General features: G+C 47.7%; 3 protein-coding genes and 1 long non-coding RNA gene across 7 annotated transcripts in view; 1 reads left to right on the top strand and 3 right to left on the bottom strand.

The window, feature by feature from the left end:
- Positions 1 to 19698, bottom strand: part of DVL1 (dishevelled segment polarity protein 1) — a 35256-nt gene extending 15558 nt beyond the window's left edge. The window contains exons 1-2 of the mRNA XM_064397507.1: positions 19378 to 19698; positions 4283 to 4352 (exon numbers count right to left, since the gene is read on the bottom strand). Of these exons, the coding sequence (XP_064253577.1) occupies positions 4283 to 4352; positions 19378 to 19547 (240 nt within the window). The 5' untranslated portion in view covers positions 19548 to 19698. The remainder of the gene's footprint in view (positions 1 to 4282; positions 4353 to 19377) is intronic.
- A 1553-nt stretch (positions 19699 to 21251) lies between these two features.
- MXRA8 (matrix remodeling associated 8) lies at positions 21252 to 52700 on the bottom strand. 3 transcript variants are annotated; one of them, XM_064396831.1, is made up of 11 exons: positions 52567 to 52700; positions 43559 to 44083; positions 39503 to 39523; positions 38635 to 38943; positions 37203 to 37304; positions 34014 to 34475; positions 30258 to 30416; positions 28794 to 28824; positions 28211 to 28287; positions 27013 to 27090; positions 21252 to 26211 (listed from the first exon to the last, which is right to left on the bottom strand). In XM_064396831.1, exons 2-11 carry the CDS (start codon positions 43605 to 43607, stop codon positions 26186 to 26188), a joined length of 1314 nt encoding a protein of 437 aa, XP_064252901.1. In that variant the 5' UTR covers positions 43608 to 44083; positions 52567 to 52700; the 3' UTR covers positions 21252 to 26185. The 3 variants fall into 3 exon arrangements, with proteins under 3 accessions (XP_064252901.1, XP_064252900.1, XP_064252902.1); XM_064396830.1 differs by lacking the exon at positions 52567 to 52700 and adding an exon at positions 51359 to 51498; XM_064396832.1 differs by lacking the exon at positions 52567 to 52700 and adding an exon at positions 51359 to 51498 and having other exon boundaries at positions 34014 to 34472.
- On the top strand, positions 52644 to 54073 carry LOC135284968 (uncharacterized). Its single transcript, XR_010350022.1, has 2 exons — positions 52644 to 52749; positions 53407 to 54073. It is a non-coding gene; the product is annotated as an uncharacterized LOC135284968 (long non-coding RNA).
- Positions 54074 to 55632: 1559 nt separating this feature from the next.
- Positions 55633 to 60423, bottom strand: AURKAIP1 (aurora kinase A interacting protein 1). 2 transcript variants are annotated; one of them, XM_064396838.1, is made up of 4 exons: positions 60376 to 60423; positions 59856 to 59944; positions 57939 to 58381; positions 55633 to 56422 (listed from the first exon to the last, which is right to left on the bottom strand). In XM_064396838.1, exons 2-4 carry the CDS (start codon positions 59905 to 59907, stop codon positions 56318 to 56320), a joined length of 600 nt encoding a protein of 199 aa, XP_064252908.1. In that variant the 5' UTR covers positions 59908 to 59944; positions 60376 to 60423; the 3' UTR covers positions 55633 to 56317. The 2 variants fall into 2 exon arrangements, with proteins under 2 accessions (XP_064252908.1, XP_064252907.1); XM_064396837.1 differs by lacking the exon at positions 60376 to 60423 and adding an exon at positions 60065 to 60360.
- Between the last annotated feature and the right edge of the window lie 2199 nt (positions 60424 to 62622).

The raw sequence follows: 62622 nt of genomic DNA, 5'->3' as shown, positions 1-62622 counted from the left end.
TAATTGAGCAGTGAATTAAAACGATTTTAACCCAGCTGCACACGGGCAGCCAAAGGAAGGACCTGCAGGATTTTTGGAATATTTTCCCTGTGGAAATCAGGGCTGCAGGTGACACCCGGATCAAAGTTTCAAAGCTCCCAGCTGTGATGAACAGGATTCAAAATGTGCTAAAAAAGATGAAAATGTCCCAATTCCCCTGGGACAGTCAGAGTGGGAGGTGTGGGAGAGGGGCTGTGCCGGGGGTGTACGCGGAATTTCCCCTTTCACAGCCACGGGCTCTGGGCAGCAGTGCCAGGCTGCTCCCAGCAGCTGCCACAGCCTCACGGCACCGGGACAAAGATCGGGCCAGGGAAAAAATAAAATAAACAGCAGATAAAGAAATAATCCTGGCCAAACACACACAAAAATGTATTATATAATATATAATATAATATATAAATATTATATATATTTATATATTATATATATTTATTATATATAAATATATAATATAATTATATAAATGTATTTATATAATATATATATTATATATTTATATATATAATATATATATAATATATATATTATATATATATATATATATTTATATTTAGATATTATATCTAAATATAAATATATATATATAAAAATATAAATATAAATACATTTTATATATGAATCTTATATAATTTCATTATATTTATTTATATATAATTTTATTATATATAATAAATAGATATTTATTATCGTATTATTAAATATTATATATTTATTATATTGTAAATATAATGATATTAATTTAATTATATATAATCTATAAAATATATATTTATATAGATTATATATAATTAAATAAATTTTATAGATTTTATATATTATAGATTTTATAGATTTTATAGATTATATATAATTACTATATTAATTAATATGTTTTATATATTATATATACTGTGCATATTATTATATTTTATATAATACTATATTAAACATAATATATAAAATATATTGAAAGTTTATATATTTTATGTATTATTATATTCTATTTATTATTATATTATATTATATTATATTATATTATATTATATTATATTATATTATGTATTTTATATATTATATTATTTTGTATTATTATATATTGTATCTATAATATATAACATATATTGTATATAACAGAATCATTATATGTTATAATAAATAACATATATAATAATATATCTAAATTATATATACATACACATATATACACATACATATATATACACACATATAAATTTTTATATATATATACACACATATATATATAAAATAATATATATAAATTTTTATATATATATATATATAAATATATAAATAAATATATATAAATATATATAAAATTATATATATATATATTTCTAAAGGGTAAAGACCCAACTCTGCTATCCCTGGAAGATTTGAGTGCAATTATCTGTTAAGTCCCAGTGAATGGGACATTAAAAAATTCGAAGGGGAACAATTAACTTCCAGCGAGATTTACATAAAACTCCTCCGGTAATTAGCAGGCAGCAGAGGCAGATAAGCCCTGCAATTCTCTGGGTGTCAGCGTGCAAAAAGTCATTTGCAATTCATCACGCAGGTCACACACAGAGCAGAAACCCAGCTGCAAAAAGTGCATTTTGGCAGCTCCAGAGCAGGGGGAATTGGGGAGCGGGAAAAACCCAAATTTTGGGGGAATAAACCCAACCCAGCTTCCCCCAGTCCGTGCTGGCTCTGCAGGAGGGGGGTTCATAACTCATCCTGAGCAGCATGAAAAATTCAGTCCAGCACACAAAAAGGCTCCATTAACCAAAATAATAATGGTATTTCTATAATAATTATCAATAATTAATTCTCAATAATTAATGTTAAACCCCAAATAATCAATAAATCCCTGTTTTGTTCTTTAACCCTGTTCTGGGGCAGCCTCTCAAGAGATTCTGGTGGCTGCTCCCAGCCAGGGCAGCTCAAATCCCACCTCCAGTTCCCCCCTGCTCCATCTGCAGCTTTTGGGACTCATTTCAGCTCGTTAATCACACATGAGATCCCTTTTTGTGCCACCCCTGCCCCCCCTGGCACAGCCCCACGCTGCCCTGGCAGGAGACAGGAACAGCTCAGGGGCATCTGAGAGCAGCAAAGCAGCAAACCCCAAAGCCCCGGGGCACCCCAAAACCCCGGGGCACCCGAGAGCCCCAGGGCACCCCAAACCTCAGGGCACCCCAGAGCCCCAGGGCACCCCAAAACCCCAGGGCACCCCAAAGCCCCAGGGCACCCCAAACCCTCAGGGCATCCTAAATCCCCAGGGCACCCCAAAGCCCCGGGGCACCCCAAAGCCCCAGGGCACCCCAAAGCCTCAGGGCACCCCAAAGCTCCAGGGCACCCCAAAGCCTCGGGGCGCCCCAAAGCCCCAGGGCACCCCAAAACCCCAGGGCACCCCAAAGCCCCAGGGCACCCCAAAGCCCCAGGGTACCCCAAAGCTCCAGGGCACCCCAGAGCCCCAGGGCACCCAGGGGACACCAGGATGGTCCTCCTGGAGCAGTGATCCCCATCCCAAATCCTCCTGGAGGAATGATCCCCATCCCAAATCCCCCTGCAGCAGTGATCCCCATCCCAAATCCTCCTGCAGCAGTGATCCCCATCCCAAATCCTCCTGGAGGAATGATCCCCATCCCAAATCCTCCTGCAGCAGTGATCCCCATCCCAAATCCTGATCCCCATCCCAAATCCTCCTGGAGCAGTGATCCCCATCCCAAATCCTCCTGCAGCAGTGATCCCCATCCCAAATCCTCCTGCAGCAGTGATCCCCATCCCAAATCCTGATCCCCATCCCAAATCCTCCTGCAGCAGTGATCCCCATCCCAAATCCTGATCCCCATCCCAAATCCTGATCCCCACCCCAAATCCTCCTGGAGCAGTGATCCCCATCCCAAATCCTGATCCCCATCCCAAACCCTCCTGGAGCAGTGATCCCCATCCCAAATCCTCCTGCAGCAGTGATCCCCATCCCAAATCCTCCTGCAGCAGTGATCCCCATCCCAAATCCTGATCCCCATCCCAAATCCTCCTGCAGCAGTGATCCCCCCCATCCCAAATCCTTCTGGAGCAGTGATCCCCACCCCAAATCCTCCTGCAGCAGTGATCCCCATCCCAAATCCTCCTGGAGGAATGATCCCCACCCCAAACCCTCCTGCAGCAGTGATCCCCACCCCAAATCCCATCCCCACATAAAACCAGACACAACCTCATTAAGAAAGGAAGAAATTGGTGAAATTAAGAAATGGATGCTGTCTGCAGATGGATCCTCAGCTCTCAAACATTCTCTTTTTTAAATCAGTTTGATTCTCCAGTGCCAATGGTTTTATTCCTTTAAATGAAATTATTCCCATTTTCTCATGAAGGAATTTTCCCTTTTTCCTGGAGGAAAGTGGTTGCTCCTTTCTCTGAGCACTGCCCAGCTTTAGATTGGAATTAGATCAGAAATGCAGCTTTAAATCAAAATAAAAACTTTTAAACAACTCCTCCATGGCCCAGCCAAGCATCCTGATCCTGCTGTGAGGAAAGGCTGAGCTCCTGGAAAAGCCACGTTGGTTGTTGGGCTGCTGCTGCTGCTGGAGCACAAAGGTAAAAAACACATAGGAAGGTCCTTAAAAAAAGGAAAAAACCAAACTTTTCCTTCTGAACACAATTCCCAGGAGCAAACAGCTACTTTTGGACAGCACAGACCGAAAATCCCAATTTTTAAGACCTCAATTAATACAAAATCTACCGAGTGCTTAACACACATTTGGGTGTGTGTGGGAGGACTGATTTTAAACTCAGCTTTTAAACTAAAGCTTTAAACTTTTAAACTAAAGCTTTTAAACTCAGCTTTACAAAGGCAGGTGTTTTTCTTGCCTAACACTAAAAACCTGTTGGGACTCCGCAGCTGCCAGAATGTGAGTGCCCCAAAATGAGCAGCAAATGTCCTTATCCTGTCTGACTTCCATGTCTGGGCTGCTAAAATATTTTAAGGGATAAAATAGTTCAAATATTAAAATAGTTAAAATATTAAAAGTTGTAAGAAATGTGAGCAAGATCTTCAACTCCTAAAATCTGCAAAAATAAAGAAAAGCTGCTCATTCCTCCTGAGAATTCCAAGTTTGTACCAACTGTGCAGCTGGAAAAAAAACTCCTATAAACTTATTTTACTACTATTTCCTTGTGTGTCTTCATCCCAGCAAAACCAGGATCTAAAAATCAGCTTCCAGTATCAAACAAGACAGATTTCCACACACAAAATCCAACTCACCCAGGACACCACTCTTCCATTGAAGCAAGGGAGCTTTGCATTGTCATCTGAGATCTCTTCCTTCACCACCCTGGAAACAAAAATAAAACAAAAGAAGAAAATCAGGAATTTGAAATCACAGCAGGTCAGAATGGACGGTGGTTTTCTCAAATTGTCCAGGAAAAATGCAATTTATTCATTAAAATGTTGGTGTCAGCAGGTGCTCTGTGTTTAATGAATATGGGAACTGTGAAAATAGAGAAAATAAATCAAAATAAAAGGTAAAACTGCAACTTTCCAGACAAGCACCCCAAAGTGGGAGGCACTAAAATAATGTCAAGAATTTCCCATTTTGGAGTCTCCCCAGAGCCCTGAAATGTCTGATGGGGGCTAAAATCCCCCTGTGCTGGCATCCCCCTTGTCAGAGATTTTTGTACCAAAAGCAGATTTCTGCCCTCAAAATGCAGAACAGGGAGAAATTTGCTGCTGACAATCCGAAGTCTCATCCAAATCTGTGCATCACAAGCACTTTTTCCTTTATTTATGTTTTTGTCTTGTTGCTGGGTGAAGAAAAACCACAAGAACCACAAAGCAGCTCACTGGATAAAGCAGTGTCGTGTTGAGGGGGGGAAACACTAAATGGAGTTTCTTTTGAAAAATAAAAATAAATAACTCCACCACTAATGCCTGCATTCCCACACATGTTAAGGAATGAGCACCTTTTTTTTAATTTGAATTGTTAATGGCTGGCAGGGCAATATTAGGCAATCTTTACCCTTTTTTTTTTTCTATTATTGGAAAGAAAAACAATTTAAAATATTCACTTCATTCCTAAACCATCTGTCCTCCCTGCATCTTTTGGCAGCAGGGATCAGATCATATGATTCCATTCTTGCTTTTAATCATTTCTGCTCAGACTCCACTAAAAGCAGAAATCCTCCTCCAGATTCCACATTCAGAAATCTTTTTGCCAAGCACACAAAAATGTGAGAATTCTTGTCGTGCTTTCATCCTCGCCACCAACAACCCCCAAATTTCCACCTGTGCTTCTGCGCTGCCCATTTCATCTGCCCTGGTGATGGATGGACAATCCTGGGCTCAGCCGGGACAAAATCCCAGCCCAGGCTTTGCTGCAGCTCAAGGGAACGACTTCCAGACCTGCTGCAACTGGAAACCACCAAAGACAGCCCTGAGCTGCCAGGTTGGAATTCCCAGCTGGCTCTGGGGAGGGAGCAGCAGCGCCAAGAACGCCCAGGATGGCAGCAGCAGTCAGGTAAAAATGGCTAAAAATGGTACAAATCGTTCCTGGGGTCAAGAGGATCCTCTGCATCCCCAGCAGGAGGCAAAAAGGAGGGGTTGGAGTGGCTGGGATTGGGGAGGTGACGCCGTGAGGGCTGCTGGCCTCTTCTGGGGGTGGATATTCCAGCCTGAAACAGCATGGCAAGGAAAAAAGGTGATTTATCCCAAAAGTCTCTTCCTGAGGTGAAGAATATTCCAATCCAAAAGAGCATGGCAAGGAAAAAAAGTGATTTATCCCAAAAGTCTCTTCCTGAGGTGGAAAATATTCCAATCTGAAAGAGCATGGCAAGGAAAAAAAGTGATTTATCCCAAAAGTCTCTTCCTGAGGTGAAGAATATTCCAGTCCAAAAGAGCATGGCAAGGAAAAAAAGGTGATTTATCCCAAAAGTCTCTTCCTGAGGTGAAGAATATTCCAGTCCAAAACAGCCTAACAAGGAAGAAAAAGTGATTTTTCTCAGAGACCTCAGCCTGAGGTGAGGAATATTCCAATCCAAAAGAGCATGGCAAGGAAAAAAAGGTGATTTATCCCAAAAATCTCTTCCTTAGGTGAAGAACTTTCCAATCCGAAACAGCCTAACAAAGAAAAAAGGTGATTTATCCCAAAAACTTCCTGGGGTAGATAATATTCCAATCCAAAACAGCCCAACAAGGAAGAAAAAGTGATTTTTCTCAGAGAGCTCATCCTGAGGTGAAGAATATTCCAGCCCAACACAGCATGGCAAGGAAAAAAAAGGTGATTTATACAATTTATCCCAAAAATCTCTTGCTGGGGTGAAGAATATTCCAATCCAAAACAGCATGGCAAGGAAAAAAAGATGATTTCTTCCAGAAACTTCCTGAGGTGAAGAACTTTCCAATCCAAAGCAGCACAACAAGGAAAAAAAAGTAATTTCTCCCAAAAATGTCATCCTGAGGTGAAGAATATTTCAATCCAAAACAGCATAACAAGAAAAAAAAGGTGATTTTTCTCAGGGACCTCATCCAGAGGTGAAGAATATTCCAGTCCAAAACAGCATGGCAAGGAAAAAAAAGTGATTTTTCTCAGAGACCTCATCCTGAGGTGAAGAATATTCCAATCCAAAACAGCATGGCAAGGAAAAAAAGTAATTTATCCCAAAAATCTCTTCCTGAGGTGAAGAATATTCCAAATCAAGCCAGCATAAGAAGAAAAAAAAGTGATTTTTCTCAGAGGCCTCATCCTGAGGTGAAGAATATTCCAAATCAAGCCAGCATAAGAAGAAAAGAAAAGTGATTTTTCTCAGAGACCTCATCGTGAGGTGAAGAATATTGGCACTGGATGTGCTCCACCTGGAGATAAATCACCAGAGCCTGATTGCTGATGGAGTCCCTGCTTGAAAATAACACCAAAGAGCAGCTGATAGCAAGGCCCAGAAAAGGAGATGTTCATCCCCTCTCAGAAAAAGAGGTTTTTATTCCCCAGGTCACGTCCTGCCTGCTGGCAGCCCCGTGGAGGGCTCAGGGCTCCCGTTCCAGCACACACAGCCTCCTGTTCACTGGGGACAGCAAACAAACACCAAGTTTGGATAAAATGAATAAAATGATATTTCCAGGTCACTGCAGCTCTGCCTGCCCAGCTCCCATTTGTCCCTTGGAAAAGGAGAGCACAGCACACCAAGAATTGAGATTTTTATTCAATATTCTTCACAGACATGTGGCACCTCCCTCTTTGTGCACTCCAGAAAAATCTCCATGCACAAAAAGCTTTTAATTCATCCCTAAAATGCATCTACCGGGTGAAGGAAGGTAAAAGAACAGAGGGAGAAGCAAATAAACACCTGGCCACAAAGTTTGAATAAAATGATATTTCCAGGTCACTGCAGCTCTGCCTGCCCAGCTCCCACCTCCACACATTTGTCCTTTGGAAAATGAGAGCACAGCACACCAAGAATTCAGAGTTTTTTCTCCAATATTCACAGACAATATTCAATATTCAATATTCTTTATAGACTTGTAGCATCTCCTTCTTTACCACAGAAAAAATCTCCCTGCACAAAACAACCTTTAATTCATCCCTAAAATGCATCTGCCAGGTGGAAGAACACAGGGAGCAGCAAACAAACACCTGGCCACAAAGTTTGAGCAAAGGTCTGCCTGCCCAGCTCCCATCTCCCTTGGAAAAGGAGAGCACAGCACACCAAGAATTCAGAGATTTTTCTCCAATATTCACAGACAATATTCAATATTCTTCACAGACTTGTGGCATCTCCCTCTTTGCTGCACTCCAGAAAAATCTCCATGCACAAAACATCCTTTAATTCATCCCTCAAATGCATCTACCAGGTGAAGGAAGGTAAAAAACAGAGGGAGAAGCAAATAAACACCAGGCCACAAAGTTTGAGCAAAGCTCTGCCTGCCCAGCTCCCATCTCCACACATTTGTTCTTTGGAAAGGGAGAGCACAGCACACCAAGAATTCAGAGATTTTCCTTCAATATTCAATATTCAATATTCAATATTCTTTATAGACTTGTAGCATCTCCCTCTTTACCACAGGAAAAAATCTCCCTGCACAAAACATCCTTTAATTCATCCCCCAAATGCATCTGCCAGGTGCAGGAAGGTAAAAAACAGAGGGAGCAGCAAACAAACACCTGGCCACAAAGTTTGAATAAAATGATATTTCCAGGTCACTGCAGCTCTGCCTGCCCAGCTCCCACCTCCACACATTTGTCCTTTGGAAAATGAGAGCACAGCACACCAAGAATTCAGAGATTTTTCTCCAATATTCAATATTCTTCACAGACTTGTGGCATCTCCCTGCACAAAAAGCTTTGAATTCATCCCCCAAATGCATCTGCGAGGTGCAGGAAGGTAAAAGGACACAGCCAAGGCCACACCAGAGACAAATGATGAAGAACACCCCACTCTTTACCCCACTCTTTACCCCAAACCTGCTCTGCCCCACCAGCAAAGCCCCACGTCCATAAATACCTTTAAAAAAAATAAAAAGGGCGAGGAAATATGGGGAAGGGGAGGAGGGAACAGCCCCACCAGCACACATCCTCTGCTTTATTTGACTTTGAGGCGATTTAAGCAGTAATTAGCAAATGAAACAATCAGTGCTGGGAGCAGCCCCTCCTCCCGTGGCTTCCTGGAATTGTGCGTGGCTCCCCCGGCTCTCCCTGCACAGGGAGGGCTTGGTGCCTTTCCCAAAGCTCACACCTCACCTGTACCTGGGACACCTCACCCTCCCAACAGCCTCAATTCCTGCTTTCTTCCAGAGAGGAAATGGGAAGTTTTCGGGTGTGAGCGGTGTGTTTGCAAGGTGAAGTATGAATTTGAGAATTTAGGTACAGGGGGGTCATGGAGACAACATGGAGGATGCAGGGCGTGCTCCTGGGTTCTTCTTTCTTCTCCATTTTCTGGGGTGATGTTGGCACTTTGGATTGCTTCGTGGTGAAGGTACACTTGGCAATAAGGGTGACAAGCATTGGGAATTAAAGGTAAATATATTGTAATTTTCACTATAAAAGACACAACAGTCCCGTGGGTGGGGAGAGTGCACTGGGCTGTGCTGCTGAGCAGGCCTCGGCTGGGCACAGAGAAAATATTGTAGAATATAAGAAGAATAAGAATAAGAATAAGAATAAGAATTAATAAACAAGATTGAAGACAGAAAACCTGAGAGTCCAGACTCGTCCTTCACTGTGCAGCCACCCAGAACCACCTTGTCCTGTATCAGGGCAGAGACAAACAGGAAAAGTTCCTCTGATTCCACAAAAATTGGGGTGCACCTGATGGCAGGTGAGCCCCAAACCTCCAATGGCTCTGATTCATCAGGAGATAATTGGTAATTAAACAGCGGGGTTGATAATGCTGCGCTCTGATTTCGTCAGGCACGCCTGGCAGAGGATGCACGCTCCACAATTAGCTGGGTGATTTTGGATTCCACTGGGAAAAATGAGGTTAAAAAGGAAATTATCCTCTCCTCCAGCACCACTGACATGGGAAATGCAGAAATGCAGGGTTGGTTTTTCATTCCACTCAGAAAAATGAGGTTTTTGCACGAGACTTTTCCTTTCTTCCAGCACCACAAACATGGGAAATGCAGGGTTGATTTTTCATTCCACTCAGAAAAATGAAGTTTACAAGAGAATTTTCCTCTCCTTCAACACCAGAGATGGGAAATGCAGGGTTGATTTTTCATTCCACTCAGAAAAATGATGTTAACAAGGAAATTCTCCTCTCCTCCAGCACCACAGACACGGGAAATGCAGGGTTGCACTCACAAAAATGAGGTTTACAAGGGAATTCTCCTTTCCTTCAGCACCACAGAGATGGGAAGTGCAGGGTTGATTTTTCATTCCACTTGGAAAAACAAAATTAATAATGAAATTCTCCTTTCCTCCAGCACCACAGACATGGGAAGTGCAAGGTTGCACTCGGAAAAATGAGGTTTACAAAGAAATTCTCCTTTCCTTCAGCACCAAAGAGATGGGAAATGCAGAAATGCAGGGCTGATTTTTCATTCCACTCAGAAAAATGAGGTTTACAAGAGAATTTTCCTTTCCTGCAGCACCACAAACATGGGAAATGCAGGGTTGATTTTTCATTCCACTTGGAAAAATGAAGTTTACAAGAGAATTTTCCTCTCCTTCAACACCAGAGATGGGAAATGCAGGGTTGATTTTTCATTCCACTCAGAAAAATGAGGTTGATAATGAAATTCTCCTTTTCTCCAACACCACAGACATGGGAAATGCAAGGTTGCATTTGGAAAAATGAGGTTTACAAGGGAATTCTCCTGTCCTCCAGCACCACAGAGATGGGAAATGCAGGGTTGATTTTTCATTCCACTTGGAAAAACAAAATTAATAATGAAATTCTCCTTTCCTCCAGCACCACAGACATGGGAAGTGCAAGGTTGCACTTGGAAAAATGAGGTTTACAAAGAAATTCTCCTTTCCTTCAGCACCAAAGAGATGGGAAATGCAGAAATGCAGGGTTGATTTTTCATTCCACTTGGAAAAACAAAATTAATAATAAAATAAATAAAGTAAAATAAAATAAAGTAAAATAAAATAAAATAAAATAAAAAATAAAATAAAATAAAATAAAATAAAATAAAATAAAATAAAATATAAAATAAAATAAAGTAAAATTAAAAAATAAAATAAAATATAAAATAAAATAAATGAAATATAAAATAAAATAAAATAAAATAAAATAAAATAAAATAAAATAAAATTAATATAATATAATATAATAAAATAATAAATAAAGAGCTCTCAGGGATGAGCAGGGGGAATCCGAGCTCTGCAGGCCCTGACCTGGCCGGGGAGCTGCTCCTGGTGCTGCTCAGGGCCCCAAAATCCATCCCAGGCACTTTCCCTGCCAGGCCCCTCCTCACACCAACAGAAACGGGGTTCAGCCTCTCACCTCCCAGCAGGTGACAAATGCCACCCCCACGGGAATTCCAGGTGCAGCTGCGCCTACGAGTTTGTTTGGGACTCACGGAGATTCCCAAAAGCCAGGAATGAATCCCACAAACCAGGGAACCGCGAACCTTCGGGTGGGATTTTTGTCTCTTTTTACAGATTTGCACCACGCAGAGTGAAAAATCTGTGTTTTAACCACGGGAAGGGTTTCCCAGCAGGGAAATTTAACAAATTTTTGGTAATTAACGCAACCCCCCAGCCCCACATTCTGTTTAGGCCTGGATTTGCAGTTCCAAGCTAAACTACAACACATTTTTTTTCTATTTTTTTGCTTAGAAAAATGGAAGTTTTAGCACAGATTGCAGGGCTGGTGCATTCTGGTGTCCACAGAAACGAGAACAACCAACCTCCCTCATTTCAGGAGTGACAAAGGAAAGGCAGAGATGTTATTTAATTTATTATTGTGCTCCTGAGGAACTGTGAACACAAAAACCTGCAGTGCTCACTCAGGTACCTGACACAAATCCTGGAGTTCTTTATCATTCCTCCAATTCACAATATCCAGAATTTTCTATTCCAGGTGGAATTTTCCCTCCTTATCCCTCAAAACAATCCAACAAAACAAATTTGCCAACAGCTCTTCAAATGATTTAAGGGAAATTAAAATTACAGAGCTCTAAAAACCCCAAATTCAGCTGAAACTTTCAAAAACTGCCAAGAATTCAACCAGAATTGATGCTCCTCCAAATATTCCACGTGGAAATATTATCCCAATCCCAATCCCAAAGTGGACTCCTACTGCTTTAAATCCCATTTTCAACCAAAAACCCCAATTTTTGCTGCAGCTCCAAGTGCAGACTGAAAGGAAGCTCCTTGGATGATACCAAAGGAATGCTCCAGAAGCCACTCCTTGGACCTAAGGATGAAATCACAGCCCAGCAAGGGATCTGGCAGTCAGGATTCCTGGTTTTAACACCTCTTAGGAGTCAGAAAAAATCAGAAAATCTTCTTAGGAGTGAGAAACCAACTCCTGACTCACCTTAGGACAAGGGTGAAAATGGAAGAAAGTGCTTCCCATGTCCTTCTCCTATTAAAAATTACCACATTTGGCTCCCAATCCCAATCCCAAAGTGGATTCCTACTGCTTTAAATCCCATTTCCAACCAAAACCCAATTTTTGCTGCAGCTCCAAGTGCAGACTGAAGGGAAGCTCCTGGGCTGCTACCAAAGGAATGCTCCAGAAGCCACTCCTTGGACCTAACGATGAAATCACAGCACAGCAAGGGATCTGGCAGTCAGGATTCCTGGTCTTAACACCTCTCAGGAGTCAGAAAAAATCAGAAAATCCTCTCAGGAGTTGGAAAGCAACTTCTAACTCACCCTTAGGGCAGGGGTGCTGCACTGCCTCCTGGAAAAAACCCCACAAAATGCTTCCCATGTCTCTTTCCTATTAAAAATGAGCCCAATTCAGCTCCCAAATTGGATTTTTACTGCTTTAAATCCCATTTTCTCACCAGTTTCCACCCAAAACCCCAATTTTTGCTGCAGCTCCAAGTGCAGACTGAAGGGAAGCTCCTGGGCTGCTACCAAAGGAATGCTCCAGAAGCCACTCCTTGGACCTAAGGATGAAATCACAGCACAGCAAGGGATCTGGCAGTCAGGATTCCTGGTTTTAACACCTCTCAGGAGTCAGAAAAAATCAGAAAATCCTCTCGGGAGTGAGAAACCAACTCCTGACTCACCTTAGGACAAGGGTGAGAACAGAAGAAAAGGCAATAAATGCTTCCCATGTGCCTCTCCTATTAAAAATTACCCCATTGAGCTCCCAATCCCCATCCCAGACTGGATTCCTACTGCTTTAAATCCCATTTCCACCCAAAACCCCAATTTTTGCTGCAGCTCCAAGTGCAGACTGAAAGGAAGCTCCTGGGCTGCTACCAAAGGAATGCTCCAGAAGCCACTCCTTGGACCTAACGCTGAAATTACAGCACAGCAAGGGATCTGGCAGTCAGGATTCCTGGTTTTAACACCTCTCAGGAGTCAGAAAAAATCAGAAAATCCTCTCAGGAGTTGGAAAGCAACTTCTAACTCACCCTTAGGGCAGGGGTGCTGCACTGCCTCCTGGAAAAAACCCCCACAAAATGCTTCCCATGTCTCTTTCCTATTAAAAATGAGCCAAATTCAGCTCCCAAACTGGATTTTTACTGCTTTAAATCCCATTTTCTCACCGGTTTCCACCCAAAAACCCCAATTTTTGCTGCAGCTCCAAGTGCAGACTGAAGGGAAGCTCCTGGGCTGCTACCAAAGGAATGCTCCAGAAGCCACTCCTTGGACCTAAGGATGAAATCACAGCACAGCGAGGGATCTGGCAGTCAGGATTCCTGGTCTTAACTCCTCTCAGGAGTCAGAAAAAATCAGAAAATCCTCTCAGGAGTGAGAAACCAACTCCTGACTCACCTTAGGACAAGGGTGAGAACAGAAGAAAAGGCAATAAATGCTTCCCATGTGCCTCTCCTATTAAAAATTACCCCATTGAGCTCCCAGTTCCAATCCCAAAGTGGATTTTTACTGCTTTAAATCTCATTTTCAACCAAACCCCCAATTTTTGCTGCAGCTCCAAGTGCAGACTGAAGGGAAGCTCCTGGGCTGCTACCAAAGGAATGCTCCAGAAGCCACTCCTCGGAGCAGCCCCTGCAGGAGAATCAGCAGAGGAGAATTAGAGCACACAATGGAAAGAATGAGGATCTGAGCCTCGCCCCAAGGGTGCAGAACAGACCCAGCCCTGCTGCTCCTCCTGCCACAGGAAGGAGTTTTTATCCAATTCTGCACTGAAAATTGTTCAGTTCCTCACTGAAACGCTCCTGCCCACACTGGAGCAGCAAAGCCTCAAATTCAAAATTAAAAATTACAAAATCTTCATTATAACAAGCTAATATCAAAAATATCCAGCTTTTAAACAACTCAAAATTCCACCTGCATCAGGGGGCTGATCCACCTGCACCCACAGGAGAAATAAATTTTAAAAATTATGAAATATTCAATTATAACAGCTAACATCACCAAATATCTTTTAAACAACTCAAAACTCCACCTGCACCCACAGGAGAAATAAATTTTAAAAAATTACAAAATCCTCAATTATAACAGCTAATATCACCAAATATCCAGCTTTTGAACAACTCAAAAATCCACCTGCATCCACAGAAGAAATCAATTTAAAAAATTACAAAATCTTCAATTATAACAGATAATATCACCAAATATCCAGCTTTTAAACAACTCAAAAATCCACCTGCATCAGGGGGCTGATCCACCTGCATCCAAAGAAATAAATAAAAAAAACTAACATTATTTCATTTATAAAGTAATCTGTAATGGGCAGAGCCATCCCTTGGTGGGTCAGGGGAGGACCTGGCACAGGGGAAAGTGGAACAGCAGTAAATTAAAATTATTAAATAATTTAAAATTTAATAGATTATTTCATTTATAAATTAATCTGTAATGGGCAGAGCCATCCCTTGGTGGGTCAGGGGAGGAACTGGCACAGGCGAAAGTGGAACAGCAGTAAATTCAAATAATTAATTTAAAATGTAATAAATTATTTCATTGATAAATTAACCTGTAAGCGGCAGATTTTTGAGCACACGATTTATCCCATCGTTCCAGGATCCAGGAAAGGCTGGGCTGCAGTGACAGCAGCACGTGCAGAGCTGCAAGGAGTCAGTCCCCCCATCCTGCAGGAAAACATTGATTTTCCCAACACAAGCAGCGCTTTTCACGTTCCACAGTGGAGAATCCAGGGATTTAGGGACTGGCCAGGCCAAATCCCAGCTTGGCAAAGCACAAATGGAAATGAGGGAGCCACAGCTCTGCCATGGCTGGTGCTGCCTGGCTGCAGCAATTCAAAGGATGGAGCTGGGATGGATTTGGGATTTTGGTTCTTCCCCCAGAGCAGGAAAAGGATGGAGCTGGGGATGGATTTGGGGATTTTGGTTCTTCCCCCAGAGCAGGAAAGAGCTGGGGATGGATTTGGGGATTTTGGTTCTTCCCCCAGAGCAAGAAATGATGGAGCTGGGCCAGGGGACTTGGGATGGATTTGGGGATTTTGGTTCTTCCCCCAGAGCAGGAAAAGGATGGAGCTGGGATGGATTTGGGGATGGATTTGGGGATGGATTTGGGGATTTTGGGTCTTCCCCCAGAGCAAGAAATGATGGAGCTGGGGATGGATTTGGGGATTTTGGGTCTTCCCCCAGAGGAAGAAAAGGATGGAGCTGGGGATGGATTTGGGGATTTTGGGTCTTCCCCCAGAGGAAGAAAAGGATGGAGCTGGGGATGGATTTGGGGATGGATTTGGGGATTTTGGTTCTTCCCCCAGAGGAAGAAATGATGGAGCTGGGCTGGAGCTTGGGATGGATTTGGGGATTTTGGTTCTTCCCCCAGAGCAGGAAAAGGATGGATCTGGGGATGGATTTGGGGATTTTGGTTCTTCCCCCAGGGCAAGAAATGATGGAGCTGGGGATGGATTTGGGGATGAATTTGGGGATTTTGGTTCTTCCCCCAGAGCAAGAAATGATGGAGCTGGGGATGGATTTGGGGATTTTAGTTCTTCCCCCAGAGCAGGAAAAGGATGGAGATGGCCCAGGGGACTTGGGAGGGATTTGGGGATTCTTTCCTTCCCCCAGAGGGTTGTGGGGTGCCACCAGGGGATGGTCCCAGCCCCAGGAGCTCCAGGAGGGTTTGGACAACGCTCCCAGGGATGCACAGGGTGGGATTTTGGGCTGGGTAATCCCTCCCAGCTCAGGATACTCCACAACTCTACAAAAAGCTTGTATTTGAGATGATGAAAGCAAAGCCCATATTTACTATTAACACTCATTAAAACAGCCAAAATTCAGCTCAATTTTCTTCTGATTTTCCCAAATATTTCAGGTTCAGAGAGGCACAAACACAAATGGAAAAAGACAAAAAAAATAAATGCAAACAAAGCTCAGGAATCCCAAATCAGTCACTCTGAGCTGTCTCAAGGCAATGGATTGTCACCCAAATGACGCTTATATATAAATTATTACATTATATTTATATAAATATATATAAATATATAAATATATAAATTATTACAAGATATATATTATAATATATACTATATATTACATTATATTTATATAAATATATATTTTTATATATAAATATATAAATTATTACAAGATATATAGTATAATATATATACAATATATATTACATTATATTTATATAAATATATATTTATATATATAAATATATAAATTATTACAATATATATGTTATAATATATATACAATATATATTACATTATATTTATATAAATATATATATTTTTATATATAAGTATATAAATTATTACAAGATATATATTATAATATATATACTATATATTACATTATATTTATATAAATATATATTTTTATATAAATATATAAATTATTACAAGATATATATTATAATATATATACACTATATATTACATTATATTTATATAAATATATATATTTTATATATAAATATATAAATTATTACACTAATTTAAATGATTAAATAACAGAGCCAGAATTTCCAGGTCGTGATCCTTGCAGCCCTTCCTCTTCCATCATCTCCATCTCCAGGAATAACAGACAAGTTTCACCCCAATTTTCAGACTAAGAAGAAAATCCACTCTGGGGTTTGTTGGGTTTGTCTGTCCCCTGGTCAAAGACCCAAACGCCCCGGTGTGTTCAGGATGCCTCAGCACAGTTTACATTTCCTAACTGCAGATTTCTGTGGCGCTGGGAATGGTGCAGCTGCTGCCTGAACAACCCCAACCTCCTTCAGAGAAATCAAACCACAATCACAACTTGAATTTCCACGACAAGGTGTCCCTGTCACCCGGGGAGGTGAAGGAGGGAAATATTGGTATTATTTACCAATAATCCCGTTTATTTTGAAAAGAAACATTTTGTACTGCTGTTTTCCCCCCACCAAAGAAATGTTTGCCCAAGTGAGAAAAACAAGAAGTCAATCCACGAACACTCCTATGGTTACAAGCCAACACCAACAGCTCACCACATCAGAAATCCGTGTCAACAAACAATATCCACATTCCAGCAGGGAGAAAAACACAAGCAGCGTGAAAGGTTCGGGTCTCGGGGATAAAAAAGAGGCTGCACAACACAGCCAAGGATGCTTGGGGTGATCCTTCCCACCAAACACAAAACCTGCACCTCGACCACGGCCTTGGTTTGGAGGCAGGTCTGCAGCAGCTTCCCACAAACCTGCTCCGTTTTTAGTTTTATTTTTATTTTTTTTTATTCCTGGCAAGGCATTTAACTGTGCAAAACTGCCTTGCCAGCGACAGATGTGAGTACAAAGAGAAGTGATCTGCTACAAAAGGATTAATGCATTTTGAAAGTTACTGTCTGGCAAACTGTCAAAGGCACTTCCATCGGTTTATTTTACTCTGGCTGTCGCCAGGGCCGGTGGCACAGAGCCACGTCAGACACCCCGGCTCGGGCACTCAGCTGCCTCTGGCCACCACACAGGTCACTCCAAAGTCCAGCCCGGCTCGTCTCCAGCGCTCCCAGCTCAGCTTGTGCCCTTGGGAGCGGGCGTTTGGCCACTGACCATCGGTCATCTGCCTGGCCACTGACCACTGTCACCTGCCTGGCCACTGACCACCGACACCCCCTTTGGCCACTGACCACTGTCACCTGCCTGGCCACTGACCACCGACACCCCCTTTGGCCACTGACCACTGTCACCTGCCTGGCCACTGACCACTGACACCCCCTTTGGCCACTGACCACTGTCACCTGCCTGGCCACTGACCACCGACACCCCCTTTGGCCACTGACCACCGACACCCCCTTTGGCCACTGACCACTGTCACCTGCCTGGCCACTGACCACCGACACCCCCTTTGGTCACTGACCACTGTCACCTGCCTGGCCACTGACCGCCGACACCCCCTTGGGCCACTGACCACTGTCACCTGCCTGGCCACTGACCACTCCACACCCGTTTGACCAGGGACCATCCACCATCTGTGTGGCCCCAGTGGATTTGACAGTCGCTATCTGAGCACTGCCCTGGCACTGTCTGACCCCTGACCACTGTCACCTGCCTGACCCCTGACCACTGTCACCACTTGACCACTGACCATTTCACTCCCGTTTGACCAGGGACTGTCTGACACCTGTCTGACCTCGAGGATTTGACAGCTGCGGTCTGAGCACAGCCCCTGGCACCGTCTGACCCCTGACCACTTGTCACCCGTTTGACCCCTGACCATCCCATTTAACCACTGACCACTGCACACCTGTTTGACCACTGACCACTTGTCCCCCATTTGACTTTCATTTGACCACCAACCACTTGTCACCTGCTTAACCACTGACCCTTTTTCATTTGACCACCAACCACTTGTCACCCACTTGACCACTGACCCTTTGACATTCATTTGACCACTGACCCCTCCACACCCCTTTAACCACTGACCCCTTCTCCCCCATTTGACATTCATCTGACCACCAACCACTCTTCACCTGCTCGACCACCGACCCTTTGACACTCATCTCACCACCAACCACTTACCACCCGTCTGACCACTGCCCATTTCACACCCATCTGACCACTGACCGCTCATCCCCGTTTAACCACCGACCATTTCGCACCCGTTCAACCGGGACCGCCTGTCACCCGTGGGACCCCCGAGGATCTGACAGCGGTTGGACCCCCGGGCTTTGACAGCGCTGCCCGCGGAGCCCCCGCTCCTCTCCCCGGGCCCCGCTCCGAGCCCGGCCCCCGCTCCGAGCCCGGGCCCCGCTCCGAGCCCAGCTCCGAGCCCCGGCCCCCGCTCCGAGCCCCGGGCCCCGCTCCGAGCCCCGGGCCCCGCTCCGAGCCCCGGGCCCCGCTCCGAGCCCAGCTCCGAGCCCCGGGCCCCGCTCCGAGCCCGGGCCCCGCTCCGAGCCCCGGGCCCCGCTCCGAGCCCAGCTCCGAGCCCCGGCCCCCGCTCCGAGCCCCGGGCCCCGCTCCGAGCCCCGGGCCCCGCTCCGAGCCCCGGGCACGCCCGCCCTGCCCGGGCGCTCCGCGGCCTCCCCGGGCGCGGTGACAGCTGCGGCCGCCCGTCCCCGCCGCCCGGGCCCGGCCCCGGGGGCACGGCCGCAGCCGCGGGCGGGCCCGGGGCGCTCCCGCCGGGCCCGGGGGGTCCCGGGGCAGCGCGGGGCCGATGGCGGCAGCCCCGAGCCCGCGGCCCGGCGCGCCCGCCATGTTCGCGGCGCTGCCGGTGCCGAGCGGGGCCGGCCCGGCCGAGCCCGGCAGGTGCCCCGGGGATGCTGCGGGCCCTGCCCGGCCCGCGGCCCGCAGAACCGCGCCGGGGCCCGCGGGGCGCGCCCGGAGCGCGGCCGCTCACCCGAAATCCTGGTCCATGGACTTGAAGAAGAACTTGTAGCTGTGCACGGGCCGGTTGCTGAGGACATTTTTGAAATCGGCCAGCGTGACTTTCTCCGGCGGCACGGGCAGCTTCACCAGGTACGGCGTCTCCTCCTCGTCGATGTGGTAGATGATCTTGGTCTCCGCCATGGGCGAGCGGAGCGGGGGCGGCCGGGCCGGGCCTCCTCGGCCGGCGCTCGGCTCCGCTGTCGGCCTTGCCCACAGGAAGGGAGCTGCGGGCTCGGGCTGGCGCTCCCTGCACTGCTCTCTAGCTGCCCGACCCGGGAACGGCAGCGCGCCCGCCCCGCCCGCATCCTCCGGCCGCCCCGCCGGCCTCGCTGCGGCGCTGCCCGGGCCGGGCGCGGCGGGCCCGGCCTGAGGGGAGCGCGGGGCCCCGGGCAGCGCCCTCCGCCCGCCGCCGGCCCCGCTCCGCGCCCGCTGCGCCCGCACACCGCCCCTGCCGGCCCGGCGGCGGCACGGCCCGAGGGGAGGCTGCGGAGAGAGCGGGGAAGGGGGTGGGGGGGAGGAGGGGGTGGGATGGGAAAGGGGATGGGGATGGGGATGGGGATGAGGAGAGGATGGGATGGGGAAAAGGATGGGATGGGGAAAGGGGATGGGAGTGAGGAGGGAGGTGGGATGGGAAAGGGGATTAGGATGGGGATGGGGATGGGGATGAGGAGGGGGGTGGGATGGGATGGGATGGGAAAGGGGATGGGGATGGGGATGGGGAAAGGAGATGGAAAAGAGGATGGGATGGGGATGGGGAAAGGGGATGGCAGTGAGGAGGGGGGTGGGATGGGGATGGGGAGAGGGAAAAGGATGGGAAAGGGGAAAGGGGATGGGAATGAGAAGAGGAGGGGAATAGGGAAGAGGATGAGGAGAGGAAGGGATGGGAAAGGGGATGGGATGGGATGGGATGGGATGGGATGGGATGGGATGGGATGGGATGGGATGGGATGGGATGGGATGGGATGGGGAAAAGGATGGGATGGGGATGAGGAGGGGGAGAAGGATGGGATGGGAAAGGGGATGGGGATAGGGGAGAGAATGGGATAGGAAAATGAAAGGGGATGAGGAGAGGGGAGAGGATGGGATGGGGAAAGGGGATGGGGATAGGGGAAGGGGATGGGATGGGAAAGAGGATAGGGAAAAGGATGGAATGGGGATGAGGAGAGGGGAGAGGATGGGAAAGGAAGGGAGATGGGGGAAAGGATGGGATTCGAAAGAGGATGGAGATAGGGAAAGGAAAGGGGATGGGAATAAGAGTGGGGATGGGATGGGGATGAGGAGAGGGAAAAGGATGGGATGGGAAAGGGAAAGAGGATGGGGAAAGAGGATAGGACGGAAAGGGGGATGGGGATAGGGAGGGAAAGGGGATGAGATAAGAGAAAGGGATGGGAATAAGAATGGGGATGAGGAAAGGAGAATCAGAAAAAAGAACTTTCATGCCACACAGGTGATTTATTTGGACAGAATTCACCTTTATTTCTGTAAAATCCCCAAAAACGACAAACAGAAAATGAAGATTTCTGAGCAGCGTCCTTAGGTCTCTAAGAGTCTCCTGCTTATTAAAAAAAAACTCCTTTTTCAGTTAAACCCCAAAAATATGTGTTTAGCTTTCTGTCCTAGCAGGCTCTGCAAGCACCCCGGAGTGCTCCTGGCATGGGAAGTGCTCCCTGAATCCATCAGAACACCAGGAATGGGAAAATTCCCTTTGGTGGGATCACAGCTCTGGCACGAGCAATATTGTCTGAGTTTTTACAGCATGAAACTCAGGCAGAACATCAACATTTGGTCCCTCAATGGGTATTTAATGACCTCCTGGGTTCTCAGGTGCCCACCCAGGGCCTGAACCTGCTGAGAGCTCTGTTCCTGCTCCCTGCGCTTCGCTTTCACTCCTGACAGCTGGAAATAATAATTGTCAGATGATTACCCCGAGCAGAGCGAGCGGGCTGGCTCTGTGACTCACAAAAAGCACACAAGAGGGGAGATCACTTTCATGCTGCAGTCAAACCAGCAGCTAATCCAATTAAAGAGAGGACAGAGGAATGCAGGGTGCACCCCTGGCCCACCAGGGCTAACACCTCGAGTCTGGCAGAGCTCAGGCCTTAACACTTCAGCAAAAAATAAATAAATCTCTTGCTGGTAGTGCTGTGCTCCCTGTGATAGGGGGAATAGTCGTGCAGGGAGCAGAGAATGTCCTGAGGGATAAAAGCTGCTCACCCTTTTCTTCACTGACACAGCAGTTACCACACAGGGAATGAGCAAACCCTTTTAAAAAGCCATTCTTTAAAACCTTTTTTGGAATTACAGCAAGGCTTGTTGTGTGTCTTGGGGAATTCTGAGAGCTCATCACACTCTGCTCAGGCAGAGCTGCTGACCTGAACCACTGCCCCAAGGTGGTTTTCGTTTAGGGATTCTGAATTTTTACTGCAGAATCTCTAAAACAATTCTTGAACACATGACCTTAATATTCCCTGGGAAAAGAAGTGAACCTCTCTGTTCTTGGGCAAAAAAATCTGGCAGTATTTCCCAAAATAAGTGTGTGAAAAGATGGGACAAAAGAAACCAGAGCTCTGAGCAGCCAGCCAGAGGTGTGCAGGGTGGTTTTCACATCCAGGATTTATCTGTAAAATAATAAAATTTCACCTTGAGGATTGTTGGCAAGATTGGCATTGACACAGAAGATGAGCTAAAGATGGAAATGGTCCCAGAGCAGAATGAGAAGCAGAGAGAATTTCAACTTCTCCTGGATCTGGTCTGGAAGATCTGCAAGGGTTTTTTCCCATTTATTCCCCCTGTGTGCAGTGGGCCTTGGGCAGTCACTGACGAGGAAATGGAGACGTTCAACACTAGAGGGAAGCAAAAGACTTTGCAGCAACCTCTGCAAAGCTCCCCGGGGCTTAAATGTAATGAACATTTATTTGTGTTTTAGGTCCTTTTACATCTAAACCTTCTAGATATAAAACATTTAAGTTTAAATATATAAAAAATCTCAGCTATAAAAATAAAAGCAGTTACAGAGGTAAATAAGGAGTTTAGAGTGCAGAACTGTAGGTTTGTGTGTCATAACATGATTAACTCAGAAAGCTTACACTGTAACATGGGTCCATAGGATGAAATATTTAAGGATTGGGTCAAAATCATAAATATCTTTGTTGGCAGTGTTTTATTGGTTAATAAATCTTTAAAAGGACTTGTAACTAAGGGGCTTGTGACCTTCTGAACCCTGCTGTGAAGATGTGAGCTGAACTCACCCTTCCTGCTTATGCAGAAGATAAGAAAAATAAACCCATCATCAAATCCAGCTCAGAGATCCTGTCTCTAATTCCTTCCAAAATCCCCCAGAAGTGAATTATCCCAACATCCTGCCTTGATCCTTGAATCCTTGTCCCTGCAGTGTCCAGGAGCTGCTTCCATCAGTGGGGATGATGGGAGAGCTCTGCCAGCTCAGGGGCTGGGAGGCCTCCAGGAGCAGAATGTGCAGCAGGAGCTGTGCAAGGTGTTAGTCCTGCAAGGAAAAGAGGAATTTGGGCTGGCAGGGAGATCTAAATTCCAGCAGGAAATGTTATCTTCCCTTCTGGAGCTGCAAAAGGAGATTTAGAAGGGCTGCCAGGCTCCCTCTCTGCTGGATGGTTTGAGCTCCGTCTCCAGCTGCAGATTTGTTCCTTATACAACATTTCTGGAGAGCTGAAATTCCTCTGGGGGCCCCGTGACCCTGTCAAGTAATGAAGTCCCAGGTGGAAATTTTATTGGAATCACTGGAATAATTTATTGGATTCAATCTGCACTTTGTCAGGCACTTTGGGATGCTCTGAGATGAAACACCCCTGCAGCTATTGGGAAGAATTAGCTAATGCTGGCTGAGAGAACACCTCCAAAAGGGCAAGAAATAAACTCAACCTGAGCTGGAAAGTCCATTTTATTCTCCTTTATTTCTTAAATGTTTGGAGAGGATCATCCTGGGCCAGAATCCCATCCCATCCCCACCTGGCATCTCTGCCCATTACCCAAATCCAGTGGTCAAAGCAAGCATGAGGAACTCACAGAGCCCTTCCCACCCCCCGTTTCACAGAATATATTCATTTTTATCCCCCTTAAGCTATTCTGCAGCCCAGGAGTCAGATAAATACTGAAATGCCTCTGGAGTTTATGAGTAACCCCACTCTGAGCTGTGCTGAGCAATTGGAGCTGGCAAGGAAAAAAAATCTCCATCCTTTGACTCAGTGACATGAAAGGGAGGGAGAGGAACTTTAATGACAATTATTGAGGCTGTGCCACCCTGATGGAAGAAGCAGCACAGCCTCCTGCACCTGCAGGAATGCAGCCTGCCTTCCAGGGCAGGGGAAAAACCCCTCTCTGCTTCAGGGGCAGGGCAAAAAGGGGCTGGGGATCAACCCCAGGGCTTCCTCTGCACTAATCCCGGGCACTTCTTGGGGTGGATGTTCAGTGAGGATAAAGGGAATTCATTACACATCACAAAAGAAACTGTGGAGAGCAGTTCCTTTAATTTCTTGGCCCTTCCAACTTCTTAGAAGGGCCAAGAAATTAAAAGATGAGGCTCAGCTCAGCTGCAGCTTAGGAAGGCTCACCTGCACCTCTGGTTCTGTTCTATTATTAATATTTTTACTGCTTGAAGACATTGAAAATAAGGCCCCCAATACAATTATTCTTTCACACAGCCCCCAGTAACAGACTGGAAAAATGTCCATGGTTTATTTGTCATGAAAAGTGCACTGCTGTGACTTCCCACCTTGTGAAGGTGTCACAGCCCCTCCGGAGGCCTCACCCACCACGTTTGGGGCAGAGCTGAGCTCGGTTTTGAGGAGCCTTGCCACCCTCTGAGCCCTGCCACAGCCAGCAGAGATCCCTGTGCCCCTGGGAGGAGGGACGGGGCTGGGATGGGATTGGGATGGGATTTGGGATTGGGATGGGATTGGGATGGGATTTGGGATTGGGATGGGATTTGGATGCCTGAGAACGTCGGCATCAGTCAGACAAGACCCCCAAACTGGCAAGAAAAGAGTCCTGGAGATGCTGGATGGGATTTGGATGGGATTTGGGATGGGATTTGGGATTGGGATGGGGTTTGGATGGGATTTGGGATTGGGATGGGATTTGGATGGGATTTGGATGGGATTTGGGATTGGGATGGGATTGGGATGGGATTTGGATGCCTGAGAACGTTGGCATCAGTCAGACAAGACACCCAAACTGGCAAGAAAAGAGTCCTGGAGGTGCTGGATGGGATTTGGATGGGATTTGGGATGGGATTTGGGATTGGTATGGGGTTTGGATGGGGTTTGGATGGGATTTGGATGGGATTTGGGATTGGGATGGGATTTGGATGCCTGAGAACGTTGGCATCAGTCAGACAAGACACCCAAACTGGCAAGAAAAGAGTCCTGGAGGTGCTGGATGGGATTTGGATGGGATTTGGGATTGGGATGGGATTGGGATGGGATTTGGGATTGGGATGGGATTTGGATGGGATTTGGGATTGGGATGGGATTTGGATGGGATTTGGATGCCTGAGAACGTTGGCATCAGTCAGACAAGACCCCCAAACTGGCAAGAAAAGAGTTCTGGAGGTGCTGCCCCAGCTCCACTCACACAAATCCCCCCCTCTGCCACCCCCTCAGGCCACCAAACAGAGGGATGGCACTCCCTGGTCACCTCACCCTCACCAAGTCCCTGTCACCACCCTCACAACAGCAGCAAACACTTTTCTTTCCTTCCATGCCCCAAGGACTGATCCCATTTACAGCGTTCCTGAAGTCTGGACTTGCAACACTGAATCACTTCCTATTTTTTTGGCAGCCCCACCTGGGAGTGTTCATAGGCAGAACCCCCCCAGGAATCCACCCCAAATCCATGGGGATGGACTCATTCCCCTCCTGGATTTCCTTTCTGAGCCCCTGGGCCATGGAATTCCTGCTGTTGGTCCCTTTCAGCCTCTCCCTGTGCTGGCTCCTACCTTTGGGATGTGCTCTGTGTGGCCTGGATCCAGCCCAGGGTGCAGAAAAATCCCAGCCCAGGCTGCCCCCAGGAGCTCAGCCCTGTGCACAAAATTCCTGCTCCTGATCTACCTGAGACTGGAATTTACAGCACTGGGACTGCATCCACCACATCTGCTCTGGGCTGTGCTGAAACACAGAAACAAATCAACAAAAACGGGGTGAGAAATGCAGAGTTCAGCTCTGAGCTGAGCCCTCAGCCCTTGGTGTGCTTTCCTTTCCCTGTAAAATGAGGATATTGACATTTCCCCACGGATAAAAGGAGGTTTTGGGAGGGTTGTGCTTCACCTGGGAGGTGCCAAGTTGTGTGTGAAATGATTTTTGCCAGCCTAGGACAGGGATCAGCTTTTGCCATTGTTCTCCTGATGGATCCACCACATGGAAAAATGCCTGGTGCAACGATGGCTCAGGAATAGTGATGCAGGTGGTTTTATTTAAAGCAATAACATCAAAGCAAAAACCTCTGCTGATTCAGCTCATAAAAATCATCGATGCATAAAATCCAACAATAATTGTCAAGAAAGAAAAGGGGAAGGGAGGACTGGGAGAACAGAGGAAGAAAAGGCAACCCAACCCCATAAATGCACACAAGACAGTTTAACTCTTTCATGAAGCATTTGCACCCTTGTGTGGGGGAAAAAAAATAAAAAGTGGATGTGGAAAAAATTCTGTGGGAACTGGAGGGAGATGGAATTAAGAAAAGCCATCTCTCTTCCACATTATCTGTCTTGGATGGAAGCTTCTGGTCCAGCCAGCAGCTTGGGAGCGTCTTCATTTACAATATTCCTTCCTGAAATCTGAAAGCAAATGGAAACAGGGGGTCAGCACCTGGAGAGAGACTTCAAACCATTCAAAGAAGCACAAAAATGTGGATTTATTTCTAGGGTGAGCATTTGCATATCGAAAAGCCCCCCCAGTGAGACAGACTGGGGGTAAATTATTGCCCAGACCCACCCTGCAGGAGAAAATGCCAGGAGAATTCCATCAGGGACAGCTCCTGGGCTCTCCATCCCCTGCTTGGTGTCATTTCAGCCCCATCCATTAAATCCTCACTCCCCTGGCGTGAGTCCTGGAATCCCAGAGCTGCTCACAAGCCCTGCCTGACACAAGAGCTGCCCCACAAACACAGGCACAGCCCTGGGGAGGAGTCCTGGGGCAGCAGGAGGAGATCCAGCCCCCAGGGAGGGAGAGCTGTTTGCTTTTCTTGGATGGAATAACTGCCCATCACCCAGAGATTAATTCCACTCCAAACACTCTCCTTCTGCTCTGTGTTTTCTGCCCAAACACCACGCCAGGACATTTCTGGGCTCCCTCTCCCTCCCCCTGGGGTCACAGCAGAGCAGGCACTGCTCCAGCCCTGCCAAGCTTTCTTTTCCCAATCAAGAAAAATTCCAATTTGTGCCGTGCCCGAAGCTTTTAAAAGCCTAATCACTGCTTGCATCTTGTGGCTCCATGATGAAAGGATGGGAAGGCAGCTGGCTTCTCATTCCTGCTTCTGCCACGAGGTTTCTCATTCCTCCTTGGCTGTGGCTTGGTCACTCACTGGTGGACTGCTCCCACCAGCAGCCACCAATTAAAGGGAAGAAAGTCATGATTACCTTTGTCTAAATCAATGTTCTTTGCTGGGAAGCTCCTGGCTTGCTCAGCCTTCTCCTTCAGGATGTTGTTTTTGTAATCTGTGCAAGGGAGGAGCAGAATTCACACAGGAATTAGGATATGAAAAGAAAACAGGAGTTTGATGAGCAAGGCAGAGGCGATCAGCCCTTCCTTGCTGTGCTCTAGGACTGGCACCTCTGATTTCTAGGAATTATTTGTGGAGTTACTCAGCAGGAAAACAGCTCTGACTTCATTTTAGCCCCTGGCATTAATCAGTTGTGCAAACTCCAGCTCCACAGATCCTTCCAGCTCTGGATTGTCTCCTCAAAGCTCACCTGGAGGTGACTGATGCAATTATCCAGAGATTTTGCTCTCCTGGGACACACAGAGAAGGATTTTTGCAACCCAGCCTCTGCAATTCCTTTCTTTGCTCCCGATTTTTTGTTTGCTGGGGCCTTTACAGCAATTCCTGGGACCTAAGGTTTGTCAGATTTTTCTTTTAAAGGTTGTACCTTTACTGGGGATGCAAATAAAAAAAATCCAAGGGAAATTATCTCCTGGTTTATCCATCAAGTTGCAGAACTTGGCATCATGACAAGGCTTCAGGAACCCCAGGGTGCTGCAGACAGGAGCAGCAGTTGTTTTTTTTTTGTGAAATGGATTCACTCCAAATCCCAGCAAGAGCCAAGCCCTGATCAATTATTGACACAAACTCAAGGCTGCACCTTCAAACCCCAGCAAGGAGCAGCATCCACCTTCAGGAATGCTGGAAATTCCCCAAATTTGTCCTAAAAATCCCAAAAAAACCCACTTTCACAGTGTGAGATGAGCTTCCTCCCCCTCTTCCCTTTCATTTTACCACGAGTTCCAGGGGGATTTGTATTTTCTCTTTTCTAGCTCACATTTTCTTCCTCTCACTCTGTTTATCTGCTCTAATTGCTAGCACAGAAGGCCCAAATGCTCACTGAATGATTTGACATCCAGGGTGGAGAAAATCAGAAAGTTAAACCAAAGTGGCTTCAACAGAAGGTGGAGACAATGAACTCAACTGACTCAGGACTTCTCCTTACCCAATTCTGGTCAAATAAAATCCATACCCACTTCCAGAGGTTGAAGAATGGGTTCAGTCACTTCCAGATATCCAAGTGGCATTAGAAATTTCAGATTTACAGGGATTCTGACCTGCTTTGGGATACCTACCCAGCCTGATGTCTTCACTTTTGTGTGGGGTCAGGTCTGTTGTGTCCACTGTGAATTCTTTAAGATTCACATCCTTCCTGAAAAGGGAATAATGGTGGGAAATGGTGTTGTCCCATCTTTTAATAACTGGCTCCTTTCACACTTTTCCCCATTAGCTTTTATAATTCTTTATAGAATTTATTTAATTTTTAATTTTTCCCCCCACCTGTTTGTCCTGATCTTAGAACAACGGGCAGCCAATCCTGGAATTTCCTTCTCTTTTCCACTTTAATCCTACAAAACAAGGCCTGGAGGAGCCCAGCTCCATGATCCTGGCCCCATCTCACAGCAGATCTGGGCATTATTCCTTTCCCAAGGACATCTCACAGGAACTCCATCCCTCAGTCAGCTCCCAAAGAGTAACAAGAGAAAATCCTATTGCCAAATCAGCCCCACAAACCATTTTCTCCTTCCACTTCCATCTCCTAACCAGATTTTCAGCTGGTTTAGGCTCTTGGCAGAGGAGGAAATTAAAATTATTTCATTTAGATGCATTCTAAACCTAATTAATAATATTAATTCTATTACAATTGATTATACTTACTCTCCATATTTCTTCACGTTGTATTCATAACCTAACCAGGAGGAAAAACAGAATGAGCAGTCACAGCCAGTCCAGACCCATTCCTGGTGCTGGTTTTTTTTGTGTGGCACCCAAAAAACCAGGGCTGAGGTGTCACCCAGAGAGCCCAGTGTCCCTTTGTGGGATCACAGAGCCACCCAGCCCAGCAGGACCTGGACACCTGAGCTCCCCAGGGACAAATCCCACCTGTGAGGGGCTTTTCTTCTCCCTTCCATGGAGCAAATAATGAGTGAGATTCATCCAAAGCCTGCACTTGATGACCTTGGAGGTCTTTTCCAACCCAAATAACTCCATGAAATCAAGGCCTGGATATGTTTACACCACACCAGCCCTACAAATCCTGGACACCTGAGCTCCCAAGGGACAAATCCCACCTGTGAGGGGCTTTTCTCCTCCCTTCTACAGAGAAAATCAGGAGTGAGATTCATCCAAATCCTGCACTTGATGACCCTGGGCATCTTTTCCAACCCCAACAACTCCACAAAATCAAGGCCAGGACATTTTTACATGACACCAGCCTTGCAAATCCTCCCACTGGGCAAGGACCTGAGCACCTGAGCTCTCCAGGGATAAATCCCACCTGTGAGGGGCTTTTCTTGTCCCCTCCATGGAGCAAATAATGAGTGAGATTCATCCAAAGCCTGCACTTGATGACCTTGGAGGTCTTTTCCAACCCCAGCAATTCCATTAAATCAAGGCCAGGACATTTTTACACCACACCAGCCCTACAAATCCTGGACCCCTGAGCTCTCCAGGGATAAATCCCACCTGTGAAGGGCTTTTCTTGTCCCTTCTATGGAGCAAAACAGCAAATCTGGAGTGGGGTTCAGCCAAAGCCTGGAGGTGATGACCCTGGGAGTCTTTTACAACCCCAACAATTCCATAATATTAAGGTCAGGACATCTTTACACCACACCAGCCCTGCAAATCCTGGACACCTGAGCTTCCCAGGGACAAATCCCACCTGTGAGGGGCTTTTCTCCTCCCTTCTACAGAGAAAATCAGGAGTGGGGTTCAACCAAAGCCTGGAGCTGATGACCCTGGAGGTCTTTTCCAACCCAAATAACTCCACAAAATCAAGGCCAGGACATTTTTACATGACACCAGCCTTGCAAATCCTCCCACTGGGCAAGGACCTGAGCACCTGAGCTCTCCAGGGACAAATCCCACCTGTGAGGGGCTTTTCTTCTCCCTTCTGTGGAGCAAATAATGAATGAGATTCATCCAAATCCTGCACTTGATGACCTTGGAGGTCTTTTCCAACCCAAATAACTCCACGAAATCAAGGCCAGGACATTTTCACACCACACCAACCCTACAAATCCTCCCCCCGGGCAGGTTCCTGCATTTCCAGGAGGGGATCCCAGCCTGCAGCCCTGCTCTGGCAGGAATGGTGCAGGCCAGGTCAGGTTTCCCTGGGCTCACCCCTCTGCCGGCGCCGGCGCGTGACGAGCACCACGACAATGAGGAGCACGAGGAAGAGCAGCAGAGTGGCCAGGATGTAGCCCAGCTGCTGGAAGAAGTGCATCCTGCTCTCGGGGATGATGACGTTGATGACATTGTGGCCCCTGACCACGTTGGGATCTGAGGGAAGGAGAACAGGAGGCGTCACTGGAGGTGGGATCAGAGGGAATTCAGGGAGGAATTCTGAATCGCAAGAATTAATCAGTGCCTGATTTCTCATAATTCCCAGGGTTTAATTCTGGGATCAGGGATCCCTGGCCTGCAGAGTGTTCTTGCAGGGGGGAATTTCAGAGCAAAACCTTCCAGAGGGTCCCAAAAGCTCCCTCTGGGTCCCTTTCAACACAAACTCCACGCTGCTCTGGCTCCAGACAGCAGCCCCTCCTCGCCAAGGTTATAATTTATGGAGTGGGAAGAGTTCTCAGAGCCAAAAAAATGAGCTTGCTTTGAAATGAAATAAAATCAATAAAATAAATAAAACCCCCCAAAAGCAGAGGAAAGCCAAGATTCCTTTCCTTTGGAGGGTGCAGCAGGATTTCTGTCCCACAGAACAGGGAAGGGGAGCTCAAAGCTTTTACGTGGAACATTTTTTTCTTTTTAGATCTCAAATAAATAGGTCAATGTTTTACACATGTAAAGAGGAAGTGACTTCTGTGCTTGCAACAGACAGAGGAATGGACAAAGCCAGCCCAGGCATGGATGGAATCCCACAGGACTCTGCTGGGACAGGGGTTTTAATTCAAAACAGAAGGAAAAATCCCCACCTTCACCCCTCACAGGGAATTTTCACAGAGCACCAGGCAAGATCAGCATGGAGCCCTCACCTCCCATTCCCTTGGGAGCTCCCCCTGCTCATTATCCAGAGGAAATAAGGGGGAAAGTGGGGAAATAATATCTCAAAACTACCCCAAGAGCCACAGCACCCTTCAGCAGATGTGTCCTGACACTTCTGGCAGTGCTGGCACTGGGACTGCTTCCAGTCTTTTGGGCAGTTTGTTTCCAGCAGTTAAAAATACCAACCCAGCAAAAATCAAATTAAATCCAGCAAGAGTGGGTTGAAATAAACACTCTGAAACCAGAGCTGGTGGTTTGCTAATGCCAACAGCAGTCCTAGAAAATCAAAAAGTTTGAGCAACGTGCTCTGTTCTGGTGGCCCAGTGCTCCTCCAGCAGCACTCTGCTTTTTACTGGCATTTCCAGTTCTCCCTGGACACAGAGCTGGAAAAACCATGGGATTTCCACCCTGCCAAGCTGAAAAATACCAATTCAAACCAAGAAAGCCACTTGCAAGGCTGCAAACAGCACATGTGACGGCTCTGCTGTGTCCCACCCCTGGCTCCTTGTGCCACAGCAAGCAGAGGAATTTCTATTCCTGGCTCTCTGCTTTCCCACAGAACTGGGTAAGGGCTGGGTTAAACTTTAGGCAACACTGAGGAGGTCACAACACAGAGTGAAAACAGAGATTTAACAGCTTTGGGGAATGGGATGTACCCCATTTGATATTGGGGAAACTGAGGCACAGCTCAGCCCCACTGGCAGTGCCCAGGGCACACAGACTCCTCCTCACCCTGCCCCAGAATTTAGCTGTGAAGGTTCATTCTGTAACCAAGACCTGATCTCACATCCACCCACCCCAAATTCACTCCCAGGACATTTTTACCCCTGAAAAAATAAATCTTAAAGGTGAGGGGGAAACCTTAAATTTCAGAAGTGCCTTGACACGATCTTCCCAAAGTGTCAAGGACCAAATTATTCTGCTGGAAAAGGTGGAGAGCTCTCCACAAGGTTTGCCAATATTTTAGCACTCATCAGGAGACACAACAGAATTTTCAGGCACCTGCTGCAGAGCAAACCCTGAGTAAAAATGCTCTTTTGGTAAAAATCCACCACATTTACAGTGCTGAGCCTGAGAGCAGCACTGAGCCCCTGCCTCTGCTCCAAACAGGGGCAACTTTCCTGTCTGGAATGGAGCTTGGAGCAAGGCCAGGAGCTCCTGGGTTTGCTTTTGGTGTCTCCCCGTCGCTGTTGTGCTCCCCAGAAGAATTCCAGGCAGTTTTCCATGGAATGGGGCAATCAGCAGGGTTGGAAAGGGAAAGCTCTGGATGTCTCCAGTGCTCACACATTCCCATGGACTCAGCAGATTTTTGGGAGGGCTGAGGGGTCCCAGAGCTGCTGCTTTGGACAGAGGAAGTGGCTTCTGCCAGGGAGGGAAATTCAGGTTAAATCACCCAGAGACTCCACCTCCTTTCTGGGCAGGTGGGAAACACTCAGGACAGCATCCTGAGGAAATTTCTGGGTGAAACACTCTGGAAACAAGATCTGGCTTCCATCTGTGGATAAGGATCAAGGGCTGTGTGCAGGAAATCTGATATTTGGATGTCCTGGTCTCCAGCCACCTCTCTCAGCACTGCCTGGATTTTCTGGACACCAACCTTGGCCCCCAGGGAAAAAGTTTAGGTCTCTATGACTTGAGAAAGCCAATTTCTTACAGGAGAATAAACCTATTTAAAAATGTATGAAGCAAATCAAAATTCTGTATTAAACAGCCAATAAATATTAAAGCACAATGAATATTTTAAAGTGTTAATAAAGAACTATACCCAAAAGACTTTAAAAAAAAAAATTAAACTTGGGATTTTTGTTTTCTTTTTCTGCCTGAACGAAGAGTGATGGTTTTGAGTTTGGACAGGCTGAAAGACGATAGCTCAGTGCAGTGGAAAATATGAAAATTGGTTTATGGCACATACACATACACACACAAAAAAAAGAAAAAATTAAAAAAAAGAAAAGCTGAAGGGTGGAGGAAAATTCCTGGTGGTTGATTCTGCATGGTCTGGCACCTTGCACAGCCTAAACATCCGTGCAAAGGGGAGAGAAACTCTGGTGGGAAGAGCTGGGACAGCAAAGGCAGGGCTGCACCAACCCCCTGCCCACAGCTCCATGAGGAAAGAGAGCCAAAAAGAGGGAGAGGGAGCTGCACAAAAACACAAACCAAACCCAGCTTGTTTGCCTGGGGCCTGCCAGCAGTGCAGAACTGCCCTGGGGCAGTAAGTAAAGGTGGGAGGCCAGAAAAGCAAAATAAATCCTGTGGCAACATTGGGGTAGAAAGCTCTACATTGCCTTGTCATGGAGAACCTGTGACTGTCTCGAGCTGTGGCTGACTGCTTGCTCTTGTAAATCTCAGGGCCTCTGATGTTTATCTGAGCAATAAATCATTCTTGGTATGATTCCAGTTGTTCTTGGTATGGTCCCACTCTGCTGGAAGCTGTTGAGAAATTCAGACTTTGTGTACAGACAGGCTCTGGCCCCCTGGAGAACACTGCACTGACCTGGGGCTGTGGAGAAGCTGCCAAAATGGAATGATAGAATTGGGATTGTGGGTGTGGGGTTGGTTAGAAGTGTGTGATATCACAGGGTGGGAAACGGAGAGTTTGGGGTTTAGAATATAGAAATAAATATGAAGCAAGATGGAGGTTTTAGGACAGAGGCAGGTTGTTCTTCTTTACCTTCTTCTTCCTTCTTCTCCATGGGATTGGGAGGTTTTGTGTAATTGGACAGAAAAGTCTGCAGTGTGGACTTCAAGGGATCAGTTATTGCGTTAAAACTGAAAATAATTTAGGTGCAACTTCTTAATTGAATAGCTTAGCCTTAACAGACCTCATAACAAGAGATTGTTGGCACCCAAAAACCCCAGAACCGCCCACAGCCCATCCCCACTCACCCGCAGCGGGCACCACGGCGTGCGTGCTGATGTTCACCACCTTCCTCTCCCTCTGGGGCTCCGTCACGGCCACGTGGTAGATCCTGCGCTCGTGCAGGCCGCAGTAGTGGTGGTGCAGGTGGCACGAGTAGGTGCCCTCGTCGGCGCTCTCCAGGCGCGAGATGCGCAGCGAGAAGTCCCCGAGCGCGAAGGCCCCGCGCGTGACGTTCATCTTCTGCCGCAGGAACTGGGGCCCGTAGGAGCGGCGCTCCCCGGAGGCGTACAGGTCCACCAGGCGGTCGGCGCGGTCCTGGGGCACCCCCGGGGGCTGCCTGTCCCAGTGCACCACCTGCTGCTCCTCCTCGCTGTGCCGCTCCGTCCAGATGTGCTGGCGGTTGACGCACGGCAGCGTCGCCGTGCTGCCCTCCGGGGCCACCAGCACCGGCTTCTCGCCGTCCCAGTACTCGCTGGCCTCCTCGCCTGCTGGGGAACACAGCTTTGGAATGGGTTGGCTCCACTGGTTTTGTCCCACCCGTCCTGGTTTTCTCAAATAATTGACTCTAAGTTTCTGTCCTGTGATGTTTTGTGTTGGCTGAGCTAGAACAGGGGTTGGAGATTTAAATAATATTGTCTGCTCAGCATCAGCACTGCACATCAGCTGGGCATTAGGACAAAGCAGCAGCTTGGGATTAGGAGGAGAAATCTGGGAGAGGAAAACACACTTCAACCTGAGCAGCAGCTCCTTGGAAATATTTGGAGTGATGCCTTGGTAAAGGTTCTAGAACAGACTGGACAGAGCTAAAGAATAAAGCAGGGATTTATGAAAAGGATCTCCTCCATGGATCCACCCTGGGCAGCACAAGAGCCCAGCCAGGGCTGCACCCAAGGTGAACCCAAATGGTCCCAAAATGAGCCCAAGGTGAACCAAAATAGTCCCAAAATGAACCCAAGATGAACCCAAATGGTCCCAAAATGAGCCCAAGGTGAACCAAAATGGTCCCAAAAATCCCTGACCGCTCATGGGGTCTCTCACTTTTATAAATTCTGCTCCATGTGCAGGTTGCAGTTCAGTGTCCAGTTCCAGCCCCAGCCCCTGCAGTCCCATCCTTGTTTTTCTCTCTCCAGCCCACGGGGTTTGTGCTCCTGGGCTGAGATTTGGATCATTTGTCCTTGGTGCCCAGCTGGAGCAGGAAGTGTTTTGTCTCCCTGCTCTGTGCACAGAGCTCACCATCCCCTGATGTGAACCCAGACCCACACACTAAAGCAGCACAGAATGTGAAAAACAGAAAAGCCAAAACCTGAGGCATCACCCAGGTGTCCTTTCCTTGGCCAAAACCAGCAAAATTTTAGGCCAATTTGCTGTCGCAGGCCGCGATCTCATGGGCGCGGTCAGTGTGAAATTCCCACTCAACATCGAGTGTCAAGGACACCCAGAGACACCTGAGAGTGCTCCCACACCCTGGAACCCTGAATTCCAAATGTCAAGGACACCCAGAGACACCTGAGATTGCTCCCAGAGCCTGGAACCCTGAATTCCAAGTGTCAAGGACACCCAGAGACACCTGAGATTGCTCCCAGAGCCTGGAACCCTGAATTCCAAGTGTCAAGGACACGCAGAGACACCTGAGAGTGCTCCCAGAGCCTGGAACCCTGAATTCCAAATGTCAAAGACACCCAGAGACACCTGAGAGTGCTCCCAGAGCCTGGAACCCTGAATTCCAAGTGTCAAGGACACGCAGAGACACCTGAGAGTGCTCCCAGAGCCTGGAACCCTGAATTCCAAGTGTCAAGGACACGCAGAGACACCTGAGATTGCTCCCACACCCTGGAACCCTGAATTCCAAGTGTCAAGGACACCCAGAGACACCTTAGGCTGCTCTCCCTCTCTAAAGCTCCACAAGACTGGAATCCTATAACACACCCCCTCCCAAAATCTTAAAAGTGCCACATGGCACAGCCTGAACATGCATGAACATGAACAAGCCTGGCTTTTTCACATTTATTTCAGCAGTTATTTAAAAAAAAAACCTTTATCCTCTAACATCCTTGGCCATTTCATGAAGCAAGGCCACTTTCTCCTCCTTCTAACTCAATCTCCTGCTTCAGCGAGCAGGAAGCAAATTCCCTCCACAGGCTAAGAATGGAACGAGGATCTTCATCCCAATCCTCGGAGCAGGAAATGCTTTCCTACCCACAAAGGCCCTAATTAGTGGAGGAGCTGAAGCAGCACTGCTCTGTGCTTGGCTCTTGAAAAGGAAGAACAGGAGCAGCCAGAGCACGGAGGAGCAGCCTGGGGCTCTCGGGGTGTTTTTATTGCACTGGGAGAGCAGCACAGGAGCTGCACTCCCACCCCAGCAGCTGCACTGGTGCTATGCAGAGGTTTAAAAGGGGTTTTAATGGGTGCCTGTGTGCATGGGGGGGACTCCCTGCAGCTGCCAACAGCTGGAGTGCAGAGCTGGGCTTAAGGTGTGGTGGGGTTTTGAGTACAGGCTGCCCAGGGCACAGGCAGGTCCTTGGGGCTGAGCTGAGGGTGTGGATTGTCACCAGGGATTGTCACCAGGGGGGGATTGTCACTGGGGATTGTCACCAGGGGAGGATTGTCACCAGGGGGGATTGTCACCAGGGGGGATTGTCACCAGGGAGGGATTGTCACCAGGGGAGGATTGTCACACGGGGGGGATTGTCACCAGGGAGGGATTGTCACCAGGGAGGGATTGTCACCAGGGGGGATTGTCACCAGGGATTGTCACCAGGGGGGATTGTCACCAGGGAGGGATTGTCACCAGGGAGGGATTGTCACCAGGGGGGGATTGTCACCAGGGGAGGATTGTCATCAGGGGGGGATTGTCACTGGGGATTGTCACCAGGGAGGATTGTCACCATTGGGGGAGGGATTGTCATCAGGGGGGATTATCACCAGGGAGATTGTCACCAGGGAGGGATTGTCACCATTGGAGGAGGGATTGTCACCAGGGGGAGGATTGTCACCAGGGTGTGCTGCTGCTGCAGCAGGGACAGTTTGGTAACGACCAGGAGCAAACACGAGCTGAGGTTCCAGGCGCTGTCTGGCCAAGGAAGACGAGAGCTCTGTAAATGAACCCTCCGAAAGCCAGGGAAGCAGGCAGCCAAGGGCATGGAGAGCAGCAGGCCCTGCTGCAGCTCCCCAGCCTCCTGGGGCAGCTGCACACCCGGGGCTGTCCCCACACCCACCTCTCTTGGCCACGACCAGCTGGATTTTCACCGTCTCGTACAAGTGGCAGTAGTGATGGTGGAGATTGCAGGAGTATGTGCCTGCATCACTCTCTGCAACACCTGCAGAGCAGGGAACAGAGAGGAATTCAGTGGTTTATACTGAGACAATATTATTTGTGTCATTTGCATTTCCCAAATCCTTGTCTGGATGTAAACAACTTCATTCTAAGCCATCCTTATCACCAGGGTGGGTTAAGCAGAGACAAATCCTCTCACCCAATCTAATGAGTTGGTCACCTAATGAAATAATTTGTTCAGTTGATTTGCTCTGGTGAGCAGAAATGTGTGTATTTTTTGTGAGTAGAAATGTGTGTATTTCTGTTAACAGGTGGAAAGAGGAAGCTGGTTTGGGTTTAGCTGAGAGCAGGGAACAATGACCATGGAGTGTTTATAGTTCAGGAACTGAATCACAACCAAAGGGCCACAAAAAGCCCAGCTGGCTTTCAGGTTGTTACAAATTCTCTTTCAAAACAGGTCTGTTTCAAAGGGAAATAAAACACTCAGTGCTTCAGAGAGCCTCACACAATCACTGAGGTTGGAAAATAACTCCAAGATTGAGTCCAGCCTCAATCCCCACCTTGTCCCCAGCCCAGAGCACTGAGTGCCATGTCCAGTCCTTCCTTGGTCACCTCCAGGGGTGGGGACTCCACCACCTCCCTGAGCAGCAATTCCCATGTTTAACAGCCCTTTCCAGGGGAAAAAAATCCTCCTTTATCCAGCCTGAACCTCCCCTGGGGCAGCTGGAAGCTTCATTTTGAAGCAAAACCAGAGGGCTGCCCAGGAGCAGTGCAGGAGTTGGGGGAAATTCCTCAACTTCTTCCTGCCTTGAGCCTCCAGCTGGAAGCTCCACCTCCCTAAGTGCCCAAGGAGCAGAAATTAATTAATGCAACAGTCCAGGTATGCAGGTATTTGGTGAGAGGGAATGCTGAGAGGGCTTTGATCTGCTGAACGTGCTGAGCTGGGCAGGTTTTCTGGGATAGATTGGAGGTGCACAAGTAACCACGGTGAGCACTGAGTGCCAGCAGTGCACTGAGATTGCTCCCAAACCCTGGAATCCTGAATTCCAGGTGTCAAGGACAGCCAGGCACACCTAAAATTGCTCCCAGAGCAGGGATGGCCACTCCGTCACCTCCCTGGACAGTTCCAAACCCTAAAATTCCCCCTGAGAATTAGACTTATTAACATGGTATTCACAGAATGACCAGGTTGGAAGAGATAGACTTATTAACCTGGCATTCACAGAATGACCAGGTTGGAAGAGACCTTAGAGATCATGAAGTCCAACCCATGCCCTAACACCTCAACTAAACCACAAATCCATTTATCAAAAACATATGAACCACCCATTTCCACCAAAACCCAGGGGAGAAAAAAAAAACAACCTCCACACCTTTGATCACCAGCGAGAAATTCCCATCCGCAAAGGCATTCTCGGGCATGAGGATCCTGCCCTGGTTGTAGGAGCTGTAGACACGCTGGTCCCCAGCTGAGTACATGTCACAGAGCCTCTCCATCCTGCCGTCCCCGTAGTAGGAGCTGAGCAGGTCCCAGTGCACCACGCGCTGCCGGTCGTTCAGGCGGTCCTGGGTCCACACCATGCGGTGGCTCTTGCAGGGCAGCACGGCCTGGGAGCCCAGAGCTGCACTGATGTTCAGCACGGACACCACCACGCTGGCGGGGTTGGAGGCGTCGGCTGGGACTGGAAAAAACAGGAGGAAATGGCAAGAAAATGAGTTGTGGGGTGATGGAGTTAATGGTGTGGGAAGGAGATGCTGGAGTGGGAGTCAGGCTTTTGATTCAGGTTTCAAGATCAGCATGGAGAAATGTCATGGAGAATCCTGAGCTGGAAGGGACCCAGGAACCACTGATCCAACCTTAGCCCTGCAGAGGCACCCCAACAACCCCACCCTGTGCATCCCTGAGAGGGATCCAAACCCTCCTGGAGCTCTTGGGGCTGGGATCATTCCCAGGGGAGCCTGCTCAGTGCCCCCCTCAGGGGGAAGCACCTTTTCCTAAAAAATAAAACTTTAAACCACAGATTTCATTCATGTGTCTAATCAGGACTGCACACTCGAGCTGTCCCACCCACCCTTCCTAATCCTGAGCCCTGGTTTAGTCCAGGCTTAGACACTCCAGTGCATGGGATGCACAATCCATGGAAGTCAGCAATGAAAGCCCCTGTGCATGCCATGGAATCAGGGCCCTCTCACTCCTCCCATGATCATAAAAAACCTGGCAGATTTAGAGATGCCACTCACCTGAATATGAGCACACAGAACCTGTCAAAGCAGAAAACAAAGAGTGTTACTGACAACAAAAGGATAAAAAAAGCTACAAAGACACTCCAAGTCAGCAGCCACCTCTGGCATTGCTCCATCCATTCCCTTCCCTGTTAATGCTGATGTTTATGGCTGGGTGTTTATATCCATTTCCCACTCCAGCCACACTCTTTGCACAGTTAATTCTGTGATGCTCTGGGTGCAGCAGCTCACATGACTCAGATCCACACAGGAGGAACTTTGCCAGAGATGAACCAATTCCTTTGATTCTGCATTTCTCTGGCCCAGTCGCTCCTGCTCCTTGTGTGGGAGGGGTCTGGAAGGTCTCCTGGCACCAGGCTTTTGATTCCCAACACAGATTCCCAACACAACCCCACCATTCATCTCTCCACCCAGCCAAACCCATCAAAATCACAGGAGGTTTTGTCCTGCTAATGTCACAGGCACAAAGTCCTCCAGACAAAGACTGTATTTTTTTTTTCTTTAGCCCTGGAATTTATGAATTTCAAATTCAACTCCAGATTGGGAGTATTTTAGTATTTTAGCACACCCCCAAGTGCTGAGAATTAACTTGGTTTCCTCCTATGAACAAAAAATGAGCAGCACTGGCTGTTGAACTGCCAGCTCAAAGGCACTTCAAACAGGAGGTATTTTTCCTTCCATTTAAAATCTCACCATCACAAAGAGAAAAATCAAATCCTGGCCAAGGTCTGTGCTCTCTGTATGTAAGAAAGAGACATCATAATTCCATCCTTTGATTGTCTCTGCACAATGTGCCAGCTGCAGCCCTTGTCTCTGCAAGCCAGGACTTAGATTTGGCTTAGAAAAACAAAAGAATGATTAAAAAAATCTCTTCCACAGCACCAAATCAGGAAAAATTGGTGTCACTTGTGACCGGCCAACAGCTGAGGTGCCACTGTGTCCTTGTGGCTGAAGGGGGCCAGGGGACAATGTCGTGACATGAACAGTGATTTGGGAGCTGGGGAGTGGTGTCTGAGGCTGCTTCCAAGCCCTGCATGAAAAACAAATTGGTTTGGTGGGACAGAAACATCCTCTGCTGGCTCGGGCAGAGGAATGAAGGCATTTACTGCTCTCCTTCCTCTGGCGAGCTAATGGGAAAAACACGGAGCAGCACCGAGTTTACCAGGCAGATTTAGGAATGCAGCACTGCAAATGCAGCGAGTGACAGAAGCTCTGAGCTCACACCAGCACCTGCCCCTGCACCTCTTTGGAGTCCTGCACCTCCCACCTGCCAGGGCAAGGACTTCCCTTCCCCATCCCTATCCCTATCCCTTCCTTATCCCTTCCCTTCCCTTCCCTTCCCTTCCCTTCCCTTCCCTTCCCTTCCCTTCCCTTCCCTTCCCTTCCCTTCCCTTCCCTTCCCTTCCCTTCCCTTCCCTTCCCTTCCCTTCCCTTCCCTTCCCTTCCCTTCCCTTCCCTTCCCTTCCCTTCCCTTCCCTTCCCTTCCCTTCCCTTCCCTTCCCTTCCCTTCCCTTCCCTTCCCTTCCCTGTGACAATTCCAGCCCTGGGCTCAGCTGGGAGCAGGGATTTTGGTGAGTCAAGTGTAAAACCAAAGAATTTTCAAGCACCTGGACAGAGCTCTGACCTCTGTCCCCACAGCCTCCAGGGCCTGGAGCTTCTAAACCTCAGCTGCCTTCAGAGCTGTCAACACAGATCTCAGCTGTGGCTTTCATTTTAGAAGTTCAAGTTCCATGGGATGGAGAAGCACTTTGTCTTCTCTGGGTGATGAAACCACAAAAAAACCCCAACAAAAGACAATTCTGTGCTGTCCCCTGACACGTTCTGTGCTGAGTCAGCAGGATCCCAGAGATATTCTGTGGTCCCACAGCAGAGGAAGAGGAAAGCAGCCTGGAAAATGATTTCTTAATCCCTTGTAAAAGGCAGAGCCAGCTCGCACTTCTTGAATCCCATCCATTTTTCATGTGAAGAATTAAGCCACAAAAAAAAAGGCCCCAAAAAACCAAAAAAATCTGTGGGCAAACTAGGAGCAAAAGGCTGGGGCTGTGCAAGATGTGTGACATGCTCAGAGCTCTCCAGGCAGTGTCCTTGGAGGACAGGGACAGAAAATTGTCCCCTGAGCCCTGCTGGGACTCAGGAGCTGCTGCTCAGCTCGGTGCTGAGGGAACCTCTGAGCTCCTCTTTCACACTGGGGGATGCAAAACAACCAGAGCAGAAAAGGACACGTCCTTCCCCAAATCTGTGGGTGCCAGATTCCTCCCTTCTGCCACAAATCCCTCTGTTTACAGGAGGTTTAATGGGCTCTGTGGGGTCGTTACACAATGGTGGGAAAAGCAGCAGCCAGTGCCACCAGGCTGTCCCCAAACTCTCTGGGGAGTGGCAGTGGCTCCAGCCTGACTCTTCAGGGGGCTGAGAGGCCCTGAGGGCTTTGGTGCAGCAGCCTGGAGGTGACAGTGACACAAACGAGCCCAGGGTTTTTGAACCCACTGAGCAGTAACATCTGGGCTCATCTGGAAGGGAGATATGGTGAGCAAAACAGCTGAGCCTAAACTGCTCCCAGCCCAGCCTGCAAGACTCAGCTTTTCAGTAAAACTGAATTTCCCTTCAAAGCCAGGCTTTGAGCTGGGATTTTTCTCCAAATCTCTGTGTTTGTTTATTTTTTAAAGGCTTCCTGGGCCAACTTTCCCAGCAGCAGCCTCTCCCCCACTTCCCAAAAGGATTCCAGAGCCCTTAAACACCCCTGCAGCCCCAGCAGCTCCTGCACCCCTGCAGGTAGGAACATGCAGGGAGCAGGAATGTGCTGCCTGTGCAGAAAGGGAAATCCTGGTGTCTGTGCAAGGAGCCAATCCCAGCTGGGGCACAGACAGGATCCCTCCGAGATCTGGGATTTTTTTCTGGGATTTTAGCAGAGCTTTAAAGCCTTGTGAGCTTGGCCTTGGCTGCAGGCCCACGGGATGGGTTTGTAGAGCCATTCCAAACACGGAGCTGTTCCTCCCTGAGACTTTAACACTTGAGGGAGTGGTTCCTGTGCAGGAGGGGTCACAGATCTCCCCCCATCCCCAACCTCCTGATGGATTACAACCTGATTTAGGCAGGCTCAGTGCATCCAGGTCAACCCAAAATGCAGCAGGAGCTCTGTCAGAGACCATCCCTGCTCAGGGGCACCTTTGGCTCTGCAGCAGCCCAACCTGCTCTTCCTGCCCTGGCTGCCCTGCCAAGCCTCGCTGGGAGTCACTGGACTGGTTGGTGCTTCTGGAGCACACAGCTGTGGCCTCTCCTCCTCCTCCTCCTCCTCCTCTTTAACCCACCCCACAGCCCAGATTTCTGAGCCACTTTAACCCTTCTGTGCCTATGACTGATCCCATCGCTTGCCAATTCCTCAGCCTTGCCTTGGGGCATTGCAAAAGTTCCATGGTGACACGGAAAGTGGATTAATCAGGGGCCAAAGGGAGAACTCCTCACCTTATTCCACCTCAGTCCTGAAGAGCTCAGGTGTCAGGCACAGCCTTTTAAAAGGGCTGGGAAGAGCAGGGGGCCACCAGTCCCCAAAGAACTCCTCACTTCCTACTCCTTTCTTGCACCTTGCTACCCAAAAGTGAATTCTGGGTCTGTCTTTATGCTGAGAAGAGGAAAAGAAACCCAAAAACCACACATCCTTCTTCCCCTCCATCTGAATCCTCTCTCACACACCCCCCAAGCTGTTTCTGCTTCTTCAAAAGTAAAAAAATAACCTTGAATCCTAAAAATCTGACTCTGAAAGCTTTGCTGTACTCACAGCCAAGCTTATTGGTTTTGAATTTACTGATAGGAAAAAAAAAATTGCACAAACATGCTGAACAGAGCTCCAACAACCTCAAACATTTTTTCCATTCTCTCCCCAAAAAGCAGAGAGGAAAGCTATGGCTCCCTCCCCTCCCCAGATGAAAACAGAGCAAATGTAGGAATCTGAACAAAGTCTTACAAAGATAACACTTCAAAATCTTGTAGCCAGCCCCCAGCCCGGCAGTGCAGCTGAAAGAAAAAGAAATAACACCACACCAGCAGCTCAGAGCTTACTTTGCTGAAGCAAAATCTGCCACAAGAGGAGTTTTAAAAGTTGCTCCATTTCTTCGGCTCCTCGGAGTTTTCTCCTCTCTTGAAAAACAAGCTGAAAACTTTCTTTTTTTTTTTTTTCCCCCCCTTCTTTAACTTTCTTTTCTGTAACTGGAAAACACTATGACCTCATCAATTTACATCCCCAGAGCTGAGGACAGCAGCTCAGATTCTGCAGGGTTACTCCACCTCCTTCCCTTCCCTTCCCTGGCACTTTCTGCAGATCCCTCTCGTCCTTCCCCTCCCTCTGGCACCTCCTGAGCCCTCCCTCACTCTGACATCAAACTTGGTCCCACACAGCTCTGGGCTGACAAAACAAATCTTTCTCCCTCCCCCTAGGGATGGAACCAATTTTCCTCGTGCTTTACTTGATCCAGCTGTTCCTGCCTTTGTCTGACACTGCTCCAGACTGGATTTATTCTGCTGCCTTCAATGGGGTTTTGATCTCCTCATCTGGTTTCACTTCCAGCTCCAGTCTCCAAAGACAACCTAGAAAACAAGATTTACCCCGTCCTGTGATTTGTAAGCAAGGGCTGGGTATTTACAGGAAAATTACAATGGGTAAAGTCAGGAAATAAAGTATAAAATAGGAAATAAAGTAGCTGCTGCTAGGATATTAAAAGTAAAATTATATATTATAGGAAAATTAAAATATGGTAAATTTTTCTGTTTTCTCACATTCTGTTGTCAGGTTATTGTGGCTTATGGTTAACACCATTTAGTGGATTGGATTTATTGGATTTTACAATTCCATCAAATTAATCATCAAGTGAAGAAAAGGAATTAAAAGTGACTGTTCTTAAATGTCTGTGGGACTCCACGAGAGAACTTAAAAACACAAGTCAGGAGCCTTCCCATGGGACCCATGAGCATAAACTTAATTGTCACACTTGAATTTTTCCTTCTGACATTTTTCTGTCTCTCTACTCTACCAGAAAATCCCAGAGGGGGAAGAGTTTCAGGAAAGAGGAGTAGTATTATAATTATAATTATAATTATAACAACCCCCTAAATAAACATTTAAATAATTACACACTGCAACAAGGGAAACTTTGGGAGCATCCAGATCAGAACTCGAGCCAGTCCAGGATCCTGTCTCCAGCATCAGACAGAACCAGACACTTCCAAACAAATTCCAAGAAACTGAAGCTATTATTATTATTAGATAATATGGCCATGAAAAAAAAAAAAAAAGAACAAGGAAAAAAAAGAAAAGCCTGCTGTTAACTCCACACTGTCCAAGACAGATCCAGAGAAGTGGTTTGTTTCTAGGGAAAAATCCTGGAACCTCCTGGAAGCTCCTAGAACCTCCTGGAATCTCATGGAATTTCATGGGATTTCATGGAATCTCATGGAATTTCATGGGATTTCCTGGAGTTCCGTGGAATCTCGTGGAGTCTCCTGGAATCTCATGGAGTCTCCTGGAATCTCCTGAAATCTCATGGAATCACATGGAATCCCATGGAATCACATGGAATTTAATGGAATCTCATGGAATTTCATGGAATTTCATGGGAATCTCATGGATTGACATGGAATCACAAGGATTCACATAGAATCTCCTGGAATCTCATGGAATTTCATGGACTCTCCTGGAATCTCCTGGAATCACATGGAATCTCCTAGAATCTCATGGAATTTAATTGAATCTCCTGAAATCTCACGGAATCTCCTGGAATTTCATTGAATCTCCTGGAAGAAGGAGCCTTTCCTGTTGTCTCCATCAGGGATCCACCCTGGAAAATGCCTGGCTGCGAGGCAAAATCTGCTCCCAACAGCAAATTTTTCTCCTTTTTCTTCATTTTCTCCATGCCCTGCTCCCTCCCAACCACGGGCAGCACCTTCCAGGCTGCAATTCCAGGGTTTTTTCCCCCACTTTTCTGCCTCCCAGCTGTGGCACTGCAGAGGTTACTGCCTGCTCCTCGCGGGGTTTTTGGGAGGGAGCAGATTGCTGTGGTTGCTGCTCTCATGGACTGGACATTTCCTGACTGCAAGGAGCCAAGTCCAGGCTGAAGTCTCCTAAAATCACCCAGGGGAAGAGCAGCAGCTTCTGTGGGGTTCACAGAGGGGATGAAAGGGACACGTTTAGGGCGTTGTTATAATTATTTTATATATTTTTTATATATATCTGCCTTGTTCTTTCTGTAATCCTGCACAGTCTGCAGCCAGCCCTGCTTCCTGGGGCTTTGCTACTCCAAAGACATCCTGCAAGAGCAGCTGTGTCAACATTTTTCCTGGTCTAGGAGCTGAATTTTTAACCAGCTTCTCCACTCGGAGCTGAGCTGTGCTCCTCAGCCTCTCTCCTTCCCCACTCCCAGGAGAATTGAGGATGATTCTCCCAATACCGAGCATCCCTGGCTGCCCACTGCTGACCACAAATCCTGACCAGAGAAAGCAATTTCATGCAGGCAAGGAAAAGGGAATTTCCAGCAGCAGCAGCAGCAGCAGGAGGGGTTTTGCAGGCTCTGCACCTGCCGGCAGATCAGGTCAGCAGCACAAAAAAGGCTCCCGTCGCCTCTTTTTCATTGTGGCAAAATGAATTTTCACACCTAATTCACATCTAAAGCAGCGACTCAGGTGGACAGAGCCCTGCTGGAAGTGCAGGGTCGCGAGGGTAATTGGCTGGTGGGAAGTGTTGGATGTCAGGGAGTTTCCTCCTCCCCATCTCTTCCATTTTTAGCGGTTTTTTTGTTTTCAGGCTGCACTGAGAGACTTCCCAATAAATCCAGATTGGAGACCAGCAGCCAGAAAAACTGAGCAAGTGTTGGATCGAGAAAAAAGGGGAACTCTCCATCCTTCAGTGCAATTTTTGGGAGGCACTAAGCCTGGCAAACAGGAGTGGAAGTGGCCCCTTCCACCCCATCCTCACATAAATACAGGAATTAAAAAGGAATGCCAGCATTAATGATCTCTTGACACAAATTACAGCACAAGGCCTTGTGTGCAGGGTTTGTCAGCACTCCAGGCTTATCATCAACAACTTCTTTAAATACAGGATGCAGAGTGTTCCACCAGGATCAAAGGAGAAAATACCTGCTCATGGGAAGAAGAAAGGATTAAATTCCTGGGACAGAAAAGTAGTAGGGAATGCTACAGTTTAGGAATAAAGAGTACAAGTGTACAGCTAATTGGCAGTGGCAAAGGCAGCAAGGAAAAAATAAAATAAAATTCAAAATAAAATATGGAAATAAAGAACTTTGCATGGGAACAGCAAAAGAAAGGCACAGCAGCTCAGGGTTAATTTACACCAACACCATTTTAATCTTTCACTTTTCTCTTGAAACCAAATCTTCCAGCTGCCACGAAGCCCTTAAGCAAGCCTGAAATAATCCAGCTTAGAGCAAGAACTGTGAACTGAAAGGACAAAACTGAAAGCCAACCACAAGGCCAGGCTGCCAAGCAGAGCCTGTCATTACTGCAGGGCTGGAACACGCCAGGCACCTCCCAGCCCCAGCATTACCCTGCTTGTTCCCCAGCCACAAACACAAAACCCCCTGATTTGCCTTCTCGGGAGGGCACAGCCACGATGACAAGGTGATGCTCTCAGCAGATGTTTTTTGGGGTTTTTTTGTTTCATTTCACTGGAATCCACTGTAATCAGCAGCCACCAAAGCAGCTGGGGCAAACAGGGCTGGAGGATGAGCAGGGCAGAGCTCTGACACCTTTAGGCTGTGGTGGATTAAAAAAAATATATCATGGGAGCATGAAATAGCAGAGATATTATAGAGATATAGAGATATAATAGCCAGAGAGAGGTGAGGTGCACAGAAATGCCCCACTGCAGTCACTGCTGTGCCCGAGCACTCCTCCATCCCAGCACTGCTGATTTTGGAAAAGAGCTCCAAGGTTGAGCTGATCACAACCAAAGGGCCACAAAAACCCCTCGTGGCTTTCAGGTTGTTGCAAATTTTCTTTCAAAACAGGTCTGTTTCAAAGGTAAGTAAAACACTCAGTGCTTCAGAGAGCCTCACACCATCACTGAGGCTGAAAAGAGCTCCAAGATTGAGTCCAGCCTCAATCCCCACCTTGTCCCCAGCCCAGAGCCCTGAGAATTGCAGGGACACCTCCAAAATGGGCACTGCAAACCTCCCTGAGCAGCAATTCCCACTTTTAACCACCCTTTCCATGGGGAAATTCCTCCTGATGCTCATGCTGAGCCTCCCCTGGTGCAGCCTGAGGCTCCAGTTGGAAGGAAAAGCCGAGGAACGGGAGCAGCAGGTGGGTTTGGGGCTGGGCTCTGCAGCTCCTCGACTCCCTCCTGCCCTGAATCCCCACCTCCCTCCAAGCCAGGCAGCAGAAATTCATCCGTGTGCACGTCCAGGAATGCAGGAATTGCTGCAGATGGAAATGCTGGGAGGGTTTTGATGTGCTGAACACGCTGGGCTGTGCAGAGTGGCTGGGACAGAGCTGGATGAGCGGGACAGAGCGAGGAGTTAAACTGCAGCACCCAGGACATTTCCAGCTGTGTGCATTATTCCCATTAATCCATTGTTTGTGTGTCCTTGGAGCAGGTCACAGAGCTCTGGCTGCACCCAAAGGCATCTCCAGAACTCCCTGCATTCCAGCACCCTCGGATGGCACAGCATTTAAACACCTCCTTTGGCTGGAAAGCTTCAGATTCCTGGGATTCATCTCAAAAGCATTAATAAAAACCAGTTAGAAAAACAGAGAAATTGCCCAGGAAACCAACACTGATTTTTTTTTCTTTTATATTTTATTCCAGACAGAAGCTACCCAAAAAAAACAACTGACCAAGGAGAAATGAGAAAACAACAGGCAGCAAATAAATCAGGGATGGAAAAAGAGACACAAAGCAGCAACTCACAGACACCCACAGAGCAGGTGTAAATTATAGTTTTCTGTTAAGTTTAATATTTTTTGGGCATGACCAAATTGTGTGAAGGTAAATCTGAAAAATCACTTCTCTAGAAAAATTATTTTATTGAAAAAAAAAAGTTTTAAGTACTTGAGATGATTGTTTCGATTTAAATGCTGTTTAAAAAGGACTAAAATCACATTAAATGTGTTTTCTGGTCCCTCACTGAGGTGTGCAGGGCTCTCTCTTGGTCACAGCACACTTGGGTCTGTCCCACACGGCACAGGCAGCTCCTGGTAGGAAAAATTTGGAATCTAAACAGACAGGAGCAGGAGGGAGCCATGGAACACAAAAGGAAATGAGTCACCCAAACTCACAGCAGTGGCAGGACTGGGAGCAGAGCCTGGACCAGCTGCACAGATTTGGGGAAGATTTTGAGAAAAACTCTCATTTTTAACTTTCCACTGGCCCCATTTCATCCCTCCTGCCTCTCAGACCTTCCCAGTATTCCCATTCCCTAGGAGTCATTTCTACCTGTTGCTTCTTTACCCCAGTGAAATGACATTTTCTACCTTTTATTTCATCTGAATTATTAAGTATTTATCTCCCAGTCTATTCTGAGGGCCAGGGGTGTCTTCAACATAAGAGTCTTAAAGAAAAAACAGCTCAAAATCCATGAGGGGATGGAAAAACGTGCAGCTCTGAATTGGAGTGACAGCAATCAGAGCTCCAGGAGAGGCTCTGCTCAGGTATCTGCATCTCTTAATCCTTCCCTAAGGTCCACAGCAGCAGCCAGCAACTGGATTTTCCTAAAAAATCAGGATTTTTTTCAAGGCCGCTTGAAACTGAGTGCTCCAAAAGCTTCTAAATTTATACAAAAGATCCCCCAAAATCAACTTTTGAACCTGGAGTGCCCGAGACAGAAGAGTGTCCAAGGCATGACACAGGACTGACTCACTGCCATGTGCTTCTGGAGCACTTGAGCTTTCCCAAATCCACAAAAAATCCATCAGGCTGCACTTTGGGGGATGGATCCCCAGCCCTGGTCCAGTTTGGCAGCTGGCAGACAGCAGGAGGCTCAGAGGAAATGGCTGAGGCATCAAATCACCCTTTGAAATGTGCTCAGCCCCTGGGACTGTCCCCAGCAATGGGGGAGAAAGCAGCAGCTCCTGGCTGCACCTCATCCACTGTCTGAATTCTCCAGCCTGGGAAAAGCTCCAGCCACAGCACCCAGCACTGCTCAAACTGAATTTCACTCCTCCAACTAAATCAGATTTCTCCAACCTAAGAAAATCTCAAACCACAGCACCCAGCACTGCTCAAACTGAATTTCACTCCTCCAACTAAATCAGATTTCTCCAACCTAAGAAAATCTCAAGGTACAAGCACCCAGCACTGAATTTCACTCCTCCAACAGGCAAGATTAAATCAGATTTCTCCCAGCTAGGAAAAGCTCAAACCACAGCACCAAGCACTGCTCAAACTGAATTTCACTCCTCCAACTAAATCAGATTTTTCCCAGCTGGGAAAAGCTCAAGGCACAGCACCCAGCACTGAATTTCTCTCCTCCATGAGCCAACACTAAATCAGATTTCTCCAACCTGGGAGAAGCTCAAGGCACAGCACCCAGCACTGCTCAAACTGAATTTCACTCCTCCAATAAATCAGATTTCTCCAGCCTGGGAAAAGCTCAAGCCACAGCACCCAGCACTGCTCATTCCTGTGAGGAACAAGAAAATTCTGGGAGTTCTCAGGAGCTGAGAGCTGACATTTTGTGTCCCCTTTGTGGCCACCAGCGCTGTGCCTCAAAGCACATTTTGTGGCCTCTCTGCACGTGGGAACAGGAGGTTTTGACACTAATTGCAGCCCATCCATTGCACCCGCCTAAAATAATTAAGCAGTGGGATTCCAGCTTATTTTGAGATCAGAAATGACTGGGAAAAGAGTGGGAAAATTAATGGGTTGGTCCTGAAGAGGGTGCTCAAAGGTGCCTCCCAGAGTTGTGTTATTTCATTAAAAATAAAAATACTTTGGGTGAAAGGAGGTTGCTTTCCATAATTCAGTATAATCCTGCTGCCAAATTTAGACACATAAACATGGAGCGTGGTCAGCTTTTAAGGGGAGTCTGTGTGAAAAGTGTATTTGCTCAGGATTAACCCAAAAGGACTCTGGCAACCAAAATTTTAGCTGAAATCTCCAGGGTGCTGCTTGCTTTGCCTCCTTTAGAAACCATGAGAGAGTTCCCACTCCACTTTGGGGATGACAGCACATGTGGAAATCCCAATTTCTCCCTCAGAAAAAGGTGGAAAATATGGAAATCCATATTTCTCCTTCAGAAAAACATGGAAATGCAGTTCCTCAGAACAAGGTGCAAATGCAATTTCTCCCACAGAACAAGGTGAAAATTCATATTCCTCCCTCAGAACATTGTGGAAATGCAATTTCTCCCTCAGAACAAGGTGGAAATGCATATTTTTCCCTCAGAACAGTTTGAAAATACATATTTCCCCCTCAGAACAAGGTGGAAGTGCAATTTCTCCCTCAGAACAAGGTGGAAATGCAATTTCTCCCTCAGAACAAGGTGGAAATGAATATTTTTCCCTCAGAACAGTTTGAAAATGCAATTTCCCCCTCAGAACAGTTTGAAAATGCATATTTCTCCCTCAGAACAAGGTGGAAGTGCTATTTCTCCCTCAGAACAAGATGGAAATGCAATTTTCCCCTCAGAACAAGATGGAAATTCATTTTTTCCCTCAGAACAAGATGGAAATGCAATTTCTCCCTCAGAACAAGGTGGAAATGCAATTTTTCCCTCAGAACAAGGTGGAAATGCATATTTTCCCCTCAGAACATTTTGAAAATCCATATTTTTCCCTCAGAACAGTTTGGAAATGCAATTTCTCCCTCAGAACAAGGTGGAAATTCAGGGTGAGCAGTCCCAGACTTACCCTGGGGATGATTCTGGTGCTGCTGGGCCGATCCCAGCTGGCTGTGCCATGTCTCCCTGGCCTGGCTGTGCCACCTTTTTGTGGCTGTGTCACCCTGGCCTGTCTGTGCCACCATGGCCTGGCTGTGCCATGTCACCTTGGCTTGGCAGTGCGGCCCTGGCCTGTCTGTGTCACCCTGGCCTGGCTCTGCCATCTTGGCCTGGCAGTGTCACCCTGGTGCCACCCAGGCCTGGCAGTGCCATGTCACCCTGGCCTGTCTGTGCCACCATGGCCTAGCTATGCCACCTTGACCTGTCTACGCCATGTCACCCTGACCTGTCTGTGTCACCCTGGCCTGGCAGTGCCACCCTGGCCTGGCTGTGCCATGTCACCCAGGCCTGACAGTGTCACCCTGACCTGTCTGTGTCACCCTGGCCTGTCTGTGCCACCATGGCCTGGCTGTGCCACCTTGGCCTGGCAGTGTCACCCTCGTGCCATCCTGGCCTGTCTGTGCCATGTCACCCTGGCCTGTCTGTGCCACCATGGCCTGTCTGTGCCACCATGGCCTAGCTATGCCACCTTGACCTGGCTGTGCCATGTCACCTTGACCTGTCTGTGTCACCCTAGCCTGTGTCACCATGGCCTAGCATTGCCACCTTGACCTGGCTGTGCCATGTCATCCTGGCCTGGCAGTGCCCCCTGGCCTGGCTGTGCCATGTCACCCTGGTGCCACCTTGGCCTGGCAGTGTCACCCTGACCTGTCTGTGCCACCTTGACCTGGCTGTGCCATGTCATCCTGGCCTGTCTGTGTCACCCTGACCTGGCAGTGTCACCCTGGCCTGGCAGTGCCCCCTGGCCTGGCTGTGCCATATCACCCTGGCCTGGCTGTGCCACCATGGCCTAGCTGTGCCACCTTGACCTGTCTGTGCCACCCTGGCCTGTCTGTGCCACCTTGACCTGGCTCTGCCATGTCACCCTGGCCTGGCAGTGTCACTCTGGCCTGTCTGTGCCCCCCTGGCCTGGCAGTGCCCGTGCTGCCAGCAGGGACCCCTCAGTCCCTGACACAGCCCTGAGCCAGGCGGGGTGAGGCCGTGAGTAACTGCTGCTCACCCTTTGCTGACTCCAGCTCTTTTTTCCTGCAGCTTTAACCAGTTCCTCACTGGCTGCTGCTAAAACTCAGCCAGATCATCCTAATTCCCTTAAAACACAAAAATCTGTTAATTTTTCACCTGCTGTGCCAACTCCTTGCTCACAATTCCACGTCCTTGTATTGACACCAATCATTTTACAAGTGAGAAAGGAATTCCAGAGGTGCTGAGAGGCTCCAGGAGGGTTTTTTTCCAGACCAAAGGCAGTGCAATTCCCTCAGCCAACACCTGCCTGAGCAGCACCAGGCCTCATTTACTAAACAGGTAAAAAAAAACCCTCATTTTTTAACATTTTCTACTTCAAACCAAATTTTAGCCACTTCCATTTAGCCTTGTCAGTGCTACTGTCCATTCCACCTCCTCTTCTTCCCATAATTTTGCAGAAAATAAAGCTACATTCAAGGGGGATAAGTCTCACTTTTAGAGTTCTTAGTAAAAAAAAAAAAACAAACCTCATTTTTAAACATTTTCTACTTCAAACCAAATTTTAGCCACTTCTATTTAGCTTTGTCAGGGTGCCACTGTCCATTCCACCTCCTCTTCTTCCCATAATTTTGCAGAAAATAAAGTTACATTCAAGGGGGACAAGTCTCAATTTTAGAATTCTTAGTGTCCATGCAAGAAGCAAGACAAAAATATCCCTAAATCAGGGATTTGACCCAAAAGTGATGTATCAGCTGTTTTTTTTAAATTCTCTGACTCACAGAACTCCTTGCTTCAATTTTATTCCTCAGTTTTGTAGGGAAAATCAAGCAAGAATGGATTCTTCCACAGGAAAACCAGCACCCTGTGTTTGCTCCAAGCTACCTCAGATGTTTACAGCAGCGACAGTTATTGATATTTTTATTTATTTATTTAAGAAGCAGTAGGAAAAAACCACCAAAAAAACCACTTTTCAAACCCATTTCCCAAACGCTCCAGGCTGGGCACTGCGTGCTGTTATTTTTGGAGAGTTTCAGCCCAAATGACCCCAAACCAAGATGTTTTCCTGGAAAACAGGACCAGCATGAACGGTGAAAAGAAAAGATGGCATCTGAGCCAGGCCCAGGTGCTGTGTGCAAGGTTGGTAATTCCACTCAGCCAGGTTTTTTTTTTGGTGGGAACAAGGCTGGTTTGTTCAGTTGGGAACCTCTGGAGCAGGGATCAGTCCCACCAAAGCACAGCTGGCTCTGGGATGTGAGGAGCAGCCAACGTAACCAACATTTGGGTTTTTCACATCAAAGTGCCCCCATCAGCTCACCAGAGTAAAGGCACCCACTGTTCCTGCTCGGGGTTATTAAATTTATTAATTATTAATGGGCCTGTTAATGCCCTGAAAGGTGTTTTGTACACCCAGTGCAATAAACATCCCCTGATGCTGGCTGATTTACTCCCTTTGGGGGCTGGAGCCTATTGGTGGAAGAAAGAACAGTTCTTACAATAAAAATATCAGAACAACTCTTTTTTTTTTTTTGCAGAGAAATTCTCCAGCAGCAAAAAAAAAATCCTCTCCCTCTGATGCCAAAAAACCCCAAAACAAAACCAACCAACCAACCAAAAAACCAAACCCAAAGCAAACAAAAACCCCACAAACAACAACAAACAAAACCCCAAACAGAAATAAACCACACACACACAAAAAAACCCCAAAAGAAGCTCAAATAACCAAATTTTAGGCACACCAGCTATCAGAAGCCCATACAACAGGAAGAATATTTCTCTTTATTTCTCTTTTTGTTGCTCCAGTTGTGTGCAGCAGTGCCATGAATCTCCTGCTTCAATCCTAAAAATCTCCTGTCATTCCAACACCTCATCTGGAGCACCCAGCAATTTTCCAGTTATATAAAATACTGGAAATTGATGCAGGCTTTTAGGAAAAAGCTGCAGGAAGCAGTTATTTCCCATTTTTCCCCTTCCCATATACAATCATCCTGATTCTCAGCTGGAATGTGTTTTTTAAGTTCAACTGGATTTATTTGTGGCTGAAATAACTTTTATTTTATGTCCAGAAGCCTCTAAAAAACCTCAAGAATCCATGCTGGTGTCATGGAACACCACATTTTCTATACAAGACTCTTAAAAATGGATTTAATTCTTACTCTGGTGAGAAACATTGCTCTCCAAGTCAAAATCCTGTTTGCCAGGAACTGTTACTTGCTAACATGTAAAATAAATTGTATTTTTGCCACTGCCATTGCTGGGCTCTGAGCTTTCCAAAATGGGGCAACACCCTCCACATTTGCAATGGGATTTGGTTCAGAGAAACAAAATTCACTTTTTATCCCCTCCAAGTCAGCTATTTCCTATTTTAGAGCCAACTCACTCCAGCCAAACCTGATCAGAGAGGAAATTCCTGAATTTCTTCTGTTCAGCTGAGCTTGCTGCCTGCCTAGAATCCAAGAATTAGGGAAAAATGAGAGACATTAGGTTTATATTCCAATTTTCAGGGACCTTTCCAGCCCAATCAGTGACATAAAATCCACTCAGTTATCTCCAAGCTCTGTAATGAATTTATCTGGTTTTCAACCATTTCCTCTCAGAACAGCAAAATAATGGAAATCTTCAACATTTGGGCAATTTTACAGCAAAGCTTTCCTGTTTGCAGCTTTGTTTTTGTTACCACAGCTACACAAGCACATAAACCTTTGTTAAGTGTTAAATTCAGATATTTTGGAGAGGAAAAGCAGCTCCTAATAAAGCTTTGTGAGAATATCCTGGACTCATGCTCCCCCTACAGAAAATCAGGGGCATTTTCCACCTCTCTCTTCAGTGGATTTCAATTTCCAAGAACACTGAAGGAAGCTGACACAGCCCTGGGGTGTAAAACCTGATTATTGCCTTGTCAGACAGGAGTTTTTCCACATGGAAAACGCAAATCCTGGGAGATTTAAGATGTTAGGAAGGAATTCTTGCCTGTGAGGGGTGGAAAGGCCCCGAGAAGCTCAGGATGTCCTAAACTGCACCTCGTGCAGCAATGATTTCCAGATTATTTCCCTCCCTTTCAGTTTATTCTCTCCTAGCAGAAAAAAGGGAATTATTTTCAGGGAGTTTCCCAGCTCATCCTTTTCCCCCTCAGCCCACTCCATCTCTTTGCCAAAATACAAAAATTAAATCACACTGAACCACCCAGAAGTGCCTCAAAGCCCCAAAAGAAAAGCAGAACTCAGATTAAAAGTCCTCTGTCAGGGTTTATTTTAAACACCTGTATTTTTCACAGCTCTCACAACTCTCTTCAACCATGCAAAAGCAGCTGATTGTATCAGGCTTGTCTCAGGCACAAAAGTTTTTGTACTTAATGAACAATTAGCTCTGAGCTTTGACCAATATCTGGATGTTTTACATGACAGGGGTCAGTCAAAGACAAAAAAAAAACCATTTTTTATTAACACAAAAAGAAATGTGCCTTTTAAGGATGCTCACAAGGCTCCACGTAAGAGACAACAAAAGCTCCTGCAGGTAAATTCCACGGAATTCTGATCCCATTCCCACCCCACCACAACTCTCAGGAAAACCCCAACCTTTCTGCAGCAAGGCTGTGAAAGAATGCAATTTAGAAAAGAACTTTTTTGTGCCATATAAACAAGAGGAATTCTTTCACTGATCCCTTCTCCCACACCTGATTTTTCCTAGGTTCAGCCTCATCTCAAAGAGAGACTCCAGAAATTCAGCAATGACCACAGGAAAGAGCTCCCACCTCTCCTCTGGGGAGGAAAAGCTGCCAGTTTGTCCTGGGAAAACTCCTTCCTACCGTTTCCATCACAATCAGAAAAAGGTTAAATGTCATCAACATACTTAAATATTTTTTTAATTACAATTGCAGGTTAAAATTTGTGACAGGTGGGGTTTTTTTTTTTTATCGCTTGCTCCTCAGGTAGATCTTGGGGGTTTGCCACCCTGCAGGAGCACTTTTCAAGCCAGCTTTTTTCCAGATGCGCTCCAAATCTTTCTCAAATTTTATCTGAAATAGGAAAAAAAAGAGAGAAAAAAAATGGTAACACAGCTTAGAAGCAACAGCCACTGCCCACGTGTCCCAAGGACAGTGTAGGTGTAACACACACAAAGGAAACAAAGGTTTTAAGTGTCAAAATATTGAATTTTACTGCAGAAAAATACATCAGAAGACATTAAAATGCACAGGGATTTTGGCAGTGTCATTTTAAAGTGCTGTGCAAGGAAAACTGAGAAGGTGGACAATGAAATGGTGAGGAAAAAGGAAAACAAGAGAATTGTACAGAATTCACTGCAAAACTGAAGCAGTGGAATTACAATTAACCCTAATTTGGAATTGGGAATTACAATTAACCCTAATCTGGTCAAGGTGAGAATTCCTAGAGAATGAACTAAATTCTATCTCACAAAAGGAGAACATGCCCAGCTTGAACAACCCCCCATGTCTTCCCTGACCCCTTCTAGTAAATAAAAGGTTCTATAAAAAAAAATAGAATAAGAAACACTTGAGGTTGGTGGCAAGACAGGGGAAAAATGAAGATTAAAGCATTCTCCCTGAGCCAGGGTGGACACATGAATTTATCCTTCACACAAATACTAAATTCATCTCCATTAATCACACATAGTTCTAAATTACTGTCATGGAAGAAAAATTGAGCCCAGCAATTATCACATTTATGTTTGGAATCACAGAATCCCCGAGGCTGGGAAAGATCTCTGAGGTCTCATCAGCTGTGAGTGATGTCCACCCTGTCACCTGCAGCGAGTGCCACATCCAGGAATTCCTGGGACACCTCCAGGGATGGGGACCCCAAACCTCCCTGGGCAGCTCCTGGACACCCTTTCCATGGGGAAATTCCTGCTGGTGCCCAAGCTGACCCTCCCCTGGCACAGCTTCAGGCTAAATAAATAAAATAAAGCTGCATTCAGAGAGGACAAGTCTCAGTTTTAGAGTTCTTAGTGTCCATGCAGGGAGCAAGACAAAAAAAATCCCTAAATCAGGGATTTGACCCAAAAGTGATGTATCAGCTGGTTTCTTAAATTCTCTGACTCACAGAAGTCCTTGTTTCAGTTTTATTCCTCAGTTTTGTAAGGAAAATCAAGCAAGACAAGCTGATTTTTCAAGGTAATTTTTCACTAAATCCATTACCCAACACCAAACAGAAGCTGGTTTTCTTAAATTCTCTGACTCACAGAACTCCTTGTTTCAGTTTTATTCCTCAGTTTTGTAAGGAAAATCAAGCAAGACAAGCTGATTTTTCAAGCTCAATTTCCCCTAAATCCACTTAAATCCACCACCCAACACCTGACCAGAAGCTGGTTTTCTTAAATTCTCTGACTCACAGAACTCCTTACTTCAGTTTTATTCCTTTTTTCCTTTGTATGGAAAATCAAGCAAGACAAGCTGATTTTTCAAGGTAATTTTCCCCTAAATCCATTTAAATCCACCATCCAACACCTAAGGAGAAGCTGGGCTGATGTGTGGGCACATTTCTGCCGGGGAGCTCCCCCTCCCCTGAGCTCACCTGACGCCTCTTCTTGCGCCCCTCCTTTACCCTCCTGCGGATGAACTTCCTCCTCTTGAGCAGCTTCTTGTACTTGTGCCTGTTCATTTTCCTCCTGCGGATCTTCAGCACGTTCCTGCACTGCACCTTGTCACCCAGGCCTCCCTCTCCTTCCTCCACAACCGCTGTCCCAGCAGCAGGGGGACACTCCAAGGGCTGCGGCTTTTCATGGCCGGCTTCCCCCCGCGCGTCCCCGGCTTTGGGCAGGGAGTACCTGACGGTCAGCCAGCTCTCCAAGGGGCTGATGGAGAGTTTCCTGGGAATGAGGATCTCCTCCAGCTCGGGGTCCAGCGTGTGCCACTGCTGGGGCTGGGCCCCGCTGGTGTTGGGGGGCTGGGTGCTGTAGCGCGCGCACGGAGAGCGGCAGCACAGGAACGACGACACCGACCTGGGCAGGAGGTGGCCTTGGGGAGAAAGGGAGAAAATTTGCCCTCAAAAGGCAGAATTTTCCAGGGGAAAGCTCTGCCCAGCTCTCAAACTGCCAGTTTGTCCTTAAAAAATCCTTGGGAAACAGAGAGATCTGGCCAGAGCAGGCTGATAGAGGGAGACGCGCTCGCAGAAGTTGTATCGGCGTCACAAAGGCAAGGGAGGGTTTTCAGTTTTAACTGCAGTGCTGCCATGCTAAAAATATTTCATATTTTACTGGGTAAGCTGCCCAGGCAGAGCAGGGTGGAGGTTCCCCCTCAGTGGGAGGTGAAAGGAGTGGAATTCCATGGTATTCAAGGTTCTCCTTCACTGGAAGGAGCAGGGAGTGGAATTGCATCGTCTTTAAAGTTCCTCTTCACTGAGAGCTGGAAGAGTTGGAATTCCATGGGTTCCCCTTCACTGAGAGGTTTCCCTGCTCAGCAGGAGTTTGGAATTCCATGGTCTTTAAGGTTCTCCTTCACTGAGAAGGTTCCCTGCCCAGCAGGAGTTTGGAATTCCACGGTTTTTAAGGTTCCCCCTCACTGGGAGGTGAAAGGAATGGAATTCCATGGTCTTTAAGGTTCTCCTTCACTGGAAGGTGAAAGGGATGGAATTCCATGGTCTTTAAGGCTCTCCTTCACTGGGAGCTGTCCCTTCCCAGCAGGAGTTTGGAATTCCACAGTGTTTAAGATTCTCCTTTCAGTGGGAGCTGGAGGAGTTGGAATTCCATGGTCTTGAAGGCTCTCCTTCACTGAGAGGTTTCCCTGCTCAGCAGGAGTTTGGAATTCCATGGTCTTTAAGGTTCTCCTTCATTGAGAAGTTTCCCTGCCCAGCAGGAGTTGGAATTCCACAGTCTTTAAGGTTCTCCTTCACTGGGAGGTGAAAGGGATGGAATTCCATGGTCTTGAAGGCTCCCCTTCACTGGGAGCTGGAGGAGTTGGAATTCCATGGGTTCCCCCTCACTGGGAGGTGAAAGGGATGGAATTCCATGGTTTTTAAGGTTCCCCTTCAGTAGGAGCTGTCCCTGCCCAGCAGGAGTTGGAATTCCACAGTGTTTAAGATTCTCCTTTCAGTGGGAGCTGAAGGAGTTGGAATTCCATGGTCTTGAAGGTTCTCCTTCACTAGGAGGTGAAAGGAGTGGAATTCCATGGTCTTTAAGGCCCCTTCCAGCCCAAACCCTTCCATGATCCCATGAAGAGGAACGTCCTTGTGCTTTAATTAGGAATGTAAGGAAGGGTTTGCTGTATCAAACCTCTCTGCTGCTAAGGAATCTTCTCCTAAGGTCAAACCAAAGCCACACCATACACACATAAAAAATCAGAGACATAAAAGCATTTGACAACCACTGACTCAACAAGATCCTCCTCTCTCCTGCATTGCTTGGTGGGAAAAAACAAACCTTCTGGGAGCCCAATTACGCCAGGAAAATAAACCCAAACAAACACAATTTTTGGCCACACAATACCAATTTACCTGCAATTCTCGAAGCCTTCAGTAACTGGGAACTCAGCCGTGATATTAACATTTTGTTTCTCTTTGTTCACTGGCAGAGCCAGCAATGACTGTTCGAATAAGAATATTTATTTCAGTAATGCAAACATGCAGCATTAAAAAAACCTTCCCTATTCAACCCCACACGCCCAAAAGACAGGCTGAGACCCTAAACATCCTCCTGGTTTTACCCTCAGTCTGCCGGGCTCTGCTGTGGGGGTCAAGCACAGGAGCAGCCGAGCCGCGGAGGCGATTTATTAACAAATACCAAATATTTAACTTTAAAAACACGGCTGCCTGGCACAGCCCCGCTCCTCCCTACGGCCGGTAGGAGCAGCCGCGCGGCATAAAAACCGGCCGTCACCGAGGGGCCGCCTCGTTCCCCTCAGCCCTGCCGGCACTGCCGGCGCTGCCCCGCCCCGGGCGGGGTCCGCACGGAGCCCCCGAGCCGCGGAGCTCGCCCTCCCCTCACGGCCCCGCCGCCGCCGCCGCCATCACCCACCGGCCCCGCCGCCACCGGAACTTCCGGCCGCCCGCAGCGCCCCCTGGCGGCGCGCGCGGGCAACGGCCCCTCACGGCCCCTCAGGGTCCCGCGAGGGGCGGGTGGCGGTCCCGCGTGGGACTTTGTGGTTCTTCGTGGTCCTTTAGGAGCGTTTATGGTCCCACACAGCCCCTCAGTGTCCCTCGAGGGGCCGGTGTCAGTCCCGCGTGGGACTTTGTGGTTTTCATGGTCCCTCACAGCCCCTCAGGGTCCCGCGAGGGGCGGGTGGCGGTCCCGCGTGGGACTTTGTGGTTCTTCATGGTCCTTTAGGAGCCTTTATGGTCTCTCACGGGCGTTCAGAGTCCTTCACAGCCCCTCAGGGTCCCGCGAGGGGCGGGTGGCGGTCCCGCGTGGGACTTTGTGGTTCTTCGTGGTCCTTTAGGAGCGTTTATGGTCCCTCACGGCCCTTCAGGGTCCCGCGAGGGGCGGGTGGCGGTCCCGCGTGGGACTTTGTGGTTCTTCGTGGTCCTTTAGGAGCGTTTATGGTCCCACACAGCCCCTCAGTGTCCCTCGAGGGGCCGGTGTCAGTCCCGCGTGGGACTTTGTGGTTTTCATGGTCCCTCACGGCCCTTCATGGTCCCTCACAGCCTTTCAGGGTCCCTCACAGCCCCTCAGGGTCCCGCGAGGGGTGGGTGGCGGTCCCACGTGGGACTTTGTGGTTCTTCATGGTCCTTTAGGAGCCTTTATGGTCTCTCACGGGCGTTCAGAGTCCTTCACAGCCCCTCAGGGTCCCGCGAGGGGCGCGTGGCGGTCCCGCGTGGGATTTTGTGGTTTTTCGTGGTCCCTCACAGCCCTTCGTGGTCCCTCACAGCCCTTCAGGGTCCCTCACAGCCCTTCAGGGTCCCGCGAGGGGTAGGTCTCGGTCCCGCGTGGGACTTTGTGGTTTTCATGGTCCCTCAGGGGCATTTATGGTCCTTCACGGCCCTTCAGGGTCTCCTGAGGAGCCGGTCTCAGTCCCGTGTGGGACTTTGTGGTTCTTCGTGGTCCTTTAGGGGCGTTTATGGTCCTTCATGGCTCTTCAGGGTCCTTCACAGCCCCTCAGGGTCCCGCAAGGGGCGCGTGTTGGTCCCGCGTGGGACTTTGTGGTTTTCATGGTCCCTCACGGCCCTTCAGGGTCCCACGAGGGGCCAGTGTCAGTCCCTTGTGGGACTTGGTGGCCTTCATGGTCCCTCATGGGTGTTTATGGTCCCTCACAGCCCTTCAGGGTCCCTCATGGGACTTTATGGCCTTCATGGCCCCTCACAGGCGTTTATGGCCCTTCATAGTCCCTCAGGGTGCTGATCTGGGTTCCTCACAGGACCTTATGGCCCTTCATGGTCCCTCACAGCCCCCTGTCATTCTCTGAAGGGTTCTGTGATTGAGGGATTCTGTGATGCTGTGAAGGGTTCTGTGAAGGATTTTGTGATTCTCTGAAGGATTCTCTGAAGGGTTCTGTGATTCCCCGGGGGTTCTGTGATTCCCTGAAGGGTTCTGTGATTCCCCGAGGGTTCTGTGATTCCCTGAAGGGTTCTGTGATTCCCTCAGGGTTCTGGGATTCCCTCAGGGTTCTGGGATTCCCTGAAGAGTTCTGTGATTCCCCGAGGGTTCTGTGATTCCCTGAGGGTTCTGTCATTCCCTGAGGGTTCTGTCATTCCCTGAAGGATTCCCTGAGGGTTCTGTGATTCTCTGGAGGGTTCTGTGATTCCCTGAAGGATTCTCTGAAGGGTTCTGGGATTCCCCGAGGGTTCTGTGATTCCCCGAAGGATCCTCTGAAGGGTTCTGTGATTCCCTGAGGGTTCTGTGATTCCCCGAAGGATCCTCTGAAGGGTTCTGTGATTCCCTGAGGGTTCTGTGATTCCCCAAAGGATTCCCCGAGGGTTCTGTGATTCCCCGAGGGCTCTGTGTGCTGTTCCAGAGCCTGTCCCGTTGACGCAGGGCTCATGGAAGCACACACACACACACACACACACCCCTCCTGCCCCACCCTCGTCGGCAGCCGGGGGCAGGGCCCGGTGGCCGCTGTCCAGGGACAGCCACACCTGTCCTCTCCCCTTACCTGCCTGTTGTTTGTCTTCTCTGGCTCGGCACAGGAACCCACCATCTTGGCACAGCATGAAAGTGCCTAATCAGCTGGCATGAGGGAGGGATGTGGAAGCCAATCCCAGACTTCAAAGAGCTTTTTGCTTTTATACCTACCTCAGCCAGAACACAGGAGATTTATTCACCAGC

The sequence above is a fragment of the Passer domesticus genome, chromosome 22 (genome assembly GCF_036417665.1).
Source record: "Passer domesticus isolate bPasDom1 chromosome 22, bPasDom1.hap1, whole genome shotgun sequence".
Lineage (NCBI taxonomy): Eukaryota > Metazoa > Chordata > Aves > Passeriformes > Passeridae > Passer > Passer domesticus.
This window is presented reverse-complemented; position numbering and strand designations above follow the sequence as displayed.

What these genes read in the sequence shown, in the direction of transcription:
- AURKAIP1 (XM_064396838.1), bottom strand. Translation starts at nt 59,907, where the DNA reads ATGTTAATATCACGGCTGAGTTCCCAGTTACTGAAGGCTTCGAGAATT. An exon ending in GAAGGCTTCGAGAATTGCAG is followed by an intron (nt 58,382 to 59,855) that starts GTAAATTGGTAT and finishes TTTCTCCCCAAG; the next exon opens with GCCACCTCCTGCCCAGGTCG. An exon ending in GGCGCAAGAAGAGGCGTCAG is followed by an intron (nt 56,423 to 57,938) that starts GTGAGCTCAGGG and finishes TTCCTATTTCAG; the next exon opens with ATAAAATTTGAGAAAGATTT.
- MXRA8 (XM_064396831.1), bottom strand. Translation starts at nt 43,607, where the DNA reads ATGGAGCAACTTTTAAAACTCCTCTTGTGGCAGATTTTGCTTCAGCAA. An exon ending in GCAGATTTTGCTTCAGCAAA is followed by an intron (nt 39,524 to 43,558) that starts GTAAGCTCTGAG and finishes CTGCTTTGACAG; the next exon opens with GTTCTGTGTGCTCATATTCA. An exon ending in GCTGGTCGTGGCCAAGAGAG is followed by an intron (nt 34,476 to 37,202) that starts GTGGGTGTGGGG and finishes TGTGTTCCCCAG; the next exon opens with CAGGCGAGGAGGCCAGCGAG.